This window comes from Populus nigra, chromosome 11, assembly GCF_951802175.1.
Source record: "Populus nigra chromosome 11, ddPopNigr1.1, whole genome shotgun sequence".
Classification (NCBI taxonomy): Eukaryota; Viridiplantae; Streptophyta; class Magnoliopsida; order Malpighiales; family Salicaceae; genus Populus; species Populus nigra.
In genome coordinates, this window is record NC_084862.1 from 11329733 (window position 1) to 11401821 (window position 72089).

Here is a 72089-nt window from a genome sequence, read left to right on the forward strand (position 1 = left end):
CGAGCAAGACCATTATGCGGTGCTGGGACTCGAACGCACCGCCACTTCAGCCGATATTAAGAAAGCTTATCGCCTTCTTGCTCGAAAGGTGATTCTGTTATTTGATTTGAATACTGATTACTGACTACGGTTTTAGTTTGATTTCAAGAACTTGATTCATGAATCTAATTTTAGGACAAGTGAGCTTATGTAATAGTGTTTTAAGGTCAATTAGTTTTTATTTTTTGATGTGCTTAAGGTTAATTAATTATAGGGTTGAAAAAAAGAAGGGGTCTTGATTAAAATTACAACTTGTGGGTTTAATGCTGGCTAAGGTATTCTACTGAGTTGTTAACTTGTTAAAACAGCATCAAGGAGGTTTTGAATAAGAAATGTGTGCAAAAAACTGTCTTTAATCATACTGCTTTGTGGAAGAAGGTATAACTGAACTCAAAAGTTTATGTTAATTCTCTTTGAAATGTGTTGGCAAAGTTGTAGCAGAATTGAGTGACTCAATCTGGAATGTGCTTAAAAAAGGCTACTTCTGGTTTGGTTTGCTGTTAAGGAGTAAGAGTTGAAGTGCTGTGTTAGAAATAGATGGATGGGATTGTCGGAAAATGATTCTAGGATGTGCTTAGAAAAAGTTGCTATGATCTAGAATGTCTAGGTTCACTTTTGTTTCATCAGAATATTGTGTTGATTTGAAGGAGATGTAGCTGGTTAACAATTTAATTTCTGAGGGTTTCCATGGTTGCTGTGGTATATTGTTTGTCAGATATGCTGCAAGATATGATAGAAGGAATTCTGCGCATTTGTTTCTCCACGGTTTACTTCAGTGCTCTTGCTTGCTTTCTTTGGGGCTCCAAGCATTGGCATGAACACACACGCTCGCGCATATGCTGGAATATTTTAGGGTCCAATGTCCTTGCGCTTAGCATCACTTGATACATTTTAAAAAATAACCTTGCAGAAAAAAAAAACCATAAAGTTCAAGGACCAAAAATCTAATTTTAATGGATGAAACTGGAAAGAAAAAATAATTTAAAAAAAAAACGTTGAAGAAAAAAATCCAGGTAAATATGGGTTAACTTAATTAACCCGCCATCTATGATATAAGATCAAGATAAAATTTTTTTTTAAAAAAAAAACATGGTAAAAAAGACCAAAGTTAAATAAAAAAAACATTGAAAAAAACTATGGGTTAACTTGACTAACCTACACTTGGGATAACCCGACACAAAGAAAAACAGAGAAATTACAAACCTTAAGAGTCAACAATTTAGTGAAATGATGAAACCGGAAAAATAAAATCAATTTCATAAAAAAAACATCGACAAAAAAAAATCTTAGTCAACTTAGATTAATCTTACTAACTCGTTACTCGGGATATGAGATTCAGATAAACACACAATAAGATAAGTAGAATAAATAACGAAACTCAAAACCTAATAACTCAATGTCAAATGATAAAATTAAAAAAAATTATTTTTTAATAAAAGGCCTGAAAAAACAAAACTTAAACCGGGCTATTATTGTAAACTAGTGCGGGTCATGAGACCATAACTACTATATAGAAAGGTAGACACAGTAAAAATCATGAAGTAAAACTTTTAATAATAAAATTTTTTTTTAATAAAATAAATAGTAATCAAAACAATAAAGACTAAATCTGATATAAAAAATAAATAAAAAACAATTACAGACTAAATTGAAAAATAAAAAAAATAACAATTAAAAAAATAAGGACCAAAATTGAATAATAAAATAAAATAAAATAAAATGTAAGGGAAAAAATAAAAAAAAATCAAGAAAGGATAAGAAAATAGAAATCAAAAGAATGGGAACCAAAATTAGATAAAAAAATAAATGAAATAAATTGATGAAGGATGAAATTGAAAAAAATCAATAAAAGGGTAAAATACAAAGAAAAAATAATTAAAAAAATAAAAATCATATTGGATAAAAAAAATTAAATGAAATAAAATGCCTAGCAACAAAACTGTAAAACAAAAGGTAAGAAAAAATATAAAAGATAAAATTGATAGGGATATAAAAAGGAGGACACACTCAATTTTTAAAGCGCTGACATGGATTTCTAGGTTATAAAATAGAAAAGTAGATGAAAATAAAAAATGTAACGCACATTCACCACGGGCATGCACCATACCAACACAAAAAGGATGATGTATCACTCCAAATACCAACACAGATGCCTGATTTTGATAACTAGACAATCCAACACATGCCTCCTGAATAGTGTGGGGATTATCACTAGTTGATATCTACATTGCAAATATCAATAGCTATTTTTTAATAATATTTAATCTTTTAAAATTGTTAAACAACCCCTAGATCAACCATTTATTTTTTAAAATTATTCTATTAAATACCATTTAGTTTGGAAATTTATTTTTGGATGAGATTATGACAATTTTTTATGATATCAGCACTTCTTTTTGTATAGCTTTTCATGATTTTTTAATTTTTTTTAAATCAAAATATGTTTGAGATATTATTTTATTAGATTTCAATCAATTAAATATTGATTTTTTGAATGATATTCTTGTCTTTTATGATGTTAATAATCATTGTGTTAATTATTTTATGTGAATTTCAATGAAGTTTTTTTTATTATTTTTGTCATCATGAAGGTTATTATAGTTGCTCCAATTACTTTTTTTTTTGAATTTCTTATTAAGTGGATTATGGCTCTTATAAAAAATAAAATTGGTAAAAAAACAAGAAATATTGCGTGAATAATAAAATATACTTTTTAAAAACAAAACATATTTTTAGTTCTTGATTTTATTTATTGTTTTGTTTGCGAATGCCTTTTTATAATTATATAATTAGTTAAACAAAAATTGATTTCAAATTGTTTTTTTTTAATATAGTGCATGTGTGGTATATATTCTTTTCTTTTCTTTTCTAATACATTCATGTAAGAAATATCAAAATATATATTTTTTTCATTTTCTTACTAAAATTGCCATTTATGGTTTTGATAAGTTATTTTTTTTGAAATGATTATTTTGGCAAAATATTACAAAGAAAAAGGAAGCACATTAATGAGATAACTAGGTTTTAATTAAAAGGAAACCTTTTTTTTCTCTTATTTCAAATCATCTAGATTTTTTTAATGATTCTAATTCCTTTCAATTTTTATTAGGAACCATGGAAAACTTTTTTGAAAAAAAATATTAATAAAAAAGGAATTATACTAGAATTTGTTTTTCAATGGAGTTAGGATTATTACTTTTCTTGCAAGAAACATTTTTATTTCAATATAATTAAATAAAAATTAAACGTCTTTATTGCATTATATTTTCTATTTACAATTAAATGTTTTGGTAAAAAACACATTATCATGAGATCATGAATTTAAATACTCAATCAAAACGTTTAATAAAAAGGTGCTTAATTAATTCTATACAACATATTTATGAGAATCTAAAGTATTTTAATAACATAAAAAATGAATATTAATTTTTTTTTCTCTCATTTAATCTAAACCATTAAAATATAAATTGGTGATGATCAGGTTAAAGAAGGAACAACAAAACAAAAGAGGATACAAATCCACAAAAAGAGAAGGTAATATCTGCAGGTTTCCTTTTGAATTAAAATCCTTGATTTCATAGTCTAATAAGAGAAGTCATTGATGGCAAAAATATGTGAGAATTCGGGAAAGGTTTTAATGACGAAATTATCTAGCAAAAACAAAGATATTGAATGGAGTTTTCTTGCATCTATATAAACCCAACTTGCTTCTGTAAACCACAGACACCATCGATCGAAGACAAAAAGATTTGGTTTTTAGTTTGATGCGGATATTTATGAGCATTTTGCACGAGGTCGTTGTCCATGGCATTTCAGACAGACATTACCGCCACAGGGTGGCTGTTCACGAGGTAAAGAATTTCACTTCCTGTCTTTGAATCAAGAAATCACCACCATGTCTTGTGTTTATGTAAATTGTAACTCCCGTTGGATCCTTGTGCCTCTCCAGCAAGGTCTCTGTTTCAGGATTCAATGGGGGTGGGTTCTTAGCTACTAACCTGTCTCTGTAAATTCTGCTGCTCACCTTCTTCTTCTTCCTTCTCAGGTCGGTGGAAAAGACCCTCTGCTTGGGATGCCCACGCATCATATGACCAAATACTGCCTTACAAGAGGGAGATGTCCTTCTGCAGATTGAGCAAAGGGTGGAGTAATCAGATAAGACTTGGCAATAGAATCTATCCCTCTCCTGTTTATTAAACAAAGACACAACGACCGGCTTCATTTCACGGCAACGGCACAATAATCCATCAATCATTATCTGAATCGGAATAAAGATCGGAGAGATTGGCAGGGCTGGGGTTCTAGCAGAGATAGGTCCGGAAACAGAGAGCAGGAAGGTGGCCAAGGTGGATCAGATGCAGCAAGACCAGGTCGCTGCTCAGGCGTTCTGGATTGCACGCTATGTGTTCCCATTGGCACAGATTTGCTGATATGTTGGCTAGTGTCACCATCAGATTGTCATCTCTCTCTTCTTGTTCTTGTTCTTCTTCTTGTTCTTTGGTTTTTCTCTGGGTAGCCAATCTCTCCTTTTGTTACTGATACAATATTTAAATAATTAGCTGCAGCCTTCTATATATTACTGTCAACAGTACCATTTTCAGGTTACATTGGATCATCTAGCATTAACAAAGGCCCTTCTCATAAAACAAAACTTAACACTTGTTATCGGGGAAGTAAAAGTTATTACACAAGCCCTTCGGTTTTTGGACAAATATAATATTTTTTATTTTAAAACACAATGAAATAATTAAATTGAAAGCAAAAAAAATTAAAATAGGTGTTAAGGGGAATTTTTATATTTAACACAATGAATTTTTTTATTATCATCAGCTTAGTCCAGAAACAATTTGGTATGTGTGTGTGTATATAACAAAAGTACTCTTAAAAATAAAAACAAATTAAAACTAGTGTCAAAGGTTTTTTTTTATGTTAGTATCAAGTTAGTTTAGGGATAATTTGACATTTGATTATATATAAAAATAATAAGAAAACAAAAAGATATAGTTACGCGTGGCACACTCGGCGCTAAAAATATCTTTTTATCATGTCTTTGAAAGTACTGCCACGTTCTTTTTTTATTGGTGCGACATGTGTCAATGTTGAAGGGATGATTTATTATTGAAGTGCTTTTTTTTCTCTCTCTTCCCTTAAAAATTATAGTTTAACCCTCTTTGTTGTTGATATTTTAATTTTAGTTCTTATTCTTTTGAATTTTTAATTTCTATTCTTGGATTTTTTATAGAAGTTTTATTTGTTTTCAATTTTATTTTTCAATCTCAATTTATCATATATTATTTTTTTTTAATTTGATTCTTGTTCTTTTAATTTTTTTGAGCCTTTTATTGAATTAATTTTTCTTTTCAATTTCATATTTTAATAAAAAATTTGTTTGTCTGTCTTATTTTGATCCCTTTTTTTGTTTTTTTATTTAAATTGAATTTTTTTTAATTTCACCCTTCAATCAAAAATAAAATTTATTTTGTATTTCAATTTTGATCTTTATTTTTTGTTTTGATTACTTTAGTATAATTTAAATTCTTCTTTTAATCTCATTCTATAATATTTAATTAATTGATAATTGAATTTCTTAATTTTTCTAAATAGAATACTTTCGATCTAATAACCGAGATCATGAATTTGAAAAGTTAATATGGGTTAATGTTGTGTTTTTTATTTTTAAATAGACTTTGTGATTTTTATTGTTTTCTTTTATATTAGATTATTCAAAAACTCATGATCTGGACTGTAAGTATGTCGAGATAACCCAGGTTATCTTAGCTTTTATTATCAATGTTACATGTTTGTTATATTAACTCAAGTTGACTTAGGTTGAATTTTTTAGGTTTTTTTAACATAATTTTACCCTTTTATATCTAATGAGTGGGGAATTGAGCCATATTATTTGTCTATTTTTGAAAAAAAAAACATTTTTCCCTAGATTATCATGATAACTCTTTTTTAATTTGATCAATTTGTTTTCGTTATTTATTTTTTATTATCTAGTTAAAATAAACTAATTTAGTTAATTTAGTTAAGTTTATACCCAAGTCAAATTGTGTGAAACCTAATAAAAGTTCTCTAAAATCCTTCTTAGATTTTAATTTTAGTATTTTAGATTTTTTTTTCATTATCAAGCTTTGTGATCCTTCTTATCTCATTGTAGGTGACAAAATGTAACTTGTTGAAGATTTTGCTATATGATTTTTGGCCTCTATGAGCACATACAAGACCATTAAATTAGTCAAAAGTCGAAACAATTAGCAAGATTTCTGGGGAAAAAATAAATCTTTAACATTTCTCTAAATTAATCTACGGCTCAGGGGATACAGTTGAGAGATCTTCCAAGCTTCAGGTAGAAGTTTTGTGATTTAACAAAAAAATAAAATAAAATGACGAGGGATGAAATTAAAAAAAAATTAATAAAAAAATAAAATATAAAGAATAAACAATTAAAAAAATAAAGATTAGATTGGATAAAAAAAATTAAATGAAATAAAATATCTAGGGATAAAACAGAAAAAAAAACTTCAAAAGGCATTAAAACAAAACAAAAAATAATAAAAAAAATAAAAACTAAAATTGATAGAGATATAAAAAGGAGAACACAATCAATTTTTAAAGAGCTGGCACATATTTCTAGATTATAAGAAAGAAAAGAGAGAGTAAAATAAAAAATATATCGCACATCCACAACGGTCACGCACCATGCCAATAAATGAAAAGAATGATGTATCTCTCCAAACACCAACACAGACACCTGATTTTGGTAACTAGATGATCCAACACATGCCTCTGAATAGTACGGGGATTGTCACGAGTTGATGTCTACATTGCAAATATCAATAGTTTTTTTTTTAATAATATTTAATCTTTTAAAATTGTCAAACAACTCTAGGTCGACCATTTATTTTTAAAAATTATTCCATTAAATACCATTTAGTTTTGAAATTTGTTTTTAGATGATATTAATTATGATAATTTTTTATAATATTAGAAGACATTTGTTTTTATATAGCTCTTCATGATTTTTTATTTTAAAGTTTGATTAAAATTATATTTGAGATATTATTCTATAAGATGTCAATCAATTAAATATTGATCTTTTAAATGAGATTCTTGCCTTTTATGATGTTAATAATCATTGTGTTAATTATTTTATGTGAATTTCCATGATTTTTTTTTTGCCATCATGAAAATAAAGTTCAGGTTATTATAGTTGCTACAAATACTCTTTTTTGAATTTCTTGTTAAGTGGATTATGGCTCTTATAAAAAACAAATTAGGTAAAAAAACACGAAATATTGCGTGAATAATAAAAGATACTTTAATTTTAAAAACAAAACATATTTTTAGTTCTTGATTTTATTTATTGTTTTGTTTGCGAATGCTTTTTTATAATCATATAATTAGTTAAAAAAATTGATTTCAAATTGTTTTTTTTAATATATCATTCTTTTCTTTTCTTTTCTAATACATTCATGTAAGAAATATCAAAATATATATTTTTTCATTTTCTTACTAAAATTGCCATTTATGGTTTTGATAAGTTAATTTTTTTTTAAATGATTATTTTGGCAAAATATTACAAAGAAAAAGGAAGCGCATTAATGAGATAACTATGTTTTAATTAAAAGGAAACCTTTTTTTTTCTTATTTCAAATCATCTAGATTTTTTTAATGATTCTAATTCCTTTTAATTTTTATTAGGAACCTTGGAAAAAAATATTAATAATAAAAGAATTATACTAGAATTTGTTTTTCAATGGAGTTAGGATTATTACTTTTCTTGCAAGAAACATTTTTATTTCAATATAATTAAATAAAAATTAAACATCTTTATTGCATTATATTTTCTATTTACAATTAAATGTTTTGGTAAAAAAACACATTATCATGAGATCATGAATTTAAATACTCAATCAAAACGTTTAATAAAAAGATGCTTAATTAATTCTATACAACATATTTATGAGAATCTAAAGTATTTTAATAACATAAAATATAAATATTAATTTTTTTTAATCTCATTTAATCTAAACCATTAAAATATAAATTGGTGATGATCAGGTTAAAAGAAGGAACAACAAAACAAAAGAGGATACAAATCCACAAAAAGAGAAGGTAATATCTGCAGGTTTCCTTTTGAATTAAAATCCTTGATTTCATAGTCTAATAAGAGAAGTCATTGATGGCAAAAATATGTGAGAATTCGGGAAAGGTTTTAATGACGAAATTATCTAGCAAAAACAAAGATATTGAATGGAGTTTTCTTGCATCTATATAAACCCAACTTGCTTCTGTAAACCACAGACACCATCGATCGAAGACAAAAAGATTTGGTTTTTAGTTTGATGCGGATATTTATGAGCATTTTGCACGAGGTCGTTGTCCATGGCATTTCAGACAGACATTACCGCCACAGGGCGGCGGTTAACGAGGTAAAGAATTTCACTTCCTGTCTTTGAATCAAGAAATCACCACCATGTCTTGTGTTTATGTAAATTGTAACTCCCGTTGGATCCTTGTGCCTCTCCTGCAAGGTCTCTGTTTCAGGATTCAATGGGGGTGGGTTCTTAGCTACTAACCTGTCTCTGTAAATTCTGCTGCTCACCTTCTTCTTCTTCCTTCTCAGGTCGGTGGAAAAGACCCTCTGCTTGGGATGCCCACGCATCATATGACCAAATACTGCCTTACACGAGGGAAGTGTCCTTCCGCAGATTGAGCAAAGGGTGGAGTAATCAGACAAGACTTCGCAACAGAATCTATCCCTCTCCTGTTTATTAAACAAAGACACAACGACCGGCTTCATTTCACGGCAACGGCACAATAATCCATCAATCATTACCTGAATCGGAATAAAGATCGGAGAGATTGGCAGGGCTGGGGTTCTAGCAGAGATAGGTCCGGAAAGAGAGAGCAAGAAGGCGGCCAAGGTGGAGATGCAGCAAGACTGACTAGGTCGCTGCTCAAGCGTTCTGGATTGCACGCTATGTGTTGCCAGTGGCACAGATTTGCTGATAGTGTCGCCATCAGATTGCCATCTCTCTCTTCTTCTTCTTCTTTTTCTTCTTGTTCTTTGGTTTTTCTCTTGGTAGACAATCTCTCCTTTTGCTACTGATACAATATTTAACAGTAGCTCAAATATGCTTACAAAGAATTATGGAATTTAAATAATTAGCTGCAGCCTTCTATATATTACTGTCAACAGTACCATTTTAAGGTTACATTGGATCATCTAGCATTAACAAAGGCTAAATCAGGAAGAGAAAGCACGATTTTTTTCCCTTCTCATAAAACAAAACTTAACACTTGTTATCGGGGAAGTAAAAGTTATTACACAAGCCCTTCGGTTGTTGGACAAATATATTATTTTTTATTTTAAAACACAATGAAATAATTAAATTGAAAGCAAAAAATTAAGACTGGTGTTAAGGGAATTTTTATATTTTTCACAATGAATTTTTTTATTATCTTCAGCTCAGCGGGGGATAATTTAGTATTTTAATAAATATATATAACAAAAACAAACAAAGAGTATAATAAAACGATTAGAGTGTTCTTAAAAATAAAATAAAAATTAAAACTAGTGTCAAAGGTTTTTTTTTTATTATTATCAAATTAGTTTAGGGATAATTTGGCACACGTGGCACACTCGTCGATGTTCAAAAATACCCTTTAATCGTGTCGTTGAAAGTACTGTTGTGTTCTTTTTCTATTAGTGCGATATGTGTTAATGTTGAAGGGATGATTTATTGTTGAAGTGACTTTTTTTTTCCTCTCTTTCCTGTTGAAAATTACAACTTAACTCTTTTTGTTGTTGATATTTTAATTTTAGTTCTTATTCTTTTGATTTTTTAATTTTTATTCTTGACCTTTTTATAGAAGTTTTATTTGCTTTCAATTTTAATTTATCATATATTATTTTTTTCAATTTGATCATTGTTCTTTTGATTTTTTTGAGCCTTTTGTTGAATTAATTTTTCTTTTCAATTTCACATTTCAATAAAAAATTTGTTTGTCTGTCTTATTTTGATCCTTTTTTTTCTTTTATTTAAATTGATTTTTCTTTTTAATTTCACCATTCAATCAAAAATAAAATTTATGTTGTATTTCAATTTTGATCTTTATTTTTTGTTTTGATTACTTTAGTATAATTTAATTTCTTCTTTCAATCTCATTCTATAATATTTGATTGATTGATAATTGAGTTTCATAATTTTTCTAAATAGAATGCTTTCGGTCTAATAATCGGGATCATGAATTTAAAAAGTTAATGTGAGTTAACGTTGTGTTTTTTATTTTTAAACAAGCTTGGTGATTTTCATCGTTTTTTTTATATTAGGCTATCCAAAAACTCATGACCTGGATTGCAAGTATGATGAGATAACCCGGGTTGACTTAAACCTTTATTATCGATGTTACATGTTTGTTATACCAACTCAAGTTAACTTGAGTTGAATTTTTTAGGTTTTCTTTTTACATAATTTTATCATTTTATATTTAATGAGTGGAGAATTGAGCTATATTGTTTGTCTATTTTTGAAAAAAATATTTTTTAAAATTATCATGATCACTTCTTTTTAATTTGATTAATTTGTTTTTGTTATTTATTTTTTATTATTTAATTAAAATAAAACTAATTTATTTAATTTAGATAAGTTTATCACCCAAGTCATTGAACCCTAATAAAAGTTCTCTAAAATCCTTCTTAGATTTTAATTTTAGTATTTTAGATTTTTTTTTCATTATCAAGCTTTGTGATCCTTCTTATCTCATTGTAGGTGACAAAATGTAACTTGTTGAAGATTTTGCGATGTGATTTTTGGCCTGTATGAGCACATACAAGACCATTAAATTAGTGAAAAGTCGAAACAATTAGCAGGATTTCTGGGGAAAAATTAAATCTTTAACATTTCTCTAAATTAATTTACGGCTCAGGGGATACAATTGAGAGATCTTCCAAGCTTCACGTAGTAGTTTTATGATTTAACAAAAATGGAAGAAAAACAAGCGTCGCGCTCACTTGATGTCCTCTCTGCATGTGCATCATTTGAGAAACAAACGATAATGCAGGCGCACCTCTTCCTGGTGGGACCCATCCCCGCCACAATCGACGCCTCTGCTTCCTCCTCCTCCAGCTCCATCAGCAGGGGTGGCCACAATTCCCCGACTCGTAGCTGGAGCCGCCACCGTAAATGTAGCAATAAATCGCACCATCACAAGAAAAACAACAAGCGGGGCCCAACAACAGTGGTAGTTGCATCATCATCATCATCCTCATGGGCAGCATTCAACGGCGGCGAGCAAGACCATTATGCGGTGCTGGGACTCGAACGCACCGCCACTTCAGCCGATATTAAGAAAGCTTATCGCCTTCTTGCTCGAAAGGTGATTCTGTTATTTGATTTGAATACTGATTACTGACTACGGTTGTAGTTTGATTTCAAGAACTTGATTCATGAATCTAATTTTAGGACAAGTGAGTTTATGTAATAGTGTTTTAATTAATTATAGGGTTGAAATAAAAAAAATTAAAAAAAAGAAGGGGTCTTGATTAAAATTACAACTTGTGGGTTTAATGCTGGCTAAGGTATTCTACTGAGTTGTTAACTTGTTAAAACAGCATCAAGGAGGTTTTGAATAAGAAATGTGTGCAAAAAACTGTCTTTAATCATACTGCTTTGTGGAAGAAGGTATAACTGAACTCAAAAGTTTATGTTAATTCTCTTTGAAATGTGTTGGCAAAGTTGTAACAGAATTGAGTGACTCCATCTGAAATGTGCTTAAAAAGGGCTACTTCTGGTTTGGTTTGCTGTTATGGAGTAGGAGTTGAAGTGCTGTGTTAGAAATAGATGGATGGGATTGTCGGAAAATGATTCTAGGATGTGCTTAGAAATAGTGGCTATGATCTAGTTTCACTTTTGTTTCGTCAGAATATTGTGTTGTTTGAAGGAGATGTAGCTGGTTAATAATTTAATTTCTTAGGGTTTCCATGGTTGTTGTGGTATATTGCTTGTCAGATATGCTGCAAGACATGATAGAAGGAATTCTGCGCATTTGTTTCTCCACGGTTTACTTCAGTGCTCGTGCTTTCTTTGGGGCTCCAAGCACGCGCTCGCATAAGCTGCAATATTTTAGGGTCCAATGTCCTTGCGCTTAGCATCACTTGTTAAATTCACGATGATACATTTTAACTTCTTGCAAGTCTCTCTCTACCCCGCCTATGATTCATGTTATCTATACCTTCTTTCAGCCTTGTGATGGAGGCTTTGGATATTGACTGTCATTTACCACAAATAGTTACTTCTCAATTTCATTTCTGTTGGAAGTTTCATTAAAGATTGCCATAAATTTTGATCGCTAATGATTCTGTCCTTGACACTTAAACTTTTTACTATGGTTACAGTATCATCCTGATGTTAGCAAGCATTCACAAGCTTGTGAGCAGTTCAAGAGTGTTCGGCATGCATATGAAGTGAGTAATCCTTAATAACCTTCGTGGTTTCTGTTCTGCTAATTACTGATTTTATCAGAAAGATAACAACTTAATTTGTTCTGTCTATGTTCCTATATTGAGAAAAACAAGTTTGGGTTCAGTAGGATAGAATTGTGAGCCTTGTTGGACTGAAAGAATTCAAGGGTGTACAGATCTTGATTGAAAATTTTAGCAACGGCCAGTGAGTTCGTTGCATGGAAAAATTAAGAGGCAAAGGAAGTTTAGCATTGGAAAACTGACTTTCCATATCTATTTTTTCCCAAGCCCACTTGGATATAGTGAGTGTGTGAGTTGATGATATTTAAGGTCTTGACCAAGTGCAATGTAGAAGTTGCCATTGTTTTCCTTTTCTCTTGCTCCTTTTGCTGGGGGCTTTTAGCTTCTTGGGTGTCATATCATCTTATTTTCCATTTTCCAGACTATATATTTACCTTCTTACAAACTCTTTCCTGAATAGATACTCTTTAATGAAGTGACAAGGGCTCGGTATGATCGAGTACTTAGATTTCAAGAAGATACTAGCAGGTCATATAGTAAAAGACAATATTATTCTCCCGAAGTTGAAGACTGGGGAAGGATCTACAAATGGGCTGAAACGAAGCGGAAAATGAGAAGTGGGGCACATTGGGAGCACTATAACGTGAGCGAGGACCCTTCCTTCTACAGTGAGACAGAAGAGGAGGCTGAAGAAGGAAGCCTAGATCAGGAAAGAGGCCCCTTTAGCGAAGTGCTAAGATCTGCATTTCTATCCCTCTTTTTACTGCAGACTCTTGGATCTCTATCATCTCTTACCTTCAGTAGTCTCATGGCTTTGTTCGACAGACAATTGGATGCTGGGTATAAGATTGGATATTTCATTGCATGGATTTTGGGTGGGAGAGGTGGGGTTCTGCTTGTTCTGTGTCTCCAATTTGCTAGCTGGGCCTGTGGAAAGACAAGCAGCAGCATGGTTGCTCTGGTGGTGGCGGCCCTGTGTGTTGGTTCAAATCTTGCGAGGGTCGCTCCACTCCCACAAGGTGCTCTTGTCGCACTTTTGTACTTGTCTATTAAGCTGCAAGCGGACCTCAACTGAAGCTCTTCCTGCTGGTGTTGCTGCCACTACTGGTTGTACATAAGCCTTGCATTAATGATATTTGTTCTCTGAAAATCCTCATACATATGTTCTAATGCACAGTATAGCATCAGTGCCGGTTTGTTAGATGGGATTTTTTTTCTTTTTTTTTCTTTATTTCCTCCCCCTCCCTTTTAGGTTGTATTTAGCTTGCCCTCTTTTTATATAATGCCAATAATTCTGTGCTCCTCTCGTTTTAAGAGCTGTCAAGAAATTAAATCAAATTTCAAGGCCTTCAGTTTGAGAGTTTCGAATGTAACTGTTGGATCTGGACTTTTTGCCGCTGCATATTTAAGTATAAGCCCTGCAAGTTGGCATATTATATTTTCCTCGGCCGGTGTAGCTATGCTTTTATCACGTTTGACAGACCGACATGATTCAGTCAAGCTTTGTGGTATTGGAGATTTATAGCATTTTTGTTTTTACGTTTCAATTCTTTTAAAATTAAATTTTTTTTACGTAGTCATATCATTTCAACATGTTGATATAAAAAATAAATTTAAAAAAATAAAAAAATAATAATGTAAAAATATATTAAATTACAGCTATTATCCCAATACTAAATAGGTTTTTAGGTAGTATTTGAGAATGAAATTGAAACTATATTTTTAAAAAATTTAATTTTTTTTATTTAAAATTAATTTTTTAGTGTTTTTAAATATTTTAACATGTAAATATTAAAAATAATAAAAATACTATTTAAATATATTTTAGATTGATAAATACTATATTTTCAAATACTTACTTAGTGTTTGAGATGACTATAAATGTGGTTTTTCAAAGGTTATTTTTACTTGAAAATAAATTTTTTCATTGTTTAAAATTTATTTTTAAAATAAAAAATATATTAAGATGATATAAAAAACTAAAAATAATTAAAAATTAAAAATTCTTAAAAACAAAGTTACACTACACTTACAAACACCCAGAGTTTTTCTATGGAATCTATGGGATTTCAAAATGTGGTGGTAAAGTTAATATCCATTAATCGAAGGATTCTCAATTGACATTCTAACAAAACACAGCCCCCTCCTCCCATCCTCAACAGCACAAATCCCCCCACTGTTATGATACAGAGATCTTATTATTTACAAAAAAGAAGAAGGAAATCCAAACAGATCCCATTGATTAAACCTTACGAGCTTTTCAAGGTCGCATCTTTCTTCATCTCCTTCAAATTCCTCCACAAGTAGCTCCCACTGGCCATGTCGACAAATACCCAGAATCCATTTTGAATCATCTGAAAAGAAAATCCAATAACAAGAAATATTCAAGACCTGTAGTTAGAGAAGGAAAGAAAACAAGATTTCTTTGAAAGCGAAAGATTAAACCCAAGGGATCATAAAGATAAAGAGCAAGAAAAGAATCCTTGATACCCTTTTCAAATTGAATTCTTGTTTATCTTCCAATGAAGTCTTTTCAGCCGGTGAATGATCGGAAACCATGTCGTCAATCTCTGGCGACGATCGCACTGTCCTCCATGCAAAATATCCAGCCAAAACCGCTGAGAAAAACACCAAGATGAACCTGCAAGGACACATATCTTTTGAGAAACACCAAAACAAGAAACCCTTGTGTCTATCCTGCAGCAATCGATCAAAGAGAAGCCTTTTGCACTTTTTTCCCCCTTTTATTTTTCTAGATTAGAAGCAAAGGATGAGAGGCTTTGCTTTATCAAGGCAATCCCAGATGTGAATTAGTAAAACGCGTTTTTGTTGAAGGAAGTTTCCAACGAGCCTTTTCTTACCAAGTCAAAGGCAGCTTCACCTACGACTTTCGCCATGATAGCCATCCATTGCTTCCTTTTTACATTTGTGGTACCCATTTTCTCATAATAATAATAAAATAATAAAATAATAATTTGATAATCTCAAGTGACCAGTTCGTTGTCAATGGTTTAAATGTCAAAGCAAGCCTGTATCAATTCAAGACTGAACAAATGTTCTTTCACACCCTCTTTTTTTCCCCCCTAAGTCAACAGAAAATGATAATTTATAATGATGGGGAGTTAAATTGGATGGATTATTATCTTTCATAATTTAATTATTCGTTGATGATATTTTTTACCTGAAATTTGAGTTTGAAAAGAGTGTTGATGCATTTAATTTTTTTAATTTTAAAAAATATTAAATCAATATTTTTATGTGTTTTTAGATGATTTTTATATATGATGATAGAAATAATAAAAATAAAAATTATTATTTTAATATATTTTAAAATAAAAATTATTTTTAAAAATATTTTCCATCACAATATCAAATAACGAAATTGATAAATCTAAAATCATGATCTAATCATGGTTCGATTGGCCCTATTTATTTTTACATTTTAAAAATATTTTTGAAGAAATTTGAATTTATTTATTTATTTTAAATTAATATTTTTTAGTGTTTTTAGATCATTTTGATACACTGATATCAAATATAATTTTTTTAAAAAAATATTTTTTTAATTTATTTTTAAATAAAATACACTTTATAAAATAACCGTAAAAAACAATCTCCACTCATCTAAAAATCATTTGTACTATTCGTTGTGCTTTTTCAATGACTATGTTGCTTAAAAAACAAAGAGAACGATCCACTTGCATGCCTGTAAAAGAAAAAAAAGTCTTTTTATATATATATATATATATATATATCATAAAAACTATCACTATTTATGAAGGTTGGTGAGCAGCTTATATAACAACTGTGCATTTGAATTTGAATAGGGACGATGAAGTTGAAAGGGAAGATTTATAGTGGATAATGAAGGAATACTATATGACAAAAGGAAATGTCATTAATATCAAAAAGTTTGACTTCATTGCTAAAGAATATCGGCAAAACAATATAGATTTGTTCATCAACAATCGATTTCATTCATTATTCTTCCGGGTCCCTCAAGTTTTTAATTCTTTCTATTTTGATCATTGAACTTTCTTTTTAATTTAGCCCATCAAAGTTATGGTGGCATCATTTTATTGAATGAAAGATGGATTTTACAAAATAAATTTTAGGTTATTGTTAAATAAAATTGAAAGAACAAGGACTAAGATTACACATAAATAAATAAAAAGGGCTGTTTCTTATTTAAATTGTTCAAAAGGCATGAAAAACTTCAATTTGGTCCCTCAAGTTTTATTTCTTTATAATGGTTCATGTTCTTTATGGTTTTTACATTTCAGCTCATAACTTTATTTTTATCACGTTTTAATCCATGGATATTGAAAGAGAAGAGAACAGTTATTGAAATAAAGAGAAGAGAAAGCAAGGGTCTACCGCTTAAAAAAGAGAGTCAAAATTGGTGTTAATGGATTTGTTTTGGAGAAGAAGGGTTCAATGGAGGTGGCGTTGCTCTTTGTACGTGTTGAAAAAGTTGATTGAGACTTATAAAAAGTTTTTTTCTTGTTAAATTTATAGTTTTTAGAGTAATAAAAAAGTGTTTTAAAGTTGTAAATAGGTTTATCAAGATTCTTGTCGTTCAATCTACCTAGGTGAATAATGTATTATGCACCCATTTCTTTTTTCTTTTGAAAAATATGAGAACCAACCGCACCTAGAGATTTTTCCTTTCAAGCTAGGCTCCCAGGCCCGACCTTCAATTTTTTATTAATATGCTCTTTTTTATATTTTTTAATTATTTAATTTAACTATTTTTAAATAGTAATAAATCTTTTGGATGATTTCTATAATCTCATAATACCTCTAAGAGATTATTGTAATTTATAACATGAAGTTTTTTCTTGTTAAATTTAAAATATATCAATTGTATTTGCATTAAGTATTTATAAGAATAAAAAGCATATATCATTAACAATCATAGTAAATCTCCAAGATAAAAAAAAAAAGATAATAAAATTAAAAGGACAAACTAGGTAAAATATTTATATTTGTATCTATCTTTTACTTTTTAATAGGAAAATTAGCTTCTAACTTTAGTCTTTAATTAGCATTCACAACTTTTATTTATTTATTGCTTCATATATTTTTTTAATTCATTGTATTAAACACAAACACCATCTTTTCATTCATCACTTAATAAATCTCATGATATCAAAAAACACATCTATAATGCTAGTGCTTTCTTTTCTTACATTTAAAATTAACTTGGAGTTCTACATCCAAAGTAGCATTGTACACATTTACTAATTATAATAAAATCTAAATGGTGTGCAGGAATTTACTATAATACCCATCACAAACAACATGGATTCACAATGTTTTTTTTTAAAAAAGCTTTTATTGGACAAAATTATAGGTCAATTTAGGCTAATTTGCTAGGGGAGAGTGAGTTGAAAGACAGGTAACCAAAATGAAAACGTGGTAGAAATTGGTGGCTTTTTTGAAATTTATGTATGTCCACAATGAAAGTATTTTCCCTCCTTAAAAAGCAAAATCATAAACATAATATTGGGACACATTTGTCATTTCTAGATTTAAAGAAAACATTAAATCTTTTCATTTCTAAATACACATTAAAATGACTATTATACCTTTAGATTCAAAATTTGGCAAAGCTTACAAACATTGTTGTTTTTTGTATTTTCAATTTTTTTATAACAGTAAAATGACTTACTTGCCTTTAAAAGTGGAATTTTTTATAGCTTAATGTTCAGGTACATTATTGTCTTTAACTCAAGTTTTTTTTTGTTATTATTAGGTTGGGTTAGGGAAATCTTTGTAATTATATATATATATATATATATATATATATATATATATATATATATATATATATATATATATATATATAAAGTTGTTAACACATGCAACATGTCAATACGTGGATAGCCCTTGGGCTATTTGGACGGTGTGTTAGGGGCTGTCTGGTAGCCAGACACTGCCTTTCATGATGGTGTTGGATTCGTCTTGGTGTCCCTTATATGGTGAGGTGACACATGTGGCTAATGGGCATCCAATTTAACACTAGTGATCTTTTCTTTGTTTTCCATTTTTTTTTCTCTCTTCTTCTTGATTTTTGCACTTGACCCTTCAAATTTTCAAAGCATTCATTCAATTTGTTATTCATTTGGATTTGATTCTTATTCTTTTTATTACTATTTGTTTTATTTGGATTAATTTATAAAATTAAGTCCTTTTTTTTTCAATTTCATCACCCTTCAATTTTTTCATCTTTCAAATGTGGTTCTCATTTTTTAATTGCTGTTTATTTTGTTTGAGATAATTTTTTAGATTTGTTTTACAATTTTAGCATCTTTAGGTTTTTTTTCCTATCAAATTTGATTTCCATTCTTTTGATTGTTATTTGTTTTACTTTGGCTATTTTTAAATTGTTTTTTTTTCAATGTTATCCTTCAACATTAAATTAGTTTAGAATTGAATTTCTTGATAGAATCTGAGTCTAGAGTTTCACAAGGTACGAGTTTTAGAGATTAACCCAAGTTTAGGAGGTTCGCTCAAGTTGTCTTGTTTTTTTTTCATCTTTTAAACTCATGTTTTTTACATTTCAGATATCAAAATTTATTTAATTGGACATTAGGTTTTGTTATGTTTATTTATTTTCTTTCTATATAATTTTTTTCACTAATTTTAAAAAAGACCAAAGCTATCACATTTCTTTTTATTTATCTTTCTTTTTTGAATTTCTTAAATTTATATTTTTTCTGGTTTTCTCCTTCAATACTAGATTGGTTTAATTTTTTTTTTCCAATCTTGCCATTAACATTGAGTTATTTTATAGTTAAGCTTCATAATTTTATTCAATTTACTTTCATTAATGTTTTTTTCACCTTTTATTGATACAGATAGTCATTTGATTAAATAAAAATTTCTAATAAAAAAAAGTTATTAAATATAACTAGGTGCATAACCCATGTTTCGAAATCAAATATCTTCATCTTAGTTAACTCTTGATGAAATATCGATTTAATTAATTAGATGCGTGTGTACACATTTTTATTTATGATTTGGAAATTTTTATATCCAAAAACGAGTTCGAGAATCATATTTAAATGTATATTTAATTTTTTTATTGGAAAAAAAATTATCTTACCCACGACAAAATGCAAATCAAATAGCTAGTAACAACTATTAAATATGGAGTAAATTAATGACATAAAAGTTATCTTAGGGTGCAAAAGTCTTTTCCATAGGATATGTTTGTCATTTTCAAATTCCATGGGGATAAATAAGTTTTTTTTACATATTTGATGCACATAATAATGACTTTAATACCCTTAAAAAAACATAACTTGGGTTAAGGGTTTTCAGGTCATTTCGTGCTTTGGATGCATTGTAAATTGACCACATTTCCCTTAAAAGAAAAAAACAAAAAGCTTATGATTAGGGGCAATTCAGACTTTTGTGATATGTTTTTTTTGTAATTATTTATTTGGATGAGGGGCAATAAAATCTTTGCACATATAAAATTAATTAAAAAAAGGTGGTTGACATGAGTTCCACATACACCACTAAATGGAAGGTACCCAAGCTATTTAGGCATGCATACGATGCCTTCTGGTGTTGAAATGCCTTTGTTTGCAACGACAATTAAAGTGATGTGTCTTTCTTTTTATGGTGGTGTGACACGTGTTAGCGATGAAGCTGTATTTAGGCTCCGGTGAGCCTTTTTTGTTCCCCTTTTTCTATTCTCTCTCATTGCCTCAATTTTCATGTCAGCCCATCCAAAAATCAATTGCTTTTGATGCTTTTTTAACTTTATTTATTTTTCAATTTCTTTCATAGGTATTATATTTCATTTATTTTTTATATCTAATTTAGTCCTTATTCTTTTAATTGCTATTTTTTTTGTTATTTTCTTGATTTGTTTTTTAATTTTATCCCTCATCAGTTTATTTCATTTAATTTTTGTTTTCAATTTTGATTTTCATTTTTTTGATTGTTATTTTTTTATATATTTTTTTAAATTTACCCAGATTGACTTAGGATTTGTTTTTTACTTTTTTGAGATTTATTTCTTTTTTAACTGCATCCTTTGATATTAAATTATTGGGCCTTGAGTTTTGTAGTTTTTTTTTTGTTTTCTTTTATGTTGTTTAACTCGAGTTGCGGGTTAGTTGAGTTAACTTGGGATGACTTCGTTTTTTTATCATTTATTTTTATTGATTTAACATTTGTCTTTTTTTCCTAGGTCTTTTTAAATTTATTTTTTTCAATCTTATGTTGCGGGTTAGTTGTGCAAGCAAGGGTCTTAGCTTAGATTATAAGTTAATTTAGTTAATTTGGCTTGACCTAGATTATCATTGCCCAAGAATTTTTTTTATGTTTGAAAAAAATCCGACTATGTCCTTGGCATAGTATATGCCTCCTATCAAGTATAAAACTAAACGTTTTATATGTGTTAGTGAATCCCAACATCAGTATTGATTATTCACTCTGAATTAGAAATATAGATGAGTTTTTGGAAGGTAGAATACTTTGAGAAATAGGTTGTGCTTAGCTAAGAACTCGTTTATAGAATTAATGAAACTTCGATTTTTTCTTAAATCAAGAAAGTTGACTTTGTTTTTTTTTTTTTTAAATGATTAGAGTATTTTTATGCTAGTTTCATGTCTTGATCGTAATTTGTCAAAACTTAATTACGACTTAGAAATAAATGCTAGTATGACTAAAAACAGAGTTATCTAATAAATGGCATTTAGAAATTTGATGTGGCTTGAGATTTATTGAGGCAAAGGCCGTTCAATTCTTAGACTTTTCTACCTCCCACCACTACCATTGGGCATCGTAAATAAGATGCAGAAGCCAGCTAGGACACCAGGGCTTTGGGACTCGATTAACGTTTGGAAGGCTGGTGAAACTGGACTTTTAGCCTTCCTTCATCTTCCATAAACTTTATATATAGCCATGGATAAGATCGGTTATTTTTTGTTTGATTTTTATCAAAAAAAATAATTAAATTAAATTTTTTAGGAAAAACACCGAAACCGGTTCTAACTGACCGGTTTCGGTTCGGTCCGGTTTGATTTTTTAGGACAAAAACCGGTTCAAACCGGTTTAGCTCGGTTTGACTCGGTTTTTTTCTGGTTTGGGTTCGGTTCTATTCTGTTTTTTCAGTTTTGAGCTTATAAAACTGAAACCGAATCGAACCGATCAGTTTTATTTTTAAATTTTAATCGGTTTAATCAGTTTTTTTCACGGTTTGATTTTTTTTGTTATTTTTTTTTTGAAATAATCACAAAGTAAAATATGATAGAGTTTTCACCAAAATAATATTTGGTCCATATACTTAGCAGCTATACATCCCATGTCATTAATTAATCATGCTTATAGGCACAATCAATTTTCTTTTCCCAATTAAATGGAGAAAAAAATAGTTATAATCCCTCTCGTTGTAGTGAAATTTTGTAATTATAGTGAGAAGTTTTTTGTATAAGCAAGATTTCTATATAAAGCTACAAAGATATTTTGAGAATATATATATATATATATAATGGATACATATATACTGATAACACACCTTGAAAAAAAAGGAGTTGAAATTAGAAATACTTCCATAATTGAAGTTAATGCCACGTCTCTAACTTGAAACCTCATGCATAATTTAGGCTACGAACTCATTTCATGAAACCCATTTTTTGGCTTGCTTAAGTCACACTTCAATAGAAATGTTGATTTCTATTAGATAACTTAAACATTTTTAATAGAAAACTTCTAAAACCCTAAATATTGAATATATAGCCACTAAATCTTATGCATCGAAAGAACAAGCTCTTTATTTTGTGATCTTCGCAAGAAAATCCTGGGATATATCAAATTTAAAACCTAGTGAATGTACGTACAAGTTTTACCAATCACTTACAGCAGTGTACTACTGATTATAGTAAAGTCTTTATCATACTAGTCTATTTGATATTGTGATAACTTTTGTGATTGTGGTTTAAGAAAAGTTGTTTTATAAAAAGTATTTTTGGTTGAGATTGGTTTGATATTTATATATGTTTGGTTAAAACTGTGATTGAAATTGAGGTTGAGTAAAAAGTAGTTTAATATGTTTGGTTAAACATACTTTTCAAATTGAGGTTATAAAATAACTAAAAAAGATATTTATTAATATATATTGATGGTTTTTAATTCAAATATTGTAGATTTAACTATCATTGTTACATCATTAAATAGATAATATTTTATATCAAATATTTTTTATTCTTCAGTTAACTTATCAACAATTTCATCATGTAAGCAAGTATCCAAGTATGGAACTAACTCCAACCGAACCTCCTGAAGAATAGGATTCAAGCTATTGATAAGATTTGTATAGAATGGAACTCTAATTATTGTGTTTGATTAGAACTCTGCAACATTATCTCTACTGTATATATATAACCTCTGATTCAATGAATAAAGAAGAGTTTCTACGTTCCACAATCAGATTTCATCTCCACATGGTATCAGAGCAGTTGCACTAAATTGCACTGTTTTTTTCCTTCTCTTCATTCCCTTCTTCCCTTCTTCTGTTCTATCTAAATCATCATGAGTGATTCCTCAAACACAACCCTTGTTACCATTAATGTTACAGCTCAAGCTCCAGTGAAACTCAACAGCACCAACTATCTGTCATGGCGACTTCAGTTTCAGACTCTCTTCATTGGTTATGATCTGCAAGGCTACATAGACGACACAAAACCATGCCCATCACAATATCTTCCCACCAATACAGACAACCCCACCACTCAAACCTTAAATCCAGAATATCATACCTGGATACGTCAAGACCAACTGATTTTGAATGCCATCATAGGATCTATTACACCAACCATTATTCCTTTTATTGCTCGCGCCACAACAGCTCGCGCAGCATGGAATATCCTTGCAGCCACATATGCCACTCCATCTCGGGGTCGCATCAAACAGGTAAAAGCCAATCTCAAATCGTTAACCAAAGGCAATCTCAGCATCACAGACTTCCTGCAATCAGTCAAGGCTAGAGCTGATGAACTTGCAGTCCTAGGAGCCCCTGTAGACAATGAAGACCTGACAGACAAAATCCTAGAAGAACTAGGTGATGACTACAAGGAATTGGTGAGAGCAGTGCAAGCCAGAGACCATGCCATTAGCTTTGATGAACTTCATGAAAAATTATTAATGTTCGAAGCCTCACTCCAGGCAGCTAGTAAGAGTGTTAATTTCTCCCCCATAGCACATCTCTCCAGTCGAAACCAAAGCAGATATCCCTTCAACAACGTTGGCCGATATACTTCCAACAACTCAGGTGGAAATTGGCGCCCCTCTACCAACCAACACCACCGGTACACAGGACAAGTTTTAACCACTCACGGCACCTCCAACAGCAGCCGATCTCAGCCAAGGCCATATCTGGGATATTGCCAAATCTGTGGCATTCAAGGACACACAACAAAAAAATGTCCCTCATTTCGTCTTGTTCCCCTCCACAGCAACCAAAATTCCAGTCCTACTCCGTGGCAACCGCAGGCCAACCTTGCAGATACTAGTTCCCAAACTCAGTCTCCATGGCTTCTGGATAGTGGGGCATCCCACCACATCACGGCAGATCTCCAAAATTTGGCTCACCACTTGCCATACACCGGCACAGATGATGTTATGATAGGGGATGGTAAAATTCTGCGTATTACACACTTGGGTTCCTCTACTCTTCATTCATCCGCTCACTCTTTTAAACTTAACAATATATTATGTGTGCCTGATATTAAACGCAATTTACTCTCCATATATCAATTTTGCGTTGATAATAATGTATCTGTTGAGTTCTTACCCTGGTGTTTTCTTGTGAAGGACTTATTGACGGGGGAAATTCGCGCAAAGGGTAAAACCAAAGAAGGTGTGTATGAATGGCCGTGTGTTGTCACCCCTCATGCCTTTTCCAGTCTCAAAACAACTCCCATAAATTGGCATCTTCGATTAGGTCATCCAGCTGTTTCTGTTTTAAAAACAATTTTAAGTAAACATAATTTGAATTCGTCTTTAGTATCCAAAGACTTTGTCTGCAATGCATGTCACTGTAATAAGAGTCACAAATTACCATTTTCTGTCTCCACTTTGACTTCTCATAAACCGCTTGAAATAATATTTTCTGATATGGACATCACCTATTTTGTCTGTTGATGGTTTTAAATATTATGTTATTTTTGTGGATCACTTCACTAAATACGTATGGTTTTATCCGCTACAAAAAAAATCTGATGTCAAAACCACCTTTATTCGCTTTAAAGCAGTAGTGGAAAATTATTTCAAGACAAAAATTGTGACTTTGTATTCTAACAATGGGGGTGAATATATTGCGTTAAAAGAATTCCTTGTTATGCATGGAATATCTCATCTGACATCACCCCAACATACCCCTGAACACAATGGCTTTGCTGAACGCCATCATCGGCATATTGTAGAAACAGGCCTCTCACTTTTAACTCATGCATCTTTGCCACATATTTTTTGGTCTTATGCTTTTGCTACCGCGGTCTATCTCATCAATCGCATGCCAACTACCAAGTTACAAAATCTTTCGCCTTATGCAGTTATTTTTCAACATTCCCCAAATTATGAAAAACTTCGTAGTTTTGGATGTTTATGTTATCCTTGGCTACGCCCATACACTGCTCATAAATTAGATCCCTGTTCCAAACCATGCATTTTTCTAGGATATTCTCTATCACAAAGTGCTTATTTATGCCTTGAACCCGAGTCCTCAAAAATCATTGTGTCCAGGCATGTGTCCTTCATCGAGCATATTTTTCCATACCATGATTTACATAAACAGGAGCCACCATGCATATCCACTTCAGTTGACATGTGGATTCCACCAGTTATCAACATTCCATCATCCACTTCTACACACTCTTCTGCGGCAGCACCTGAAGCAAGAACTCTCCCGCCAGTGATCCTTCATCCCTCACCAGGGCTGGCTAACCCATCAGAAACCCCTTCCCTCCCAACTTCCACCATTCCTATATTTGCCCTGGCCGTCCTCAACCCAACAGCAACAACACCCACACCGACAGCACCTCTTCCTTGTCACCCTATGACAACCCGATCCAAAAACAATATTCATAAACCCAAACTCACGTATACTACCACCCTTACCACTCAGCCTCAAGAACCCACCACCCTTGCCCAGGCCACAAAAGACCCACACTGGCAGTCTGCCATGAATGAAGAGTATAGTGCTCTGTTACGCAATGGAACTTGGACTTTAGTCCCACCTGTTTGTGCTTCTAACTTGGTTGGATGTAAATGGATTTTCAGGATCAAACGAAATGCAGATGGAACCGTGGCTCGTTACAAAGCCAGACTTGTAGCCAAAGGTTTTCATCAGCATCCTGGACTGGACTATCATGACACATTCAGTCCAGTTGTGAAACCTACGACAGTCCGCCTGGTTCTCAGCATTGCTGTCAGCAATGGATGGACACTTCGCCAACTTGACATTAACAATGCATTTCTACAAGGCACTCTTGCTGAGGATGTTTACATGGCCCAACCTCCGGGCTTTCATGATCTGGACAAACCTGAGTTTGTCTGTAAACTTAGAAAAGCAATTTATGGCCTGAAGCAGGCACCTCGTGCGTGGTATCATGAACTACGTAATTTTCTGCATGCATCGGGTTTTTCTAACTCCCTGGCCGATACTTCACTTTTCGTTTTCCATCAGCAATCTCACCTCATTTATCTGCTGGTTTATGTGGACGATATTATTGTTACAGGGGATAATGAGCATGCTGTCAATCAATTCATTCAGCGTTTAGCAGCTCGGTTCTCCTTAAAAGATTTGGGCTCTCTGCAGTATTTTCTAGGCGTTGAAATTCAATCTCATCCCACTGGTGGCAAGCTTCTCTCACAGCACAGGTACATTATGGACCTACTACATCGCACCAACATGGCTCATGCAAAACCCACGTCAACTCCGCTGCCTCCTGGTTGTAAACTAAGCTTAGACATGGGTGTTCCTCTGGCTGATCCTACACACTATCGTGCAACAATAGGAAGCCTTCAGTATCTATCTCTAACTCGGCCTGATGTTTGTTTCGCTGTAAACAAGCTCTCCCAATTCATGCACAAGCCCACAGATGTCCACTGGAAACTGGTGAAACGTCTCCTTCGATATTTACTTGGCACTGTCAACCACTGTCTGCTATTTCATCGTCATTCTCCATGTTCAGTTCATGCCTTTTCTGATGCAGACTAGGGGGGAAACATGGAAGATTTATCCTCCACCAGCGCCTATGTAATCTATCTTGGTCGGAATCCTATCTCCTGGTCTTCCAAGAAGCAACACACCACGGCACGTTCATCCACTGAAGCTGAATACAGAGCAGTTGCAGACACAGCAGCTGAAATCAGTTGGGTGTGCTCTTTACTGTCTGAACTACATTTTCCAGTGAGTCATACTTCAGTCATCTACTGTGACAATATTGGTGCCACCCAGCTGAGCTCTAATCCTGTGTTTCACTCAAGAATGAAACATGTTGCTATTGATTTTCACTTCATTCGACAAAGGGTTCAATCAGGTGCTCTACGAGTGTCTCATGTATCTTCGAATGATCAGTTAGCTGATGCACTGACGAAATCACTACCCTGCTCGCAGTTCTGGCTTCTTAAAGACAAGATTGGACTCATTGACCCCGTCCATCTTGAGGGGGCATGTAAGCAAGTATCCAAGTATGTAACTAACTCCAACCGAACCTCCTGAAGAATAGGATTCAAGCTATTGATAAGATTTGTATAGAATGGAACTCTAATTATTGTGTTTGATTAGAACTCTGCAACATTATCTCTACTGTATATATATAACCTCTGATTCAATGAATAAAGAAGAGTTTCTACGTTCCACAATCAGATTTCATCTCCACACATCACGTATGAAATTCATCTGATAAAGACTATAGTTTTCATTGTTTTTTGAGCGTGTAACAAAATCAGGTAAAATATTATCATAAACAAAATTGGAATTGCGATCAAATTCCACAAATCCTACGTCATCATGCGATGTTCTTCTAATTTATGTAGTATTTTTAAATAATATTAAACACTAGTTTTTCGAGTAAAACATAATTTTTTAAAAAATAAAATTTTCTTACCAGATCGGGCGCGGTCCAATAAACATTGTTCACGTGAATAGTGCCACATGAAATTCACCTGGCACTGTTGCTTCTCGTATTGCCAGGAGGTGAATTACATGAAAAACAGCTTCTCAGCTGCTATGTATGAAACAGTGGTTTGAGAAAAAAAATTATGGGTCCCACTAAATAGTAAATTGCTTTTTTCATATTACTAAACACTTAGTTTATACGGTTTGCTTTAAAAGCTAAAACTACCGCATAAACAAACATCTTATAAATGACAAGAGATTTCTTTAATCAATGAAAACAGTTTAAGTTCTATCAATGGCGATGGCGATCAATGAAGTAACTGGAGGATATGTAACATAAGCCGATGGAAAATACAAAAGGGGAGAGTTTTTATTTTTGGCAGAGATCCCATAACAAAAGTTAGTGCTTCTTTAGCGTAGTGGAATCTACGAGATTCCCAACCAAGAAGGAATCCATTTACATGAGCTGTGCTTATGGAAGTGGTGGGATGTCATAGATTCTGAGACGGATTTCCATCAAGACTCTCCCTAGTGGCCTCGCCCATAAGCTCATGTCTCTCTTGTTTTCAACATCTCGGTCCCATTTTTTTTCTTTCTTATTGTTAGTTCCATTGAAAGTTTTGGATTTTAGTAGCCATTAATTTCGATTGAAGAATTCAAAAAGAAAGGGAAGCATCCCACCTTTTGTAGGAGAATTCCACTTCATGCATTTGGTTTTTAGTGTTTTTCCTACAGGGAATACATCTTGTTTTAGACCCCAGTTGATGGGAACTAGCTAGAACATCAAAATAACAGCCCCAGTTTTTTCAAGCCTCCTCACAAGTTTTCTTCTCTTGTAAGAATAATCTGCTTTATGAAATTAGGGAAAAAAAGAAAGGAAATAGTTGCAGGAAGGGCTTCCTCTAAAACGAATATAAGAAATTAAAAAAAAATCAGGGAACAACCTTTTTTTAATTTTTTTTTAGAATTCTGTTCTTCCTGGGTCGTCATATCATTAATTGAATGCAAACAGGGAGCTTTTGTGGATAGAGCAGAAAAGCTTAGTGGTGATTACTTTATATCCATTTTCCTTTGTCTCTTTGAAACACTTTCAAGGCAATAGCTCTCCATGAGCTGAACTGAAGTAGTGGAATCCCAACTTTTTTGAACATCAATGTCTATCTCCAGTAGTTTAATTTCAGTCTTGGTCTTTGTTTAGGAGTGCAATAATCCGAACGGTGGTCGGCTAAAATTTAGTTTTTTATTTTTAATTAATTTTTTTATGTTTTTGGATATTTTGATGTGCTGATATCAAAAATAATTTTTTTTAAAAAAATATTATCTTAATATATTTATAAATAAAAAAACAATTTAAAAAATAACTGTTATCATACTCTCAAATATCTTTTTAAACAAATAATATTAAATTAATAAAAATTCTTAGCCAGCTTCTACACGAACAACGATAACTTTAAAATGATAATCTCATACATTAATAGGAGTAGTTGCTTACCATGTGCCAATAATTCTCGATCGTCATGGTTTCAAGTAACTCTTTACATGGAAATAATTAAATAAATATGCCACATTTTTAAGAAATTAATGATGAAAGTTGAATTTAAAATATCATATTGAATGAATGTTTTCTTTATCATATAAAACTAGTTAATTATAGCTTCTAAATAAACTACAATAATGTAATTATTCTATCTCAATTTCTTCAATCAAATATCTTTATGTCTCTTCTATATCAATCTTTTATATCCTAAAATATTAATCAAATGCAACCTTATAAATAATTCATTCTATATTCAGATCATGGATAATTAAAGTTCTTGAATAGCCATTGGAAGATTTTTAAAGACATGTATGCTCGATGGGTTCCTTTCCTGCACAAATCAGGTTTCAGAATAAGGTAGTTGATGTTTTGAGCACCGGAGTTGCATTGTAGGTGATCTTGTGGGGTTGAGGTCTTTGGCTTTGACTATTTGAAAGAGTTGTTTGAGTAGGATGAAGAGCTCTAGAACCAGTGTTAGGAGAAGAAACATGTTGATGAATATTGCAAACGAAAGGGGTTTCTTGGCTTTGTGCCCCATATTTGTTCTTACGAGAAAGTGATCAAAGACTTATATGTTGGTGGCTTGGTAGGATGCTTAGATTGGAATTCAAAATTGAATATTTAAGGATACAATTGGAATCTTTCAAGGTTCAATTGATTTTATTAAGGGTTTAATTGTAAGAAAATTAATTTTTAAAGTTAATTTAGACTTTAATTGAAAGAAATTAAAGTCTGGGAGTCAAATTGTATTTTTAAGAGTTAATCTGGTCAAATCAAGGGCTTAATTGTATAAATATTAAATTTTGATGGGCATTTAGGGACTTGATTGAAGAAATCCAAAACCAAAGATCAAACTGAAAAAAAACACGCAAATGTAGTGGCTGAAATTGACCAAATGAGGAGCTAAATTGAAGAAATTGAAAGTTCATTAGTCAATTAAGGGTAAAAATACACAAATTCAGAAGCAAGGACCATAATAAAAAAGGTGGTGAACTTAGGGGCTAGCAATTGAGTTTGATAGGGGTAAAATAACATGAAATTAAAAGTTTGAAGGCAATTATGGGTGCAATTAAAAGAAATTGGAAGAATAACGACTCAATCAAAATTTTTCAATCCCAAGTTAAAAACCCTAAACAATACACCGTTCAGATTTAATGAAGAGAATGTGAGTGACACATCATTCGATAGACTAACCTCTGTTCTGACAGTTTTGGTTGATTGAGTTAGCAAATTTAAACGAATGAATGTGAAGTTACAGACCTCCAAATTGCACAAGATTGGATCTAAATAAAAAGTGTGAATCTCCTTTACCAACTGTATGTGGTCTTAGGTGACGATGAAGTCAGAATTGCTCAACAAGGTCTCAAAAGTATGCAACTCAGTCAGCCATGATTGAAACACAATTATGCAAGAACTGACATTCTTTTCGTGTGTTCATATACAAAGGCTCCTAAATAGGTTCTTCTCAAGGGTTTACAATATTTACCTCAAGATCAAAGATTAGAAATGGATTCAAAACCTCCCAAAAGCATAACAAAACCCTATAAATACCCCCCTTATGAAGAGATCAAAAGAGAGAGAGAGAGAAAGGGAAGAGAAAAAAAGAAAAATATTTATAAAAAACCCAAGTGTAAAGGTCCAAGAGCCTAACATAAAAGATTTTCTAAGCTTTGAAAGAATAATAGGTTGGTGAGAGGCAAAACATTTCAAAGAAAAGAAAAAAAAAAGAGTAGTTGTTCTTAGTATATTTTCTAGTCCAAAAGCAAGTCCTTGTGGCTTGCTTGAGGTATTTTTTTTATATTTTTTATATTTATGTTTTCAAGCATGGAAAAGAGGTATGAAATGCTAAATAAATGATGATATATTCACCTCTTCAATGCTATTTTTCTTTATTTATTGAATTTTTTTTAATTTTTTTTATGTTTTTGATATAATAATGTTATTGTTTAATATATATATATATATATATATATATATATATATATATATATATATATATATATATATAGTTGTTTTAGTTTTTGTTTAATTTAAGCCATACATGTTTAAGCAAGGATGTTCTTTCTGGTTGTGCTAGGTTTGTTCATGACCAAAATAAGTTTAGAAAACCAATTTTGAATCTATATTGCATAAACATGCAGTCTGTTTTAAGTTGGTAGTTTTTGTTTTTTGTATCTTATGCTTGATTTTGATATTTTGACATTATTTGTTAGTTTTTTTATTTAAACATATTTGTGAGTAGTAGTGTGACTTGTTGGACTAAATAAAAATGTTTTAGAGGTCAAAAATACCAATTTATGGGGCTTAACAGTGGCTGGCTTTTCTAGGCATGTTGTTTGGTTTTCTAGGCAATATTCTTTTTGTTCTTGGGAAGAACATTGTCTTAGCCTCATGATTTGGATTAATTTTGATTCATTTATTTTCACGGACACCTTCGTCATGCTTGATTAATAAATAATCTAGGTTTATTTGCATCAATAACAAGTTTTTATGGATTTTAAGTTTTTATGAACGCTAGATTATTGATCCTTGCATGATTTCAAACATGTATGTGTCTTGTTTTTTACTGTATTTGATCTATTTTGGGTTCCACATTGCTGGGTTTGGATTTCGATGTTCTTTATTTTTTTAGTGTTTGATTTGTTTTGTTCAAGAATTTTTAGGTTTTTGTGTTTTTCTAGTGTTTAATCTGTTTTTTTCCCTTCGGTTTTGTTTTTTTGGTTGCTTTTAGGTCAAACAAAGATCTTGGTTTCGGATTATGGTCGAACAAAAAATATTGAGTCAAATTTGGGTTAAGGGTTTAAGACCTTGTTTGGTTTGCCATGTTTTTTTGTTAAGGGTTTTTTGATTTAGAGGTGGGTTTGAAAAATACCCCTTAGGCTTATTTTAGTAGTTTTATTACAAGAAAAAATGAGTTTTTTTTGCTAAATAAAGCCTATAATAATAATAATAATAATAATAATAATAATAAATATCTATATTCTTTTGTTTTCCTTGCATATAGCCAAATTCTAAAATTTTCATAAATATTTTATTTTTTAAAATTGTATTTTTATCATACTTTGAAAAAAAAAAATACAAGAATCAATCACAAAGTATCATAGCTAGTTTATGATTATCTGTTAGAACTTTGTCTACATTTCAAAAACAGAATTTTTTTTGTTTATTTTAATATACGAGATTATAAACTTATACGTAAAATATATTCTCAATATGAAAAGAAAAGGCAGTTCATTTTGTTTTTATGTTTTGGCACTAGAATAGTTAGGTTTTAACTTGATAAGATAATAATCTCTTTAGTAAGAAGGACTTTTCTTAAACCCTAAATAGACCAATAGTTAGAAAACACAACAGTACTTTAGTTTATATCAAGCAAATAAATAATGCAGCTTATCTTAGGTAAGATATATTAAGGGTTCTGATACATTTTCTTTACGCAATTAATCCGCTTACCTAGACTCTAAGACCAATTAGGATTTCTAGTGACCAAAATACTAGGTAACAACTCTCATTCTCTTATTTTATTAATAAAGGACAAGAATTTCTTATCCTTTCCACCTACATCACCACCGATAATCCTGATTCGGGAGGATGATCATCACGACACCACACCCGTGTGATAGAATGACGACTCTACTAGGAACCTATGGATTAAGCTTTGTTTGTTTGTCTGATTATTGTGTTTTTTTTAGTGTATTTTTTTCTTTTTTATGCTTTAAATTATATTGCATTTTGTCCATCATTTTTTTTTATCACCATACATTCTTTTTATGCTTTATTTTTTTTAATATATCGCACATGCATTTGTATATTGGATATGGATTAATGCCTCATGCATCACTTGCTTCAATTTTTGAAAGCACATATAAACTTCTAGGTTAGGTGAAGGATTAACAATTTGCCATATGAATACAAGTCAGAATTTAGATGCGTGAAACCCCCAACTCATATCTGAGTGTCTGCTTGGTAATTGTAGACATGTGTGCCTTAACCATTCATTTCTACGCCCCCATACTATCTTTACAAATAACATCTATGGGTAGATTTGAGACCTTTTTTATACTGAGTAAAAGACCTACCCATGCTCACTTAATGAATAGAACCTGTCATTAATTTGTATGTGCTACTTGTAATTTACATCAAGACAAGTCTGGCCATGCTAATCCTGTATTGTAGGATTCTTAACTAAAATAATGACTTTTATAAATATCCATCTTTTAAGAATTTAAGCAAGAATCTAAGTTAGCACAAGTAGTTAAAGGAAACTATCCAAGAATCAATGCTAGTGGATTGCCATGCATTACTAAGATAAATCATATGGTGAATGTCCTAGAGAAATTTCCAACTATAATGGTGACTCTATTTAAGAGGCGATCTGAGAGGATTGCACAACTAATAAGACTTCTAGTACAAGCAGCAGTTGTAAAAGCTTTACTGAATTTTTGGGATCCCAATTATAGGTGTTTTACTTTCGGGAACATAGATATAACACCCACCTTGGAGGAGTATGAAATGATCCTAGATTTTCCAAATAACAGTTATAAGATCTATCTTAAATGTAAATTTAAAGACACAGCTTTAGAGGTAGTCAATTTATTATGTTTAGGAAAAATCAGCCAGTGTAAGGTAGCTGATGAAGGATTCAAGTGGAAAATAATTGATGCCAGAATGAAAAAAAAAATGTTTAGGAAGGCATTTTGGGAGACAAACGATACCAACTAGTTGCCTTTGCCATATTTGGTTTAATTTTGTTCCTACCTGAAATTAGAGTCATCAGTTTAGAAGCTGCAAATGCGTTCAAGAAGTACGAGCATGATCGAATCAACCTTTTTAGTATAATTTTGGTTGAAACCATACTATCACTAAACCATTGTAGGATGCATGGGAAAGGAGTCATGGGATGTTATGTCCCGATGTCTCATTTATGGATAATCAGTCATATCAAAACATCAAAAGGATATTTTCAATAACTTTTGGTGGTTTAATCTTCGACCATTAAAAATTACTATGGATAAGAGTTGTAAGAATTTGGATGAGAAAGCATGGATATGAAAATATACCGCATTACCATAAAGCAACTTCAAGTGGAAAACACCATGGATGAACATCGCGGTCTCTATATAATGAGTTGTGGAAGTAAGATATGGGTTCCCCTAATTTGTGTAGCTAGATACAATAGGTATGCACCTGTTCTTGTAACAAGACAACTAGGTGGAATGAAGTATGTATCGAGAACTCTAGGATTAACATATTTTACTAGTTTATTCAAGCACCGGTCATCCCTCAAAGCAAGGTTGTTAATTATGTTCTGTTTCGCCCAAAATGGCCGAAACATTCGATACCAATTCAAAAAACAGAACAAAACAGAACAATTTTCATCTCATTTTAAATATCAGTCCGTTCCAGATTTTTCGGTTAAATTTCAGTCGGAACGTTTCGGTTTCATTCCACATGTTCCGTTCCGCTCTTGAAAAGCCATTGAATCAAATTGAACCTTGTTAAATTTAATTAATTAAACCACCCAAGTATAAAAAGCTCTTTTTCATTACTATTTTCAATAACAATGATATTAATAATAATATTGAAAATTATTATTACTATTTTCATTAAAAATGATATTATTTTTTTAAAATTAGATTTATCACTAATATATATGGTTTATATTCATGTTGTTTTTTTCATGTTTATACTTTGTAGGAATTTGAGCAAAATAAGGGATGCTTTAGATTCCATTAGCTTTGATAACATTGACCTAACTTTATAATTAAAATATTTGTGTTAAAACATTTTACATTTATAATATTTTGATATTTTGTTTAAGTTGAATTACTTTAAGTTAAAGATCTATTTAATCTTGACTATTTAGAAATATTTTAAATTTTGAAATTATATTTGTTTGGCATTGTGTTTATATTGCATAATTTATAATTAATTTATCTTGAATTTGAATTATGTTTATTGAATATATATATATATATATATATATATATATATATATATATATATAACAGTACAATCCCGAAACAGCACGCCGAAACACTCTGAAATTGAAACATTCCCTTCCAATTGAAAAAACGAAACACCTACCGAAACGAAATTGACAACCTTGCCTTAAAGAGATGAACTTATTAGACAAGATTAGAAAAGGCTTCTATTATTGAAGAAGAAAAAAAACAGCAGAATTGAATCCTCATTCAGTCAAAATTACATGATTTAGAGAAATGAAGAGCTTTCTGGAATGATAGGGTTCTCAAAACCTAGAAATTCAAAACCATAAATGCAATAACCAAAAAGAAAAAAGATTGGTAATAAGGAGGAGTTAAAAAGTAACTAGAGAAGTATGAAATTGACCTTGGCCATAGCAAAGGGCAATGACAACTTTTGGAAAAACAGTTGGAAGAGGAAGATAGGATGAGGAATTACTTGAACCAGCAGTTGGAAAAGAAGGATGAACAACTAAAATTTTAACAAACGATCACGGGGCAATAAAAGAATGACAGAAAAAGGTCGAGATAGCCGAAGAAATGGCCAAGGGCATCCTAAATGAGTTGAGAACTCAAATGACCAAATACAATGAGCTTGGCTAATAAGCATGTGCTAACAGAAAGAGAGTTGGCCAAAGTCAAGAGGTTAATCAAAGGTAGGATAAATACTGATAAGGAAATAATAGATTCCTTGAAGAAAGAAAGAGATTACTTTTGGAAGAAGTTGGAGTTTGGGAAAGATAAAAATCAGTTAACCAAGATTGACATAGAATAGGAAAGAAGAATATGGTCCTAATATATAGCACAATCCAAGTAAGAGAGAAGAGTTAGGAAGGCTGCTGAGTCTAATAAGAGAGACTACTAGAAGAGAATTAAGTTTTCAAATGGATAAATTATGGTATTGAAATCCGAGCTAGAAATCCGAGAGGAGGAGTTGAAAGCATTGAGAAGCCATTACTTTGATATGAAGAAAGAGTTAATTAGGACTAAGCAAGAGCATCAAGGATATCAAGACTATATTGACAGCTTTGTAGTTCAAATTAACTCTAAAAAAGCTGAACTTGACATTGAGAGGGAGGAATTGCGAAGGGAAATGGCTAAGGTAGCACAGTTGGAGACTATGGTACGAGTACTAGAAAAAAGCAATGAGACTTTAGCAATCAGCAACAAAGTATTGATCATCGATAATACCTTGTTCCATAACAAGAAAAGACGAATGACACAACAGATTGAACAAGTAGTCTGTCATGCTGAAAGGTTGCAACAATAAGCCACCCAAATTAGAAATGATGATGTGAAGTGCTGAGAACACATGAGTGCCATCACTTTCTTTATTAGAAACATAGCTAGTAGATGAGATGCTTTTTATGAGTAGTGATGTATATGGCTTTTGAAGTTTGAAAATTTTCAAACGATGTACAAACTCTTTTATTTATGAGAGGGTCATAACTCATCTTTCTTTCTAATGTGTTTTGGGATTCAACCATGATAAGAACTTGGCAAATGCTTCTTTACAACAACCAATTGAGCTCAAGAAATCTTGCCCAAGGAATCATAAAAGTCATGAATAAGTTCGGAAAGGTTAATCCATATCTAATATAAATTGACACATGCATCATGATCATTTATTTAATCATATTTGTTTATAAATTATCACATACATTATTTATTGTGAAACATAAGTCCCCCATCTAAAGTTTACTGCACCCAGTTAAGAAAAAGAATGGAGAACGACAAGAGAGCTCATCTGAAATCATATTATCATAATGAGTTAGTCTGTGAAGAATAAAGTTGCTCGAATGACCAATCCACTCTAGCAACTTTTAAGATCCAAGAATGGGGGGGGGGGCATCTACTTAGCCTTCTGTTGAAGTATCAACAGCTCATGTCCCTCATACATCTTAACACTTAGGGGTAGATTCAGCAATTGAGCAGTATTTTATCCCCTTTCCCCCTCTCCAACCAACTCAAGCTTTGATTATTGTGGATTTAACAGTTGAAGTACTCTCTGATGATAGATCTATTGGTCTTATAAACTATGATAAGTTGTCTGCTATAAAAAAGAGATTGAGAGCAGTTGAGGGGAGTTATTTGTTTGACCCTATACAAGCAACTAAAATATGCTTGGTGCCAAAGGACTTTAGAATGCCGGACTTCATGTACACCAAACTAGAATGCTCGAACACCTATTTTTAGTCATATTACAACAAGATTGCTAAAGTGATCCATAATGATAAAATGTTGACCTATTTCTTTTGTGATAGTCTCATAGGGTTCGCTCTGAGTTGGTATATAAGACTGGAAAATACTAGGATCAAGAAATGGAAAGACTTAGTCAAGGCCTTCCTAAAACAATACAAATTTAACTTTGAAATTTCCCCTGACAAAACCAGCTTGATGACAATGGAGAAAGGAAACAAAGAGTCTATAAAGACGTACATGAAAAGGTGGCGAGTTGAGGCCATACATGTCTAGCCTCCTTTGATAGAAACAAAGATGTTGACTTTGTTTGTCAATACCTTATAGTCCCCTTATTATGAACATTTAATGGGTAGCTCATCTCAACATTTATACAATGTTGTACGTATTGATGAAAGAATAAAGTAGGGGATTAAGTCTAGATGCATAGCTGAGGCGATGGAAAAGAAAGGTTTTGCTAGGAAAAAAAAGGAGAGTGATATAAACAGCTTAGAAGACAGGTATAAGGGGAAAAAAAGCAAACTATCATAACCCTTAAGCATTTATCTCTTAAGTTACCACCATTAACTTTGCTAAGCCTTTTGCCCTAAATCAAACCAATCAATCAAATAACCAGAACAATCGCCAAAAACCAAACATAAGAAATACCCTGGAATGACTACCACTTTTGCATATGCCTTTGAAAGATTTATATGCCAAATTGTTGAGTATTGAACATATAGCTCCTATCCCTGTACCACTATTACAACCACCTTTTTCTATCTGGTGCAAGCCAAATTTGACTTGTGAATACCATACTAGCAATCATGGCCATGGTATTGAAATTTGTTATGCTTTCAAGAAAAGACTAGTGAATCTTATCAAGATAGGATGGGTAACTTTCAAGGATTCGCCTAATGTTAATTCAAATTTGTTACCTAACCATGCTGCATACAAGGTTGCCAAAAACCCATTTTTGACACGATATAAAAAATACAATATAAACTTGGATCGTAAAAACAAATCATAAAATCATAAGGAATTTTTTTTCTTACATAGTTCAAGTATCTTAAAATACAAGGTTTAAATAAAAACTCATATATAGTTCAAGAACCTTAAAATACAAGGTTCAAATAAAATTCGTACATACTTGAAGTAACTTAAAAACACAATACAATTATTCATGTCCATAGATTTTCATTAATTAACAATTAACAAACTTAAAACAAACAATCTAATAGTGTGCTAAGGTGGTTACGCTTAGCTTATAAAACTGCAAGGAATAAGAATTGCAGTAACTTTAGTCTAGAGCATGAATTGTGTGCAAGGAACAAGAATTATATGGCCTAACCCATTAGAGAGATTTCCCAAATAGTAGAAGCATTCTGATTCTTTATTTAGATTTAGGAGTTTTTCCTACCTAAAAGAGCAGCTGAAATCAATTTAAAAAACCAAAGGCCATACTTTTCTATAAGGGGAAAGCATTCAGTTTTTATCAAGTTTAATTGTGATTCGCTCTTTCACTCCTCTCCCTTTGGTCGAGCCTTCGCAATACGCCTTCGATCTGTGTTAGCTTTTGCTACATACTTGTTTGGTGGGTTCAGATTGAAGTAGACTAGCAGTAAGCTTTTCTTGCCCCGGTTTTGCTACTAATAGTTAAGGGATTCGTCGGCATATATTCCAATCAATGATTGCTAAATCTAAGAAAAGGAGAGTCATGTCCAGGGTTTAAAGAAGTTGTTTGAGAGATTAAAGAAGTACAAACTTAGGCCCAACCTTGCAAAATATTCATTTGAAATTAAGTTTGGGAAGTTATTAGAATTCATGGTAAGTGACAGAGGGATAAAGGTGGATCCTGATAAAGTGAAGCTCATTCAATCTATGTCATCTCCTAAGATAGAGAAGAAAGTGAGAGGATCTTAAGCAGGTTAAACTATATTACCTAGTTCATATCCCAGTTAACAACAACATGTGAACATATCTTCTGGCTATCGAGAAAAAGAATCCTAGAACTTGGAATGAGGAGTGTCAAGAAGCTTTCTAAAAAATCAAGCAGTACATACAGAACCCACCTCTACTTATTCATTCTGTATTAAAAAGGCCTTTGATACTATATCTAACAATAACTGAAGCAACTATAAGATATGTACTATACAAACATGATGAAATCAGAAAGAAAGAAAGAGTTATTTATTATCTGAGTAAGAAGTTCATAAAATACGAGTCTAGATACATGACGATAGAAAAACTATGTTGTGCACTGGTTTGGGTGGAAAAAAATTACAATATTATATGTTGTATCATACTACGTGGTTGATTTCAATGGTGGATCCCTTGAGGTATATATGTGAGAAGCCCTATCTATCAAATCGAATTACAAGATGGCAAGTTCTGTTAGTAGAATACAATATAGTATATATGACGAGGAAAGTTGTGAAAGCGAGCGCAATTATATGTATGGTGAAAATAAAAAAGATAGATATGTATGGTGACTTAATGCTGATTATCTACTAGGTGAAAGGAGAGTGGAAAACTAAGAAAGAAAAGTTGAGATGCTACCAAGAGTATCTGTCCAAACTGGCATAATAGTTTGAAGAGCTAAAGTTCACCCATCTAGAAAGGGAATGAAACCAGTTTGCTGATGATTTGGCCATATATATTGCCATGGCTAAAATTGACTTCGAGTATAAGGTACAACCGGTAGACATTAATATCAGAAATTTTTCAACTCATTGTTGCTTAATTGAAGGTGAGATAGATGGAAACCTTTGGTACTACGATATCAAGAATTTTATGTGAAATTAGGAATATCCCCTGTGAGCATCCAAATAGATATAAAAACCTTCAGAAGATTGGCTATGGACTTCTACTTAGACATAACCTTGCTAAGGTGTTTGGATGAGGATGAGGATGAGGCCAAAAATGCATTATAAGAAGTATTTGCTCAACTCATGGCAAGGAAAATATAAAGAGCTTATTATTTCTAGATAAGATTGAAATAGATTGTATTAACCATGTCAAAAAATATCATAAGTGTCAAGTGTATAGCGATAAGATTAATACACCTCCAACTCCTATATTTAATCTAACATCTCCATGACCATTGTGATCTGGGGAATTGATATGATTGGGCTTGTCAATCCAAAAGCCAACAACGAGTATAAGTTTATCCTCATGGCTATCGATTACTTCACAAAATGGGTAAAAGTCAGTTCATATGCTCATGTAATATAGAAGATGGTGAAAAGGTTTATAGAGAAAGACTTGATCTACTAATATGGTCCATCAAAAAAAATAGTGACTGATAATGCTCATAAATTCAATAACAAGATGATAATGGAGCTTTGTGCCAAATGGAAAACCAAGCATTCCAATTCCTTACCATACAAGCCAAAGATAAACGATGTTGTAGAAGCCGCCAATAAAAATATCAAGAATATTCAGAAAATAATGGTCACTTACAAAGATTGGCATGGGATGTTACCATTCATCCTTTACGCATACTTCATTGTAGTCAGAACTTTAACATGAGCTACCATGTTTTGTTTGGTATATGCAATGGAGGCGGTGATGCCTTTGGAAATGAAAATCTCTTCGTTGAGATTCTGAGTTATAAGAGGTCGAGTGGGCCAATGTTAGAGATGAACAACTAAACCTAATCAGTGAGAAAAGGATAGCTGTAATTTGTCATCACCAATTTTACCGGCAAAGACTGGCTAAAGTATATGACAAGAAGGTTTGACCTCGAGTGTTTCAGGAAGGAGATTTAGTGCTGAAGAAAATATTATCTTTACTAGGAGAAGATTAAAGCAAATAGGTGTCAAACTACGAGGGTCCCTATATAGTGAAGAAGGCCTTCTCAATAAGAGCTATAAGGTTGTCTAGAATGGATAGAGAAGATCTAGCTAGACCTGTGAATTCTGATATTGTAAAAAGATATTATGCATGATTTATTCAGTTTCTTCCAAATCAATAAAATGAAGTTTGGTCATAAATTCTTCATATAAAGAACCTTTATTTATAAATTGCTTGATCTCACAGCATTTCAAATCCTTTTCCTAAAAGAAAAATCTTGAAATAACTTGCTTTGTGCATAATCACGAGAAATGAATTATAAAATGCTCAAGAAGAGGTTTAAAGAATTCTTGAATAAGAGGTAACCAAACCAAACAAACCAAAGCTAATTATGAGATAAAACATGTCTTTGAATGGATGGGTAAATGGTAGGTAATGGCTCTGTTATCACCCGCATGTTTTTTCCAGAAAGGACAAAGTTTATCGATACTAACAATACGTGTTTCAAATGAGAAAATGTCATTTTTGTTATCCCCCCCACTTTCTAAGAATATATCCCTTATGGTTCCCATTTAAGTCTGAGTATTTTCTTCATAAAAACCCTGACTAAGATCACATTCCATATTTAGAGCAAGAAGGAAATGTAAGAAAACTATCGAAATGAACACATTGATCTATGAAAGTCAAAAACCAACACTAGGAGGCATCATCATAAAAAACAAAAAAAAAAGGATAAGAAACATGAAGCAAAAAAAAAAGAAGAAGGAAGAAGTAAAAGAAAAGAAAAGAAAAGAAAATGATGATTTGATAATGCTCCAAGACTAAGGCAAATATCCTAAAGCAAGACTCTTCATTAAGAAAGAAAGTTTATCCAAATAAAGTCCATAAGACGACTTCACAAAAGAAAAGAAGCAGAAGGAAAGTGATCTTAAGTCTTTAAACCCTTAAACACCTTTTGAGCCTCAAAAGCATCTATTTCTTTCATAGCCCATAGCCATAACCTATATTAATGCCTTTAGAAGTGTTTTCTAATCAAGCACACATAACCTGGGTTGATAAACAACAATCTTATTATTCATACAAAGTGATAAATAAGTAATGACTCGCTTTTATTCATACAAGAAAAATGTAAATTCTAACATGAGGTAAAACTTTGATTCTATATAGATCTTCAAGTAAATACTTGAAACCTCTTTGAAAGTTGAAATAAAAGGTCATCTTTGGTAAAAACCTTTCCTAAAGATAACCCACACTCTAAGATCTGATAAAACCATCAGGGGGGTTGCTTAAAAAACTGTTTTGATGCATATATTAAAAGTTTCAATTTTTATAAACAAAACCAAGTCTTTCAAAGATTTTCTTTTTAAAAAAGATTCATTTGTTAAAACAAAACCAAAAAGCTATTAAAATTGAAAAGGCAATTAAAGCATTGACAAAAGCATAATAGAAAGCATTGTTAAATCATATATTAAGTAGAGCAAGAAATGGGCCCCACAAGAACAAAAGTTGGAGACTTCTTTCCAGGAATGAGGTGGGTAAGAGAGGCAGCACAAGAAACATATCCTTGCTTTAATATACAAATTTGAACAAATAGACAAGCTCATACTAGAAAAGGAGTTCATAGAAAAACAAACAAAGGGTGGGACCTATGTTTCAAAACTAGGCAAGGATGTGAGCATTTACCCCAAAACATTGCACAAGGTTATATTTTATAGAAAACAATTCTTGAAATCAGACTTAGACGAGTCAAAAGACTAACAAAGAAGGAGTTTTTGGAAAGCTCTAGTTGAAGTGGATCATTTAGATTCAGGGTTTCGGGTAAGCTGAGTTGAAAATGAAGACATGCATTATGATTTAGGTTAAAAAATATTAACAGATTGAGATTTCAGGTTAACCGAGCTGAAAATAGAGATTTTGGTTTTGGTTAAAGGGAAATGTCAAATTAGGATTTCAAGTTAACTGAGCTATCAATAGAGATTTTGGTTCTGGTTAAATAGAATCACTAGATTGGAATTTTATATTAATTAAGCTATCCATAAAGATATTGGTTCTAGTTAAAGGGAATCATCAAATTGGGATTTCAAGTTAACCAAGCTATAGACATAGATTTTGGTTCTAATTAAAGAAAATCGCTAGATTATGATTTTAGGTTAGCTAAGTTGTAGAAAGAAATTTTGGTTCTGGTTAAAAGGAATCATCATATTAGGATTTTAGGTTAATCGAGGGATAGATATAAATTTTGATTATGGATTAAAGGGAATCATTGAGATGCAGGGTTTTTAGGTCAACTAAATCGAGAACAAAAGTTGTCAATATGGAAAAATTCATTTTCTAATGGAAACATTTGGATCATAGTTCTGGTTGAAGGGGATTGCAATGAAGATAGAGTTTCAGATCAACAGAAATAAAAGTTTTGAGAAGATTAGGTTTGAAGAATAGTCCGTTTGTCTTTGCAAACTTACTACGTAAAACACTTGACAAGTCTTTACTCTGTAAGTGGAGATATCTGTTCTTACCCATTTTTGGAGCCCTATATAAACAAAAAAAAAACATATAAAAGAAAAAAAAAAAAAGAGAAGATATAAATATTGAAAAAATGTTGGAAGAAAATAAAAAAATATATCAGTAAAAAGAATATACTAGAACACACAAGAAATTGCTGAAGAATTGATTGAAGAGGATCAAAATATACAAGATTGAAAAATTTGACAGTGTATTTTTGATTAATGAAGACCCTATTGGCAAACAAAATTCAACTTGAGGAGGGAAATTTAAAATTGAATATTTAATGACTCAATTGGAATCTTTTAAGGTTTAATTGACTTGATTAAGGGTTTAATTGCAAGAAAAATTGATTTTTAAAGTAAATTTAGACTTTAATTGGAAGCAATTAAAGTTTAGGGTCAAATTGCAATTTTGACGAGTTAATTTGGTCAAATCAAAGGCTTAATTGCATAAATATTGAAGTTTGATGGACAATTAGGGACTTGTTTAAAGAAATCCAAAATCAAAGACCAAATTGAAAAAAGTGCGTGAATGTAAGGGCTGAAATTGACTAAATAGGTGGCTAAATTGAAAAAATTAGAAGTTTGTTGGTCAATTGAGGATAAAAAAGCACAAATTCATAATTAAGGACCACAATGAAAAAGACGGTCAACTTAGGTGTTGGCAGTTGAGTTTGACAGGGGTGAAATTGCATAAAATTAAAAGTTTAGAGATAATTATGGATGTAATTAAAAGAAACTGGAAGAATAGGGACTCAAACAAAATTTTCCAATCCCAAATTAAAAACCTTGAATGACGCGTCGTTAAGACTTTATGAAGAGAATGCGAGTGACACGTCATTTGGTAGACTGACCTTTGTTTTGATAGTTTTGGCTAATTGAGTTGGCAACTTCAAACGAATAAATATGGAGCTATAGACCTTCAAATTGCACAAGGTTGGATCCAAATGAAATGTGTGAATCCTCTCTATCAATTTCATGTGGTCTTAGGTGATGATAAAGTCAAAATTGCTCGATGAGGCCTCAAAAGTAGGCAACTCAGTCAGCTATAACTGAAACACAATTGTGCAATAATCGACCTTCTTTTCACGTGCTCATACACAAAGGCTCCTAAATGAGTTTTTTTTTATCAAGGGTTTACAACATTTACTTTAAGATTAAAATGTTAGAAATGGATTCAAAACTTCTCAAAACCCTAGCAAAACCCTATAAATACCCCTTTAAGAAGAGAGCTGAAAAAAGAGAAAGAAATAGGAAATAAAAAAATTAGGAAAACATTCATAAAAAACACAATTTAAAGGTCCAAGAGCCTAACATAAAAGATTTTCTAAGTTTTGAAAGGATAGTAGGTTAGTGAGAGGCAAAACTTTCCAAAGACAAGCAAAAGAGAGAGTAGCTATTCTAAGTATAATATGGTCATATTTGTGCATATGTTTGTGCAACATGAAGTTTTTCTTTATTTATTGAAGTTTTGTTTTTAATTTTTCTAATGTTAGAAATTGGAATTTTCTAATCTTTTTCCCATAAGCTATTAAATCATCAAATATGACCATATTATAAAGAAAACTAAATGGCGTGGGTCGTGGGGTTTTCACTGATCACCCTTTTATTGTTTACCAAGACATATATCACTGTGGTTTGGAGCAATGCAATGATGTAGTTATCCTTGCCAAAGAAACTTGTAAAGCATGCAGTTGGGGATGCGATTGTCTTTTCCATAGGATATATTTAGCATTGAAAGAATGGTTGGGAACAAAATGGTCCATTCAGGTTTTTTAGGGTCTGGCGTTGGGGAATGACATGGCTGCAAGACACCTAGTATTGGGGTCAAGCATAGTTGCCAGACCCTAGACACTCGGGCCAGACCCGCGCCCCAAGGTCTGCAGACCTTCTCGCCTAGGTCTGACATCACACATGATTGTTATTATTATTATTATTATTATTATTAAATTTGAAAAAAAATCATATTATTACTATTGAAGAGAAACCATAAATTTGATTTAAAGGGTAAAATTAAAAACTGTAAGAACTTGGGTCAGACATGTTTAATATTATTATTATTAATATTATCAATATTATTATTTTCTTTATTACTAATATTATTAATATAATTATTAATAAATTTGAAAAAAATATTATTACTATTGAAAAAAATCATAGATTTGATTTAAAGGGTAAAATTAATAATAATAATAATAATCATCATCATCATTAATAATTTTTTAAAAAAATATTATTACTATTGAAAAAAAAATTATAAATTTGATTTGAAGGGATTAAAAACTATAAGAACTTGGGTCTAGAAGATGATGTCATATCCAAGAAACTTGGGTTTGGCTTGGCCAAACCCCATGAACTTGAGTGTGACACGACCGAACCCCAGGAGCTAGGATTTGTTAGGGGCATCAAACTCAAGTTACTTGAATTTGAAACGGGATGTCATACCCAAGGAATATGGGTTTTATTAATATTATTGTTATTATTATTATGATTATTAGTATTATTCATATTATTATTATTATTAAGTTTGAAAAAAATATTATTACTATTGAAGAAACACCATAGATTTGATTTGAAGAGTAAAATTAAAAACTATAAGAACTTGAATCAGACATGTTTAATATAATATTATTAATATAATTATTAATAAATTTAATTTAAATAATAAAATTATTAATAATAATACTCTTAGATCTGACAATCACACCCAATACTTTTAGGTTAGACGCTATACCTTAGAGTATTAGATATTGCTAACAGCCAGGTGCAAGAGCCTAAATTTGACTCAAGGCTTTTGAATTTGTCATCCGTCACATTCAATAAACTTGTACCTAAAAATTATAGCTAGACCTAACTTTCTTTGATCTAGCATACCCTCAAATCCAAGTTTCATTTAAAAATATTTTTTTAAATGTAAAGCTTTCTAAAGAATTGCATCATTGTTTCTAATTTATGCATGTGTGAGCTTTATATACTAGCAAATTAAAGACAGTCACTCTATGATATGTCATGGATTTTATATTACAAGCGTGTTTGGAAATGTAATAAAATTATTTTTTAAAATGATATTTTTTTTTATTTTTAAAAAATTATTTTTGACATCAATACATCAAAATGATCTAAAAACATTAAAAAAATATTAATTTGAAGAAAATAAATAAATAAATTTAATATTTTTTTAAAATACTTTTAAAATAAAAAAACAAAAAGCTACATCCTCCCCCAGATACACCCTTCCCCTCCCTGCCCGACCCCTCATTAAAAGAAGAGGCGAAGTCAGCACGACTTGGAGCATGAGTAGAAAAGTAGTCATGTCTAGCCAAAAACAATTGACAAAAATTCATGGTGAGGCTTGTCTGTATAGGCACATTTACAAATTCGTGACTGCTCATGCGTGACGATGGCCCTTTGGGCACCCTTTAGTCAGCCGGGAAAACAAATGAAGGCCATTGTTTTTCGTAACATTCCAGAATCATATGTGAGATTCCCTTTCTAATTTAAGCTATTTTGAGCTCCATCAATTAAGTGCTTCTGAACTAAATTATTAAATTCTCATATAATAGCTGTCTATGTGCTGCTCATGGATCTGGAGATTGGATCATGATAATGAGACTGATATGGCTGACGTTACTAGAAGGTGTAGGCAATAATGGTGTCATTGTGTGGAAGCTGACAATAGGTTGAAGAAAGAGAACTCTTGTAAAGGTATTCATAAGTGAGAAAATAACTATGCAAGTCAGTGTAAATGAGTGGCTCAATTTTAGTTGAGAGGCTAGGGACCAAGTTTTTAAATTCTCCAAGCAAACCCCGAACACATAAAGATTGAGTTAGTTCTCCAAGGTAATTGGTCTTCTAGCGACAACAAGCTCATCAAAAAGCTTTATGTTAATAATATCATCTCCTTGTCTTGATTCTTGGAAAGACTCGTGAAGTTACATAATTTGTGAGTTCAATAAAGATGTAAGAGATTGTTCAAGAGTTTGCCATATATTGTGTGATGTTTGACAGTCAAGAACAAGTGTAGAATCTCGGTAGATAAAGCACTCATGATCAAATGATCTTTTTGTTTCCATGACAAGAACGCTGGATTAACCATAGGAGCAACCATGATTGATGAGATAATATGAGAAGGAGGGCATGGAAGAGAACCATCAACAAAAAGTACACCCCGTGGCCTAGTAGATAAGGCTTCATTTGCTACCTCCAATACAAGTAGCTAGCTAGTTCAAATGAGACATTTCTAGAGAAATATAATTTTCTATATTTATATTCTATAATTCAGCAGTTTACTTCTTATTATATGGGAAAATACAGTTTCAACCGCTTTTTTTCAATAAGAATCTTGAACTCATTACCGAGCTCCATTTTACCTAGTCTTGAACTGGAATGAAAAGGAATAATCATGTGTAAAGGGGGAGCAGCTGGGAGAATATTATTACTCATAAATGATATATATGAACTAGAATTAGTATTTCTATGCTTGGGAGTTTTTTAGACATTAAATTGTAAACTATTAACAATTCAAAGTGTATTAAAATTCATTAAATTTTGAAAATTCCGAGCTCTCAATCACACTGCCGTCGCTATATATGAGAAAAAGGAAAGAAAAAGAAGAAAGACGTGCACCTATTGAAAAGAAAGATGATACCATAATTTCACAAGAAACTGAAACTTTGATCATTAATTTGTTGTTGTTTAATCATGTTCTTCTCCATTTCCGTTCACTTTCCTCTCTTTATGCAATCTTTCTTGCTGATAAATTAAAGGAGTACTATACATGAAAAGCAAGGATTTAAATAACCTGTAATGGACACTAGTCTTTCTATTTCACACACCATCATGATCACGATGACCAAAAGCAAAGCCAGGCTTAGTAGCAGTACTTAATTTCTCTATAAAACCCCCCTACCTGGTTAGCCCCTGATAAATCCTTGCAACAACATTAATGATGGGTTTCGCGTAGGATTCACGTTCATGCGGTAAAATCTTGCCAAAGTTGAAGATTTTATTTTCCACGTATGATGATTCTCTCTCTCTTTCTCTTACTTTTCTCTCTATCCTGAAACATTCTCTTATGACGATCACCAACTGTGTGTGTAACCTGTGACAACATTAATTAATGGATGCTGAGTGGCTTGATGCTGTCTTGAGCACATGGGAGGGTATCATATTCTTCCATGAAAATGCTAGCAGCATGTTGGAGACACACCAACTGGGGCTAATTTATATATATGTTAGCAGAATTTAGATTGGTTTGCCAAGTACTTGGAGATAGAATCTTCTTTCTTGGATTCTTAAGGAATTCGATTCCCATTCTGTTATAGTTTCTTTATGTGACACTATTTATTCGTAGATTTGGTGCTTAACTTGGATCATCGTTGCTGAATTTGGGAAGCGATCGAGTTGTCTTCTTCACTACATCTTGGGGTAAGACTTTCATTAACAGTATCCTCTTTATGTGTCTTGTGATTTTTGTTATGTTTTTCTGGTTCAAGAAATGCCATGCAGTTCTTGGTGTACCCGCACGCAAACATATGGTTTGATTTTTGTCACTTGGACATTTATTAAAAAGGAAGCTAAATGGGCTTATAAAGTGTTGAGAAAATTTTGGTAATTTTATTCCCCACATCCCTGAGCTTATTACTTTGATGCGAGGACTAGGGACGTTGGAGAGGACTTTGAGTTTAGGTCCTCTATCTTTCACACTTTTTTGCCTTTATTATCCTTATTTTTGCCTTTTCTTTGGCTTTGATTATTTGATGAAAGCAAGGCCCCAACCTCATTGAAAAAAAATATATTCAAGAAGGCTCCTCCTTTGGATGGCCATGATTTTGACAACTTAGTAGAAATAATTTTGGCATTGATATCAAAGAATAGCACGGCTATTTGTAGTATTTTCTTTTCTTTTTTCCATGAACAGTGTATATATTGATGTATGTGCTTATCTACCTTGCAAGCATTTATTAATTTGATGAAGCCAGTCCCAATCACGTTGTCCGAGCCAATCAAACACAGAGAATTACAAATATTGATAATCTGGTACTGTTCATCGTTATTAATTTCCATTCTATCTTGTAGCCCACCTCCAAATTCATCCCTTTATGGTGATTCAAAGCAAAGAATTCCTTTCTCCCTAAGCTTATATATATATAATGGCTGTGAAGCGTGCTGTTTTTGCTTTTGATTAATCACCTTGAAGTTTTGGCTTTGATAACTCTCACTAGTCAACTCCATGTAAGCAACCCGTTTCTTTGTTGTTTAATTTGGTTATCATTAACAGTATATGTGACTCTGCCAAGTTAACCAAGAGCTTGTTAGCCGTGAGTTCTTTACTAGTTCAAGATTGTCCTTTGCCAGGTGATGATGGTGATAAACTTCCAGAAAAACTCAACCGTCTAGAATGGTTGTGTGCTTGCATAGTCTAAATAGTTGATTGTGTGTCAGCATCTAAGCCAGCCAGACAGGTTGCGATAAGGTTATTTTTGGAGGAAACGTTAAGAAAGTATGCGAGTTTTTCCTTTTCTTCGGCAGAACTGATATGTTACTATCTGATAGACTGTTTTAATTATTAGCAAAGCTAATTACCAACTACTGTGTTTAGCACCCACACCGATCCCTTTCCCCACACGCGTTTCTACTTACTTGTAGTAGATGATGATAGGGATGGCACTTTGGATACAGATCAGATTCCCACTAGGTTAACAAGCAAGCATGCATTTTCACGAAAGTTGTTGTAGTCAAATTAAATCACATTTCAAGGTTGCCATTATTGTCACCCTGTGCCCTTTCATATCAGAGAGGTGGATTTAGTTTTGGTCCTGAAAGCTGGATGATTAATGGCACACATACTTTACAGTAATTTTTTGTCTAAAGAGGATCTGTTAGTGGAGTAGGTTTGAGTAGTGAAAGCTAAGTCCAGGTTTAGGGTAAACTGGTCATACATGTTGAGGAGTTGGGATCATGGCAAGATTAATTGCCTAATGATTTTGAATGCCTTGTAAGATACACATATGCATTGCATGGGATACTTCAGATAAACTCTTTTTGGCCATGATATTTAACCCACTGCTTATGTCTTATTTTGTTAATTTGCTTATAGTTCTGGCAAGTAGAGTATGACTATAAGTTGTTTATACATGTCTGAGGAAGATGGATGAAACTTACTAGTCAGATTAAGAGAACGAAGAAAGATTTTTGCCTGCTTTGCCGGTTTCTCGTCTCATATTCCATAATATATTCAAACTATTATACTTTGACCGATTGCTTGATATACCTCCCATTTTCTATTCTGGTGGGAACCTATAAATTGGTATATTTTCCTCATCTTTATCCACAAACAAGGGACTAACTTCTGGGATTAGCTCTTCAGAAAGCTTCAGGAGCAACCATGAATGCGTTAGTGGCAACCAACAGGAACTTCAAGCGGGCAGCTAAGCTGTTGGGGTTGGACTCCAAGCTTGAGAAAAGTTTGCTGATTCCATTCAGAGAGATTAAGGTGATTATAGAAGTTGTTTATTATCATCCTTAAATAGCACATCCAAAATGATTTATTTTTGTACGCCCTGCTGTTCTAATGGACTTGGATAAAAAAATTGCAGGTTGAATGTACCATACCCAAAGACGATGGCACTTTGGCGTCTTTTGTTGGGTTCAGGGTTCAGCATGACAATGCCAGAGGTCCCATGAAAGGGGGGATTAGATACCACCCAGAGGTAGCTTAAATTCTAACCAGTGTAGTCATGGCGTTATTTAGATATAATGCCAAGAAAAATCTCTCTGTTTTGCAAAGTTCAGCATGTCTACGACTACGAATGCCATATTTTTTATTTTTTATTTTAAAACTCAAATAAGTTTATGGGTGGACTAGATAAATTTATATACCAAGATTACTAGTATAGTTTGAGCTCCAGTTCTAATGATCGTTCGGGTTATTTTAGGTTGATCCAGATGAAGTCAATGCATTAGCACAACTTATGACATGGAAAACAGCAGTAGCGAACATTCCCTATGGTGGGGCTAAAGGTGGAATAGGGTGTAATCCAGGGGAGTTAAGTGTGTCTGAACTGGAACGACTTACCCGTGTGTTCACTCAAAAGATACATGATCTAATCGGAATCCACACAGACGTTCCAGCTCCTGATATGGGAACTGGTCCACAGGTTCGGCACTGAAAGCATGTCTTGTTGCAAAGGATATGTTATTTAGTATCATGAAAGAGATGAACTGAAAAGAGTTTCCAAGTGTGTTTTGAAGACATTTCTGAATATATTAAGATATGCTTGTGTTTTGGTTAAGCAGACTATGGCGTGGATACTGGATGAATACTCCAAGTTTCATGGCTACTCACCTGCTGTTGTTACTGGAAAACCAATTGTAAGTATACTAAACTCTTCATTGTAATAAATGTCATTTCCTGTTACCTTCCGCTAGCTTTTTCTAATTTCTTGAACTCACATTCCTGCTGTTTGCCAGCAAATTCCGGAGTTCCTTCTGCTTTGCTCATGGTTTTTCGCATTTAATCTAATGCATTAAAATCTATGTTCTTGTTTCGATGGGAGGGAGACACAAGGTTTTAGCATTGAAATATTTCTTACTGCTGAGTTCCTCACAGTCTATCTTGTAAATTCTAGCAGTAATATCACAGTCCTTTTGGTTTTTCTTCTTGTCTGTTTTAAATCTAGGATCTCGGTGGATCTCTAGGCAGAGATGCCGCCACTGGACGAGGAGTGCTCTTCGCTACAGAAGCCTTGCTTAAGGAGCACGGGAAGACCATATCAGGGCAACGATTCGTCATCCAGGTGCACTCTGAACTCTATTTCAGCTTAGCAGATCATTCGCGCAGAGAGTGCTTGTCTTGGCATTGTTCCACACATAAAAGTTCACCTGATCTAAATGGAGTTGCATGTCTCAGGGTTTTGGAAATGTGGGTGCCTGGGCCGCCCAACTAATCAGTGAGCAGGGAGGGAAGATCGTTGCCGTAAGTGACATCACTGGAGCTATAAAGAACAACAAAGGGCTTGATATTCCAAGCCTACTCAAACATGCCAAGGAACACAGAGGTGTGAAAGGATTCCATGGCGGGGATCCGATCGATCCCAAATCAATACTAGTTGAGGACTGTGACATTCTCATTCCAGCAGCCCTTGGAGGTGTCATCAACAGGTTTATTTTTCATAACAGAAGCTTCTCTTCTCATCAAAATATTCAATCTCAAGGATCTTTCCTCTAAAATATATTTTAACTTGCAAATGAAATAATATTTCTTGGATAATTAATAATAAGATACATTCCTTTTCCTTTATATTATTGATCTTGAAATCCTGAACTAAATGTTCTCTTGTCTGATTGAAGGGAGAATGCAAGTGATATTAAATCCAAATTTATTATTGAAGCTGCCAACCATCCAACTGATCCTGAGGCTGACGAGGTTAGTGCGAGGTTTAGAGTTATAGATGCCCACCTAAGATTTTGTGAAATAATAATTGCTTTTTTGTTGTCTTTCTACAGATTTTGTCAAAGAAAGGTGTTGTTATTCTTCCAGATATATTTGCTAACTCAGGAGGAGTCACTGTTAGTTACTTTGAGTGGGTTCAGGTATGAAATGCCAAATTGCTCTGTGATAACTACTAGCCCTTCTTTCAGCATGGCACCTGCTAATCGTTCTACTCGCATTTTCTGCTGTGATGCCTTCAAGCTTGCATGTCTGAAAGACCAAGAGAAGAAAACAGGAACTCGAAATTCTAGGATTGTTTTCCCTATTTTCTGACATTATTTTGCTTCTTACAAGTAACATTGAATCGGGACTTCCTGCAAATACCAATACTGGTACATTTTCCATATTGGCTTGGTAAAAGTAATAATTTTTTTTCCTTTTTTGCTGCTTGCGCATTGCAGAACATCCAAGGATTCATGTGGGATGAAGAGAAGGTGAACAATGAACTAAAGAATTACATGACGAGAGGTTTCAAAGATGTGAAAGAGATGTGCAAAACCCACAACTGTGATCTGCGTATGGGAGCCTTCACTCTAGGTGTTAACCGCGTTGCACGAGCTACCGTTCTTAGAGGTTGGGGAGCCTGAGATGTTTGCAGCTCTGAATAAAGATAGGCTTCAAACAACTTGTTGAGATTTCTCTTGCTTATGGAAGTTTAAACAACTTCTTGTCATGTGTATTGCCTTAATTTCCAGCTCTCAAGGTGTTTCTCGTATGAACTGCAAATTCTCTTGCAGAAAGTAGGGAGGAATTGCTGAGGGTTTATGGTCTAATAATTGTTTTCTTATAGCATTTTAGTTTCTTCTGAGGTGGAAAGATTTGATCTTGGATACCCTCGAGGCTTTTATCACTGCCCAATACCTCGTTGGCAAAGTTTATTGTAAGTTGGAAATTGCGTTTAATAATTTAAACTTCCTATTCATAATTCCAGTTTTCAAATATCTTTCATTAATTTAGAATCCTAATCATATTTCAATTTTAAGATCCTATGTTGGTATCATTCTACTTGTTCACGAGAATTAGGCACAAATATACTTGCATTGTTCCACTGAACAACGTAATAATAATATCTTTACCCTTCGCACAAGAAATATTGAACTAGATAATGGGGGTATTAAGATTTTTTTACGAGATGTATTAGTCATTATTAAATTAACTATAAATAAAAAATCTTTTTTTATTTTAAAAGTATAGAAAAACAACCAAAATGCTTTTAAAAGAAAAATTTTAAAACTCATATCCAAGAGGTTTTTTGTATTTTTATAATGGTTTTTTTTGTTATTAACCTGTCGATAGAGAAATAATTTAATATTTCATTAAATATAAAAAACAAAAAGCAAAGGAGTCGACCAAAATATATTTGAAAGCAAAAAATTTAAAACTAGAGTTCAATGGCTTTTTGTATTTCCAAGATGATTTTTTTGTTATTATTAGGCCAGTTAAGGAAAAACTTGGTATTTGATTAAATATATAAAAAAAAAAACACAAACAATCAAAAAATAATTGACATGTGCAACGAACACTCCATCATGTTGGTGGTGCTCGCGCCCTTCGAACAATATGTATAGCACCTCCTGGCAGCAAAAATCCCCATTCCACTATGTCATTGGATATTTGCGACGTCTTTTTTCTTTTGAGATAGTGCATGTAGTTGGTGGTGGCATTTTTTACCACCAATGATGATTCCTCTTGATTTTCATGCTAAACAAGCAAAATTTTAGAGTTATTATCTGATTTATAAAGATTTTTACTTTGATTGTTTTTATTTTGATTTTTAATTTTTTTTTTTTACTCTTTTGTAAAATCTTGATTTATTTTCAATTTCATTATTCAATAAAAGAATATATGTTATCATTTTCAATTTGATCCTCCTTTTGATTGATATTTTTTTTGGTTTTTTTGTTAAATTGATTTTTTTTTCAATTCATCCTTGAATAAAAAATAAATTTTATTTTATATTTTAATTTTAATTATTATTTTTTTAATCATTATTTTTTTGTTTGAAATCTACTCTCGTATTAAAACAATCAAAAGTTATAGAAAAGCGGTTGAAACTGTATATCTCAAAAATTTAAATTTTTTTTTTAAATTATTTTTTATATTTTTAAATCGTTTTGATGTACTGAAATAAAAAATAATTTTTTTAATAAATATATATATTATTTTAATATATTAAAAAAAAACACATTTTAAAAAACAATTATTACCATATTTTTATATTCGTTCTTCCTTTTGAATGAAACCATGCGGTGCTACTCTTACTAATGCAATTAGTTCAAGGCTTTGGCAAGCTGAGCTTATCTTCATCTTCATGCCATTGGTAACATAACCTAAAAGCATGTGGTTTCGTAAACTTAAAACCAACCCTAATTCACTTCATTTATTTTAGGATGTTTTGAAGTGTGAAAATAATATATTTTTTATTTTTTAAAATTTATTTTTAATATTAGTACATCAAAATAATTTTAAAATATCAAAAACATAATAATTTTAAATATAAAATTTAATTTAATTTTTTTAAAATCACTTTTAAAATGTAAATAGAAACATATTCAAAGGTATTGTTTAAAATGTAAATGTAAATTTTAAAAAAATAATTTTGAGTTTAACAGGATCAACTCATATATTACCATTTAAATATTCAAAATAAAATATCATCTTAATTTTTTTAAAATTTGAAGTTAAAATACACTTTTTACTTATCATTAAAATTTACTTATTATTCAAATTGTTTTTAGACATGATAATTAACTAGGCCACATAAAAACAATTTTTCCATGAATTAATTTTGAACACCGACGAAGAAAAGAGTGAAATCTAAAAGTTTCAAGATTAATTCTCTAAACAAATTTAATAGTTCCTCACAAACTAACCATTTTTTCACATTACAATTTTTTTTTATCCAACCCGTGCCGTAACTCCAAACAAGTAATTTACTAGTTTAAACTAAAATACATATGAGATAACTAGTGCTGCATAAAAGCCTAAACTCTTCAAGGAAGCATCCAAATGTTGATTGTTGTTTGGCCATTGCATCTTAAATTACAACTTAAAAAGCAAAAGAGCACCAAAATTATTACACAAAGTTGTTCTATCCTCTCCCTCTCCCCCTAAAACCACCACGACCAAAACCACCACCTCTAGGTGGACCTCTGCCCCTTCCCCTTCCGCTGAAACCGCCTCTACCACCTCTGCCTCCTCTTCCACCACCACGGCCACCTCTTCCAGCTGCTTGTGCCTGTCCCCTGCATTAATAAAGCACAACCGTTATAATTTGATCGAAACAAACACAAGATTCTTAACACAGAGAATAGCCAGACCAGATAACAGGACAGGGGATATGCAAATATCCACCAAAGGAATATGATTTGAACAAACAGAATAGCACCAGGGGCTGAAATCCACTTAATTAAGCAGAAACTCAATGAGTCAGCATTGAGAGTATTTAACCAATTCCCATTAATTTTTTTCAACGGTTAACATAGTAATTTGCAAAAGAATCATCGTAAATAGTAAATGTAGCTACAACAGGAGTATAGTAGAATGACAATCATCTTTCGTTTTCTGACCAAAGCCCCTTAAGGTCTGAGGTAGAACCATGCATAGAATTAGTTATCCTCATCAATAAGACCAAAGTTTATATGTTGTCCTGACCAAAACTAGAGGGGTTCTGACACTTGGGTATATAGCAGGTTTACCAGCTAACACAAACAAAGAATAACACCTGAACAAACCAACGGTAATTATAGTTGCTAAAGAATTAAAAAAAGCTACCTGTATTGGTCAGATTATTCCACAACTTGGTCAGTTTATCTCTGCAGCTATATTCTCTTGTACAGATTCCTTAACCGATATATATAGCAAAGTCATGCCATAGCATGTCATGTATGTTTCTAAATAATTTCACAAGCAAAATCTGAAGAGAAATGACTCTTAATGAGCTAATGATTATGAGATATAGATTGAAATTTCACACTGTCCAAGTCAGCTGACTAAATAACCACAGAAACCAACAAAAATACAAGCAATCAGAAAATGGTAACTAGAATCCATCTAAATTAAGCAAACCAAAGGAGTTTTACTGATATTGTTGAAAAGAACAAGAATCATACTTAGGCTGTGAAAGGAATCTTGCAAGAGGCAAGAGTTTATTCGGGTCAATATAGAACTTGTCCCCTGGTGCATACGAAGTTGCCACAATTCCTTCCATCATTTTTACAGAAAAATGCTGCAATCATACGCACCCAAAAAATCAAATTATTAGACTGAAAAGCTAAGAAAGCTACTACAAGATATTAATAACAGAAAGAAAAGCTGGAGAGCTCACGGATTCATTAATGGGGCCAAAGATTTCATCAACTTTCCCTATCTGGGTCTTATTCTGCAAAAAGATTGGTGCATTGAAGTATGGTATTTTCTCATTGGTCAGCTTTGTCACTGCATCACCCTCACAGGCATGAAGAAACGATGAGACCTCTACAAAACACAAAACCCATCAATCAATCAACAACAACCAATCCCTCCTTAATCTGATACTATCAAAAGTTGTAATCTTTTACTCACTCACCAAATACAATCCCGTACATTTACAGATAAATTCCAACCATTAGCTTTCAAAATTCAAAACTTTAAAACACATTTATGCATCATTTTTGCTGACACAAACAAGAAATCATATACAGAAAAAAAAAACAAATTCACTAAAGGAAAAGAATGAAAAGGAACACACCTACTACTTCAGAAGGAGGGCCTTCATCACGAAACCCACCACCACCAAAACCACGTCCACCACGGCCAGGACCACCGCGTCCACCACGTCCACCCCTGAAACCGCCGTCTCTCCCACCTCTAAATCCGCCGTCTCTCCCTCCTCTAAATCCGCCGCCTCTTGGTGGCCTCATTTTTTGCTGTTTTTGACGTAAGAAGAAGTGGAGGGTTTTTTCTAACAGGGTGGGGAAAGTGAGGTTTTGGGCTTTATGGTCTAGGGGTTAAGAGCTAGGGTTTTGGGGGGTTCTCGTTTATGTAGTGCAAACGACGAAATCACCCCTCTACTGTGCTAGTAATTATCCAATAGTAATTAAGTGGGGGTTAAAGGGTAGAGTTGACCACGGGCCATGCCTTTCACCTTACGAGCCTTTTGAAGAAGCCCAAATATGGCCCGATAACTGCCAAGACGTTGAATGTCCAAGCCCAGCCCATAATAAACTATTTAATAGGTAGTAAACTATTTAATAATAACTTTAATAATAACTTTATTAAATAGGTAGTAAACTATTTAATAATAACTTTTCGTTGGAAAAGGTTCATTTAAGAGATGGAGTAAGACACAAAACGAGAAAATATTCGATACACTAAAAATTGTAACCTTTTATTTTATATTTTAAAAAAACTGTGAATTAATCCAATAAAATTATTTTATTATCTTTTTTTAAAAAAAATTATTAGAAAGTAAAATGAACTTTTAACTAGATTCATTTATTATCATTATATTGACCGGAGGTATGTAGGTGTTTTCTTATTTTTGTAGTATGATAAAATTATTAAATTACTCTTAAAAATAATATTTAATTAATTAGAGATCGTGGACATCTTAGTATATTTACTTTTTAAAGCAAGATAAAATTACTAAATTAACCTTAAACAAATTCTTTAACTTGCTTTCAAGGATATTTTTTCTCATGAATTTTTTTTAAAGGTGTTCAAAATAATTGAAGAATTGAGAAAAAAAAACAACTAAAAATAAATTAGCTAAAAAAATCAAACTAAGAAAAGAAATCAAAAGAAACCGATTTAAAAATCATAAAAATCACTCCATTTAGTTCAGTTTTAGATAAAAAATCTAAAATTAATTGAATCAGTATCGGTTTAACCTAATTTAAACCAACTAAAAACCAAAGTATAAATGGAACCGCATCTCCCAATCTCAATCCCTTGCCCTCTCTCTTTCTAGAACCAAGCAAGAATGAGTAAGGATGAACATTTTTTGTTTGATCCGGTTTTCATCTAAAAAAATAACCAAATTTTTTTCAAAAAAATCAAAACTGAAACCGACCAGTTTTAATTCGGTTTGGTTCGATTAATTGAAGGGAAAATCCAGAAAAAAAACCAATTTATTTTTTTTTGGCTTTTTTTATCACCTCTAAGAATGAGGTTTATAAACAGTATCCAAGGGATTAAGATTGGAATCATAAATAAAATCAATCATTTAGTTTTGAATATAAAAATTGAAATCCATAGAATCAGTCGAACTTAACCAATTCAACCAAATTTAAACTAACTAAGAAACAAAGTATAAATAAAAACTTAACCTAACCCTAATCAGTAATCAGAAAAGCCCTGCCCTATCTCTTTCTAGAACCAAGCGAGAATGAGGTTTGTAAACAGTATCGATCTAGTTGGGTAGAACTAGAACTTAGCTCGGACTGAGCTTAAAAAAGGTCTTTGAAAATTGATTCGGTGGACTGATCAAACTGCAAGTTAATATTATTTTTAAAATGACATTACATAACTTAAAAAAATCAAAACTATATTAATTTAATTTATTTAATTCAATCTAAATTAACCTGATTAATCTATGATCCGAACCGGGACCAGATCTATGGATGGCTTCTATCACTATGGTTCCCCTTAGTAAGTTTGAACGAAATATGAGCTTGTGATGCTAAAGGAGAACAATTGCTTTTGCTTTCAAAATGGTTACTCAAAAGTAAGCACGCAATTTTATTTCTAGACAGAACAGGCATTGCATATATATATATAAAACATTCAGTAGGCTAAATTTGTTACACAGAACATTGCCATGCGTATGTAAACTTCTTTCTAACATCTATATATCTTACAGATTTCAAGAAATTACACTCAGATTCCAAAATATAGAGCCAAATTTACCATCATTTTATGCCAACTTTGGTGCTTTAGAACTGTTTAGAATTCCAAATTAGTCTCAGGATGATTTACAAAATCCCACTGCTCTGAATCCAACTCTATTTCACTTGTGGATCCATTGATAAGCCCATTCAGTCTCCCAGTTACTCTTGCAGCTCCAAGACCATCAGCAGATTCCTTCATCTGCACAAAATAAATTCGAGTTGATCGTTGAATTGTCAAGAAAACGTGTTGCAGATTAGAAATGAATCAGCGTAATTGATCGAATATAATTATTACCTGTGCATGGACTACATGGAAAAAGGAATCTCCAAGAGCTTGAGAATTAGCACTAACAACTTCTACACCTTCTTCATGCAGAATGCTGATGATCTCGTAAAATAAGAACTGATTATCCAGCCCACTTGTAAAAACTATCTCTAGAGCTGAACCCGTTTCTTGGATTTTTATTAGTTTAGGTGATTTTGAAGTAGCAAATGTTAAGCTTTCTTTCTTTTCCTTGGTTTCCTCCAACTTTTCCTCCAGACTCTTTATATAGCTCATTGCCTCATCTATCTGATCAGGCAGAGGTTGTTTTTCCTGCATATCCACAAGAAAAGGAAAAATATTTTCAATTCAAGAACAAGAAAGATCATCCAAACGCAAATTATAAATCCAAAATTTTTCTAACCCTCTCCAAACATGATCAGAGAAAGGACAGCTTGGCCTCCTCATGGAAGGTGCAAGACAGCAAGCTAGAATGCAATAACATGAGTAGACGTAAGTTTAGAGAGGGTGGAAGATAGATAACCCTGGATTCTTTATCAGGGAGGAGAGAATTGAGCTTGGAGTAAAGGGTTTTCATTTGATTTCTCCTATTTTTCTCACTGACTTTTCTCTCTGTTTTTGTAGAAGAAATACTAGACCTACCACTTCTACTCTCCATTATTGTCCCTCCAGAGCTTGCAACCATGAATCCCTGGGAAACCTCAGAACAGATGTGTGAAGATGGCAGGTCCATTTACTTGACAAATCTTTATATACACACCATCTAATCAGGGACGAAAGTCAATAAAATAAAATGGGCTGAGGTCATGAAGGCAATCGTCACGTAATAGACATCACCCTCTCTTGTCACTCTATACAACATCAGCTAGCTTTAATGGAAGGAGTTTTGATTGATTTGATGATGTAAGAGAAAAACCATTCAGAATTGAGAATTGATCCCTTTTTTTTTTATTAGAATATTATTCAATTTTATCAAAGTAAAGCCGTCTAACCGGGGTTAATAAATTTTTCTTCTAGATGTTAAAATAATATTATTTAAAAAAAATCAATTAAGATCTTCATCGAATTAATACAAGCATGGATAACTTGTTAAATTAATCAAATTATATTATATTTATTTTAAATTGATTTTTCTTACACTCAACCCGGATAAATAGCTGTCAGTCGTGTCCAACGTTAGCATAACTATAGTCAATTCTTCAAGTTATATACAAGAGTAAATGATTCTTTGATGCTCGGGATAGCTACATAAAATCAAAGTCAAAAAAAATTGAAAGATTTTTTTGTATTCTTGTGAAAATATGGACGGCAGTCAGTAGAACGAATTAATAGTAGTGTTTGTGCGGTGACTATCACGGCCACCACAAGAAATCAAGACATCAAATCCGCGTTTGTCATTGGAAAATGAAAGCTTCATTCTAATAATTGCGAGCCATGAAACAAAATCATGCCTAGGTATATTTAAAGGATATTCCCATATTAGTTTATACCAAAAACTCCTTTGCTTCTAACAAAACTCCACAATTTTTCACTATTGGTCCTAAAGATGCTGGCAGTCCTACCAAAGATGAGTCTCTTTTCAATTATCAATGATATGCTCAACTAAACACCAAGCAGGACTTCTTCATTCCTACAATTTTCTCCACATTCAGCAATAATTTTTAAACTCCAAAAGCTACTACCCTTGAGTCTGGGAGACTGCACCCATGCCACTTAGGGGTAATCATTTTTTGTTCGGTTCGGTTTTTATCAAAAAAAATAATCAAATCAAATTTTTTTAAAAAAAAAAACTGAAACCGAACCGAAATCGGGTTAAACCGGCCGGTTTCGGTTCGGCTCGGTTCGGTTTTTAGAGAAAAGACCGGTTCAAACCGGTTTAGCTCGGTTTGGCTTTTTTTTTCCTGTTTTTTTTGTTTCAGTTTGGTTCGATTTTTTCAGTTTTTTACTTATAAAACCGAACCGGCTAGTTTTTTGAAATTTTAATCGGTTTAATCGGTTTTTTCGATTATTTTTTTTCCGGTTTTCTCGGTTTAATCGGTTTTTCGGTTTTTTTCTCACCCCTAATGCCACCCACAAGAATTTTTAAACTCTAAAAAAAATTTAAAATTTTTTTAAAACATGAAAATAAACAGGACCTCTTCTTATCTTTTTTTTTTTTAGTTTAATGTGGGTGTCCGGGTAAGCTTGCGCGCACCTCAACTAATCCCACAGGCCCTGAAGTTAACGACCATGTAAGCCTCTAGTGGTCATCATATGAGCAACCACAGGGCTCGAACCTGAGACCACAAAGGGGTTGTTTGTTTGCGTGGTTGCTTCTGCGTTTGAAGCAACCATAGCAAACATGATGTTTGGTTCCATGAAAAACGCAATTTAATTTTAGTGGGTCCCATACAATTTCACGTTTTGGACGCGAATTTTGCAAAGCAGCTCATGGCTGCTTTGCAAAATTCTGTGTTTACATGCACAGTGCAATTCACTTGCACTGTTCGAGTGAACTTTTTTTTTCAGTGTGTTTAGTTTTTGTATTTTTTTAAAAAAAAATTAGTTTAGAATGAATTAAATTTACTCGCATTGTCATGTAAATAATATTTTTTTCCCCCAAAAAACTAGTGTAGAGTGAATTAAATTCACTCACACTGTAATATCAAATCAATTTTATTCCTGATAATATTTTATCTAATTTTATTGCACTTTCAAAAAATAATAGAAACTGTAATTCTTGTCAAATGAATTTTGTACGTAATGGAATTGTAGATGGTTTAATAGCATAATAAAAAATATTTTATATAAAGTATTATTTATTTCATGAAGTAACAACAATAGTTAAATCTACAATATTTAAATTAAAAATCATCAATTTTAATATATATATATATATATATATATATATATTAAAATTATTTTATAACTTTAATTTTAAAAGCATTCTTAACCAAACACATTAAACTACTTTTTATTCAACCTCAATTTCAACCACAGTTTTAACCAAACACCTATTTTTTCAAACCAACCTCAATTAAAAATACTTTTTATAAAACAACTTTTTTCAAACCACAACCACAACAACTACTGCAATACCAAACACACTAGGCTCCCAAACTTAAATTTTCACTAACTAAACTCCTAATAAAATTAATTTGATCAATTTAAAGTATAATTAAGTCCTTCCACCTAATTAAATCATTTAATTGGACTCAAATTACTTCTTAGACATAATTAAATTTCAATTTTACCCATGATTAAATCAAATTGGCATATTAAAAATCTAATTATGTTTTTAGGCTTAATTTTTAAGCAAATTCATCTAATAATTATTTAATTTGTCATTAAATCTACATTGTTTCTCTAGTTTCGGGTAAAATGGGATACAATTAGGCTCCAAAATTGCATGTTGATTTGAAATTCGCTCAGCTTGCTTTCTTTTTTTTGCCAAAATATTAGTCCTTATTTTATTATTTTTTATTTTTTTTTTGAAAGAAAGAAGATGAATCTGAGGAATAACCCAAAAATGGGTTATGACATCCTTAAACATCTAATTTTGAATTTCATTTCATTTCATTTTCTTAAATTGAATTTTCTTTGCCAATAAATTCTTTATCTGTTGAAAATATACTATTAAACTTTAATCTTTATATATTTGATCCTATTCAACGAATATTTAACTATTTTCTAGGTGTTCTGGTATATTTTTTTCACTTGTATATTTTTTTAGTTTTCTTCCAACAATTTGATTTTCCTCCAACGGCTTCAACAAGTTTAATTGTGTTTTGTGGTCGATGGACTATTGGTATTTTTGCTCTGAATTTTTTGAGGAATCGAGGAGGAACTAGGAAGTTTGATTTTCCTCCAACGGCTATTTTTTTTCAACAATTATGGTCAATGGATAATGGGAGAGAAACTGAGATTGAGCTGCTAGAAAAGCATATTTTTTGTGCTTTTGATAAAACTCAAATTCAAACACACTTTATGGTGGGTCCCACCAAAACAAAACCAAGTTTTAATTTTAACAAAACATTCAAAGTTGTGGCTGATCCTCAACTTCATACACAACCATAACGTCAAACAGAGTCTAAGACTTTGCATAGAGGATTCATAATTATGGAAACTGACTGAAATGATAAATAAACTATCAAATCTTGCAACATCATCATTGATAGAATTAAATGCTTTGATATATGAATTTGTATTTATGGAAAGGAATAACTTCACCAAAGATTGAAATGTTCTCGTGGCTGTTACTTTGCCGTACCTGAACATCGCGGCCACTATTAAAAAAAAATTCATGAAAAAAATAAATATTTAGCATATTGTTCTTTGAAAAAAAAATATTTTGTTCAAGGAGTTGCCACCTAGTATTATAGTCACTAAAAACCATAACTGGTCAACAGAGATTCTAATGGTACGAAACTAGTTGCGCAAAACGAAAAATGTTATTACCCTTAAGCATCATACCTGAAGCAAGTTGCATTGTTGGTTTTGCTAAAATCACTAAGAGTTTGTTATCCCTTTTTTTTTTGTTCTTCTTATCATGTTCTTAACTCTAACATCAGTGAAAAATATCTATGAATATTTTCAATTATAGTGTTGATAAATATTGCACGAAATCTAAAAAATACGATATTCTTGATTTTGACACTAGTGAATAAGTTCGCAAAATTTTGATTTTTTAATGAAAAAGAAAACAAATTGTCTATGCCTTTTTCTTTTTGTTTACCCTTTTCATTATTTACTCTTTTTTAATAAGAATAAAAAAGCATTACACAATATATGTGCATTTAATGGTATTTGTCCATAAATTGAGTATATAACAGGAAAAAAAATACAAAGAAAAAAAAATAAAACAAAGCACGACGAGGCCCATAAATAAATCTGTAAAGATTCCTAAATATTTCAAGAATTTTCTGATATCGAGAAGAGACTTATTTGACCAAATATCAAAACAAAAAAGGCATAAAACACATGGATAAGACAAAAAAAAGCATGTTTTGCTAAACACACACACTTAGCCAACACAATTTAGATTAATTAGACAGGCCCAAACATGACCAATTTCTTTTTGAATATTGGGCTTGATCTAGCCAAGCCATAAAGGTTGGGCTAGATCTAATCGGCTCAACCTGGTTAATGGTGCAGTCCAGTAACCGGCCCAGCAGCAAGCACGCGTGAACTAATTCACGTGTGCACTGCACAGTTCGTCGCACTGTTTTGGCAAATTTAGAAATGCAGAAGACGAAGATGATGAAGTTGGAGAACCTGAGGTTGTTGTTCGAATGGACACTTTCTCCTCTGCCGCCTTTTTTCTTGTTTTTATTTCCCGTGATCCTCTGTTCGTCGTCTGTCCTGGGCCACTGTTTCCACGTCTGGGTTTCGTTTTCCCGTTTGTGTTTTTCTCCTCCTCTGATCGTGTCTGTGTTCTAAATTCTCCGGTCCTGTTTCTGGTCTTGGTTTTTTTTTGTTTTCTGCTAGTGTTGTTATTTTGTTCTCAGTCTTTTTTTCTTTTTTCGTCCACTGCAATCTCCCCAGTTCTTCCCTTTTATAGGCATTCGGGTGTGAGATTCGATCCTTATCTCCCCGGATTACGATCTTCATGAAGATAGGAATTGAACTTTTTGTTTTGGTAGGACTGGGATGTTGAACAATAAAAACAGAGAGATACACTGGAAGATAAGAACGAATGAGATAATATTATTGAGCTGGACTGATATGCTTTATATAGGCAGATCAGTTACGTAAAAATAGAAACTAACAGTTGCTTCCATTATTCTAGCCACAGAATACTAACAACTTCCTATAATTAGTAAAACAATAATTGAAACTAACGAGCTGCAAAAGAATAGGACAACTTTGCTGACTTGGTCAGTTTATTTTAACAAGTCTGGTGTTGATAATTTAACATCCCCTCTCAACACCAGCATCTTCTCTGTTAATCATCCCGAGCTGTCGACAGAAATCTTCAGACTTATTACTGCTCAAGCTTTTTGTAAACAAATCTGCAACTTGATCCTTTGTGTTAACATGCTTGAGCTCAATTTCTTCTTGTAAGACCTTCTCCCTGATAAAGTGATAGTGCACTTCTACGTGCTTGGTCCTTGCATGGAAGACTGGATTTTCAGCCAAACGTATGGCTGATTGGTTGTCACAGTATAGTGTGACTGCTGCTTTTGTTGACTGATGCAAATCTTTTAGCAACCGTATGAGCCAAGTACTCTCTTGTGTTGCCATTGATGTGGCTCGATATTCTGCTTCCGTTGTTGATAAAGACACCGTTGGTTGTCTTTTGCTGCACCAAACAACTGCTCCCCATCCAAGCATAAAAACATAGCCAGTAGTTGAACGTCGAGTGTCATGATCACCTGCATAATCAGCATCACAGAATCCAACAAGTTTGCAATCTCCATTTTTCTTGTACAGAATGCCTTCATTGAGTGTCCCCTTCACATATCTTAACACTCGACAAACTGCTTCCAAATATGGCTTCTTTGGATTTTGCATGTATCGACTCAACACACCAACTGCGTGGGAAACATCTGGTCTGCTTAAAGTTAAGTAGATCAAGCTACCTACTAATTACCGATACATTATTGCATCTTCTAAGTCCTTTCCTTCGAGAGCACAAACCTTTGCATTTAGTTCCATCAGAGTTGAAACTGGTTTACAATTAGACATTCCAAAATTTGTCAAGAGCTCCCTGCAATATTTCTTCTGATGAAGAACCAGTCCTTCATGAGTATAATCAACTTCTAGGCCAAGAAAATGCTTGAGCTGGCCGAGTTCTTTCATTTGGAACCGTATGGACAAATTCTCTTTTGTTAAGAGAATTTCTTCTTCATAATCTCCTGTTACAATTAAATCATCCACATACACTAACACAATAGCTATTTTTATGTTTAAGAACTTGACAAACACACTACAATCTGCAGATGTTACTAAATAGCCACTATATGTTAGGAATTCAGCAATTTTTCCATACCAGGCTCTTGGAGCTTGTTTAAGGCCATATAGTGCCTTTCGTAGCTTGCAAACATATTCTGTATGATCTTGATTCTCGAATCCCATTGGTTGAGACATGTAAATTTCCCGATCCAGTTCTCCATGTAAGAAGGCGTTCTTTACATCCATTTGACATAAGTTCCAGCGTTTGTTAGCTGCAAGTGCAAGTAGAACCCTCACCGTTGTAATCTTTGCAACTGGACTGAAAGTTTCGTCGTAGTCGAGTCCATACTGCTGAGAAAACCCGCGAGCAACCAGGCGTGCCTTGTATCTTTCAATTAATCCGTCTGTGCGACGTTTAATTTTATAAACCCATTTGCATGAAATAGGCTTCACATCTGTCGGCTTTGGTACAAGCACCCATGTCTGATTTTGTTCCAATGCAGCAAATTCCTCTTCCATGGCTTTATTCCACTCCACGTGAATTTGTGCATCTTCAAATGTCTCAGGTTCTGCTGCAATTTCTTCTTCTGTTATTGCAGCATTAGCATATTTAGGATTTGGCCTTCTAGTTCTTGTTGACTGTCGAGGTTCAACTGATCTGCTATGCTCTCCTTCTTCTTCACTAGGACGATCATACACGCCTGTTTGCCAAGGATGTCTACTGCTCTCTTCTTCTTCTTCACTTGTTTGGCCTTTGTCCTCAACTGAAACTTCTCCCTCACCTGATTCCAGTTGAAAATGGATAGGGTGCAAGGAGTGCAAGGAGTCTGAAACTGGTTTTGTTTCTGTTTCTGCTGGCCACCATGAAGAAGCTTCATCAAACACCACATTCCGTGATGTATAGCACTTCCCAGTCAGAGCATCACAACATTTCCAGCCTTTTCTTTGACTGTCATAACCCACAAAAATACACTTCACAGCTTTCTTATCAATTTTGCTACGTAAATGATCAGAAATAAACACATAGCACACACACCCAAAAACACGAAAGTAGTTGACCACAGGTTTCATGTTCCATAATTTTTCAAAGGGTGAAAGGAAACATAACCGTTGTTGTGGAAGCCTGTTGATCACATACGCAGCAGTCTTCATGGCCTCTGCCCAGAAACGTCTAGGGACATTTTTTGTGTGGAGCATGCATCGACAAATTTCTGTGAGGTGCTTGTTCTTCCTTTCTGCGATGCCATTCTGTTGTGGGGTGTTGGCACATGTGAATTGATGACTTATTCGATGACTCTGTAAGAACTTGAAGAATTCATCTGACATATATTCTCTTCCATTATCCGTGCGTAGAGACTGAATATGTTCACCAATTTCTGCTTCTGCTGCACTTTTGAATTCTTTGAATTTTGAGAATGTTTCAGATTTCTCCTTTTGAAAATATACCCATACATACCGTGAAAAATCATCAATAAAGGTCACCATGTACCTCATTCCACTGAGAGATGCTTGTTTCACCGGGCCAAACACATCAGAATGAACCAATTCTAATGGTTTCTTGGCTTTGAATTTTGACTCTTCATACGGCAATTGGTGTGCCTTTCCATATTAACATCCTTCACATACCACATCTGTTTTTACTTCAAGTTGAGGAAGACCTTCCACCATTGATTTCTTCATCATCACAGCTAGCTTGGAATAGCTGACATGACTCAACCGTGAGTGCCATAAATCTGGTGTTTCATTCTTCCTGGTTTTATTTATGTATGCAGTTTCTGCTGACATTACATAGACTGATTCTCGCCTCTGACCCTTCATTAGTGGCTCCTCTGTAACCTCAAGATTGTGATAAACTCTCACATCTTGTGGTCCAAATAAAACATAATGCCCGGCCGATGTTATCTGTGACACCGAGAGAAGATTTTTCTTCATACCTGGAACATGGTAAACCTTCTGAAGTGCCACTTCATTGTCACTGTGATAGTTAGAAACCATTGTATTACCAACGTGAGCTATTGGTAACTTTGAATTGTTGGCTGTTATTACCACACGATTTCCCTTGTATTCTGTCAAATTCTACAGCTTCTCCTTATCTCCAGTCATGTGATTTGAACAGCCGGAGTCTACAATCCAGTCACTTTCATAATCAATTTGATCAGACATATTTGTTGTGAAGGCTTGTTCATCATCTTCTCCTGCTATAGATATTGTCTGAATATCCCATTCGGCTTCAATTCTGGTATTAACAACATCACACAGAATCGTTGTTACAGTAAGAGCCAGTTCATTGTCTTCTTCCTCTGTGACAAGTAGTGCCTCTGCATCCCATTCATCTTCAACTTTAGAGGTAGCAACATTACTCTCCATGTATTGTTTCTGCAAATTGCAGACTCTGGCCATATGACCTCTCTTCCCGCAATTGTAACATTTTCCTTCAAATTTCTTGTTGTTGCTTTGATTTTTCCAGCCTCCCATTGAATGGTTGCCTTCTGCACCTTGATTTTTCCAGCCTCCCATTGCACGGTTGCCTCCTGCACCTTGATGACTTTTGATCTTGTCACTGTACTTTTTCACTCCACCATTTCCATACTGCTTAAAATTCCTGCTGCCTTTGCTGACGTAGAGTGCTTCCTCTTCACCCTTGGTTGAAGCTCCTCCCATTTGCTTAGCTAAGGCTTCTTGTCCAGCAAGCAAATTCTCAAACTCAACAAGTGATGGTTGGTTTTGCCATCCTTGTACTGCAGCAACAAAGCTTTTGAATTCTGGACGTAAACCATGAATGATTATTCTTTTCATCCTGGTTTCACCAATTGGAGCTTTTGTATCCAATTCAGAAATCTCTCTGCATAAAGTCTTCACTTTATGAAAGAACTAGGCAACAGGAAGCTCACGTTGAGCTACTGACAGCAGTTCACTCTCCAGTAGTTGAAGTTTTGTGTCATTCTTCTTGGAGAATAGCTTGGCAAATGTATTCCAAGCTTCATGAGGAATTTTGGCATCTCAAATATGTTCCAGCACATCTTCTTCTATTGTAGTTTTCAAAGCAAACATTGCTTTGCCTGCCTTTATCTTCCATTTTCGTAGAGTACCGCTTGCATCTTCAGCCTCTGGTTGTGTAATTTCACAACCACTCATAACTTCCCACAAATCTTGGCCCTGCATGTAAGACATCATGCATGTTGACCAAGTTTTGTAGTTCTGATTGTTGAGCTTTTTAATCCCTCCAATGACTTGAAGATCACCCATCTCACTCTCTCTTTTTCTCACGTGTTTAACTCTCACAAACCAGAAACACAGATCTCTTTTTAGCAAGGCTCTGATACCACTTGTAAGGACTATGGACACCACCTATCTCCATATTGGTGTGATATTGTCCACTTTGGGCCTAAGCCCTCATGGATTTGCTCTTGGGTTATACCCAAAAGGCCTCATACCAATGGAGATATTTGTTCATCCTTATATACCCATGATCCTTCCCATTTCTAGCCAATGTGGGACTTTGTTCGTATACCCAACAATCCTCCCCTCGAACAAAGGACCACCGAGCCTCCCCTCAAACCGATCATTCATCCGTCCACTCTCAACCAACCAGGATTCTTCATTCTCTACTTCACCGTGTTGGGGTCAGGACACGTCCATGAAGCATCCGGAGAGCACTACCTGACTTGAGAGTTTGCTCTTTCTAGGTCAACTCCTCTTCACCGTGTTGGGATCAGGACACATCCATGAAGGGAGCACACCGCCTATCCAATAAAGCTGATCCATGGATTACATCGTGATTGGGGGCCCACCACCTTCTGTTCGGCATTCCGAGGATTCATCCATCATGGCTAACTCCGGGGGCCTGGCTCTGATACCAATTGTTGAACAATAAAAACAGAGAGATACACTGGAAGATAAGAATGAATGAGATAATATTATTGAGCTGGACTGATATGCTTTATATAGGCAGATCAGTTACGTAAAAATAGAAACTAACAGTTGCTTCCATTATTCTAGCCACAGAATACTAACAACTTCCTATAATTAGTAAAACAATAATTGAAACTAACGAGCTGCAAAAGAATAGGACAACTTTGCTGACTTGGTCAGTTTATTTTAACAAGTCTGGTGTTGATATTTTAACATGGGATGCCTTCATTTCATACTTTCCTTCCCTTCTTTGCAGGCGGACTTTTAGCTCTAGAGGAAGAAGAAGATGAAGATGAACAATGCATGTGGAAACGGCGACGTTTTGTTCTGGGGATGACCATTTTCGATTTCGTCCTTGACGTTTCCAAATTTTCTAAACAAACCCCTGGGAAACTTTAGTTAGACCCTTGAATTTCAACGCCTTTTATAAAACAGTCTTTTGCTTCAAATTTAGTCAATCTAATCTCTAATTGACCCTTTAACTTTTAACTCTTTCAAAATTACCCTTAAAAAACTCAATTGACCTCTCTATAGTACTCTCGTCTTTTCATTTTGCTCATTAGACTTTAATTTCTTGTAATTTTGACTCAAATCAGCCCTGAATTTTAATATTTTTTTAATTAAACCTTTGATTTTATTAATTAAACTAATTTTAAGCTAAATTAAGTCCCAAAACTTATCAATTCTTCAATTAAACTCTCAATATCATTAATTAAACCAATTCAAAATTTAATTGAGTCCCTATTCTTGTCAATTCTTTTAGTTCCTACCAAAATTAACTTTCAAAGTTATATTTTCACCCTGATTAAACCCTCAAAACTTGCAATTTGTATTGTTTTGACCCAAATTTTAATTTTTTATCATTCATTTAATTTTTTTTCATTTCATTTATCAAAAATCAAAATTTGGGTTATGAGATAGTGATAAAATTTGTACTAGGAACTTTCTTACTAAAATTGAACGATGTAAAAGGTGGTGGTGGAAACA

The 72089-nt window shown here is 32.7% G+C and overlaps 5 protein-coding genes across 12 annotated transcripts; 2 read left to right on the forward strand and 3 right to left on the reverse strand.

Annotated features, from left to right (window-relative positions):
• The first annotated feature begins 10860 nt into the window (after positions 1 to 10860).
• Positions 10861 to 13934, forward strand: LOC133667934 (uncharacterized). The gene is made up of 3 exons (XM_062087648.1): positions 10861 to 11427; positions 12446 to 12514; positions 12993 to 13934. The coding sequence occupies exons 1-3, from the start codon at positions 11035 to 11037 to the stop codon at positions 13605 to 13607; spliced, it is 1077 nt and encodes a 358-aa protein (XP_061943632.1). The 5' UTR covers positions 10861 to 11034; the 3' UTR covers positions 13608 to 13934.
• A 675-nt stretch (positions 13935 to 14609) lies between these two features.
• LOC133667935 (uncharacterized) lies at positions 14610 to 15387 on the reverse strand. The gene is made up of 2 exons (XM_062087650.1): positions 15023 to 15387; positions 14610 to 14886 (listed from the first exon to the last, which is right to left on the reverse strand). Exons 1-2 carry the CDS (start codon positions 15185 to 15187, stop codon positions 14782 to 14784), a joined length of 270 nt encoding a protein of 89 aa, XP_061943634.1. The 5' UTR covers positions 15188 to 15387; the 3' UTR covers positions 14610 to 14781.
• A 33142-nt stretch (positions 15388 to 48529) lies between these two features.
• Positions 48530 to 54090, forward strand: LOC133706287 (glutamate dehydrogenase 1-like). 8 transcript variants are annotated; one of them, XM_062131787.1, is made up of 11 exons: positions 48530 to 48688; positions 49026 to 49099; positions 51042 to 51167; positions 51271 to 51384; positions 51610 to 51831; positions 51971 to 52045; positions 52354 to 52470; positions 52584 to 52834; positions 53024 to 53099; positions 53180 to 53266; positions 53567 to 54090. In XM_062131787.1, exons 3-11 carry the CDS (start codon positions 51060 to 51062, stop codon positions 53750 to 53752), a joined length of 1236 nt encoding a protein of 411 aa, XP_061987771.1. In that variant the 5' UTR covers positions 48530 to 48688; positions 49026 to 49099; positions 51042 to 51059; the 3' UTR covers positions 53753 to 54090. The 8 variants fall into 8 exon arrangements, with proteins under 8 accessions (XP_061987771.1, XP_061987772.1, XP_061987770.1 ...); XM_062131788.1 differs by having other exon boundaries at positions 48531 to 48688; positions 51034 to 51167; XM_062131791.1 differs by lacking the exons at positions 48530 to 48688; positions 49026 to 49099 and adding exons at positions 49746 to 49906; positions 50030 to 50174 and having other exon boundaries at positions 51034 to 51167.
• Positions 54091 to 55976: 1886 nt separating this feature from the next.
• LOC133668212 (putative H/ACA ribonucleoprotein complex subunit 1-like protein 1) lies at positions 55977 to 58193 on the reverse strand. Its single transcript, XM_062087982.1, has 4 exons — positions 57895 to 58193; positions 57493 to 57641; positions 57278 to 57393; positions 55977 to 56410 (listed from the first exon to the last, which is right to left on the reverse strand). The coding sequence occupies exons 1-4, from the start codon at positions 58064 to 58066 to the stop codon at positions 56257 to 56259; spliced, it is 591 nt and encodes a 196-aa protein (XP_061943966.1). The 5' UTR covers positions 58067 to 58193; the 3' UTR covers positions 55977 to 56256.
• A 1651-nt stretch (positions 58194 to 59844) lies between these two features.
• On the reverse strand, positions 59845 to 61038 carry LOC133706240 (transcription factor bHLH162-like). The gene is made up of 3 exons (XM_062131727.1): positions 60841 to 61038; positions 60330 to 60629; positions 59845 to 60233 (listed from the first exon to the last, which is right to left on the reverse strand). Exons 1-3 carry the CDS (start codon positions 61000 to 61002, stop codon positions 60090 to 60092), a joined length of 606 nt encoding a protein of 201 aa, XP_061987711.1. The 5' UTR covers positions 61003 to 61038; the 3' UTR covers positions 59845 to 60089.
• Between the last annotated feature and the right edge of the window lie 11051 nt (positions 61039 to 72089).

Coding starts and splice junctions, on each gene's coding strand:
- LOC133668212 (XM_062087982.1), bottom strand. CDS start 58,066: ATGAGGCCACCAAGAGGCGGCGGATTTAGAGGAGGGAGAGACGGCGGA. Junction 57,642..57,894: donor CCCTCCTTCTGAAGTAGTAG/GTGTGTTCCTTT, acceptor TGTGTTTTGTAG/AGGTCTCATCGTTTCTTCAT. Junction 56,411..57,277: donor AGATTCCTTTCACAGCCTAA/GTATGATTCTTG, acceptor TTATTAATGCAG/GGGACAGGCACAAGCAGCTG.
- LOC133706287 (XM_062131786.1), top strand. CDS start 49,321: ATGCGAGGACTAGGGACGTTGGAGAGGACTTTGAGTTTAG. Junction 51,168..51,270: donor TTCCATTCAGAGAGATTAAG/GTGATTATAGAA, acceptor AAAAAATTGCAG/GTTGAATGTACCATACCCAA. Junction 52,835..53,023: donor CTTGGAGGTGTCATCAACAG/GTTTATTTTTCA, acceptor GTCTGATTGAAG/GGAGAATGCAAGTGATATTA.
- LOC133667935 (XM_062087650.1), bottom strand. CDS start 15,187: ATGTGTCCTTGCAGGTTCATCTTGGTGTTTTTCTCAGCGGTTTTGGCT. Junction 14,887..15,022: donor AAGAATTCAATTTGAAAAGG/GTATCAAGGATT, acceptor TTTTCTTTTCAG/ATGATTCAAAATGGATTCTG.
- LOC133667934 (XM_062087648.1), top strand. CDS start 11,035: ATGGAAGAAAAACAAGCGTCGCGCTCACTTGATGTCCTCTCTGCATGT. Junction 11,428..12,445: donor ATCGCCTTCTTGCTCGAAAG/GTGATTCTGTTA, acceptor CTATGGTTACAG/TATCATCCTGATGTTAGCAA. Junction 12,515..12,992: donor GTGTTCGGCATGCATATGAA/GTGAGTAATCCT, acceptor TTTCCTGAATAG/ATACTCTTTAATGAAGTGAC.
- LOC133706240 (XM_062131727.1), bottom strand. CDS start 61,002: ATGGTTGCAAGCTCTGGAGGGACAATAATGGAGAGTAGAAGTGGTAGG. Junction 60,630..60,840: donor TCCCTGATAAAGAATCCAGG/GTTATCTATCTT, acceptor GTGGATATGCAG/GAAAAACAACCTCTGCCTGA. Junction 60,234..60,329: donor TCCATGTAGTCCATGCACAG/GTAATAATTATA, acceptor TATTTTGTGCAG/ATGAAGGAATCTGCTGATGG.